Genomic DNA, 72,089 nt, shown 5'->3' on the forward strand with positions numbered 1-72,089 from the left:
TCTTCCTGCACTTTTCTTTGTCTTTGAGGACTTCTGTTGCTTCTTTCTGCATTTCTGTTTTTTTCTTTCTGTACGTTTTTTCTTCTTTCTTCACATGTCCTATCTCTGTAGGCATAGTTAGAAATTAGCATTTAAAAAACCTTTGAAATTCACTGAAAAAACCATAGGTTTCAGGCACGTTATAGTTAGGAATTAGCATTTAAAAAACCTTAGAAATTCACTGAAAAAACCATAGGTTTCAGGGGCATTATAGTTAGCTGGACTTTTCACTCGTACAAAACCATTGAAATTCCCCCGTTATAGTTAGTTCAGCTAACTATAACTCGCGCGCCCACAATGCACTGCTGATGACGTCACATATTACATCACTCATGTCATGGTCAGTGACATCACTCATGACATCACTGATGACATCTCAAATGACATCACTGATGACATCATCCTTGTGATAGAGTGGCAGACCTCCTCTTCCCCTAATATAACATTTGATACACACATTCAAAAATAGAAACTAACATTTTCAAAACAATGGACATACCAATACCAGTTACAACAACCTATTCAGTAATTCTAAGATCCACATACACATCCACTCATTCACCAACAGTCCTATACAGTCGCTCATACATGTACTCACTCATCATATGTACTCATACACCTATACATCCTGTTACACAACGCCACTCATCCATAGAGTTACTCACACACATAGTCACTCATGCTAATAAAGAATCAAACATCCATTTACTTGCATATAGAGTTATACACACACCACCACACTTACTTCTACAGAAACTTACACATACTTAGTCTTTTAAACAATCACTTATAGAAACACATACTTATTCATACAGGAACTCTTCCAATCTCTCACTCTCACATTACTCACTTATATACACCAATAGTCACATATGCTAGTTAAAAACATATGTAGTTACTCATAAAGACACTATTGAGACAGTCATTCACTCACTAACACACCCATGCACACACTCATTCACCCATACAGTCCTGCACACATGCTGTCTTCAACACATACAAACAGTGAGCCACTCATTCATGCACCTATGCACTACGTAATACCCCCCACTGAACCATACAGACACTCAGACACACATACTGATACTCAAAAAACCAACTAATAACCTATATAGACACTCATGTAGCTACTCACCAACCCATGCAGCCACTTATACACAAAGTGAGAGACTGATACAGATATTTACATATTTAAACACTACTCACTAAGCCATGTCTTCACTAAGATACACTTAATCAGTCAGTTATACAATCAATTTTTCAAAAACAAATCATCCATTTAGACACTTATATACCCATTTATTCTTCCATCGACCTTGAGATATAAATATATAAAACATATGTAATTTTCAGAAAAACACACATTCACTGGATGATGTCATCAGTGATGTCATTTGAGATGTCATCAGTGATGTCACTGACCATGTCATGAGTGATGTAATATGTGACGTCATCAGCAGTGCATTGCGGGCGGGCGAGTTATAGTTCGCTGAACTAACTATAACGGGGGAAGTTCTATGGTTTTGTACGAGTGAAATTTCCAACTAACTATAACGCCCCTGAAACCTATGGTTTTTTCACTGCTGATGACGTCACATATTACATTACTCATGACATGGTCAGTGACATCACTCATGCCGACGAGGTCCTCTTATGGCTCCGATGACGTCATATGGTGACGCGAGTGGAGCCGTTCTATTATGAGGTCCTCGTCGACGTGGGAGAGCTAGGAAAGAATTTCTGTGGAATGCTGGTGCAGGGGATATTCACCTAAGTGTTCAGGCTAGTCCTTTGGGAGCAACTGTTTATGTTGCCACTCCAGAAACCGAAACCAGTGATCCGAGGGCAGAGGCCCTGCAGATGGCACACGAGGTGGGGTGCCAAGTCGTGTGCACCGGCGGGGCAGCGAAGTGACATGCACCACAACCCACAAAAAAAGGTAACGAGGGCACTGAATAACACAGGATCTTCTCTTTGTATCTGGTAGGAACAACAAAGTTAAAATGCCCTGGTACCAAAATGTAGAATTAGTGCTACAATGATCTGCAATGCTGCTTCTGCCTCCCGTACCCTGGAGGCGGCACATGGGTCACGCGGTACGGTCATACTGCGGTGGGACGCACACTGATCCACACTTCAGGGAGGATGCGTTCCATTAGCTATGTTTTCTGATGACGTGTCGCGCCGGCCCCGTCCAACAACAGAACTCCTTTAAATCCAAACAGACACTTCCACTTTCTCACCGGAAGTGAAACCAGGCCACGCGGACACCTTCGCAATACAACAGCTGGGAATGCACTTTTCGGTAAAAAAAAACACATTCCTTCCTCCTAATTAATCAAATAAACGTCTCACTGAAGAACAGGGGCAAGCTTCGATCAGTAAACAGCCGTTCCAATGACTTTTTTACTTTGCAATACCATTACAACGCATGCATTACTATACATTTTTTTAGAACGCACGGTCATTTACCACGCATGCCTTTACAACAAATTTTGTTGTAAAAATATGTATGGTAAATGACCATGTGTTCTAAAAAACATGTAGACGATCCACGTTGTTGTAAGGAAACAGAGGCTGTTCCGTTTCCTCACAACGACATGCACCGCCCCTCAGAGACGACGTGAAGCAGGAACCACGAGGAGAGAGGAACCACGAGGAGTGAGAGGTAAGGGGGATTGGGCATGGGGTGTTTTTTTCCTAGGGTTTAGGGTAGTGCAGTGGTGTTTGGGCAGTGTAGGGCGTCATGCTGGGGGTAGTGTTTTAGGGTTTAGGGTAGTGCAGTGGTGTTTGGGCAGTGTAGGGGTCGTGCTGGGGTAGTGTTTTAGGGTTTAGGTTAGTGCAGTTGTGTAGGGGGTTGTGCTGGGGATAGTATTTTAGGGTTTAGGGTAGTGCAGTGGTGTATGGGTAGTCTAGGGGGTCGTGCTGGGGTAGTGTTTTAGGGTTTAGGGTAGTGCAGTGGTGTTTGAGTAGTGTAGGGGTCATGCTGGTAGTAGTGTTTTAGGGTTTAGGGTAGTGCAGTGGTATTTGTGTAGTGTAGGGGGCCGTGCCGGGGGTAGTGTTTTATGGTTTATGGTAGTGCAGTGGTGTTTGGGTAGTGTAGGGGGTTGTGCTGGGGGTAGATTTAGGGTTTAGGGTAGTGCAGTGGTGTTTGGGTAGGTTAGGGAGCCATGCTGGGGTAGTGTTTTAGGGTTTAGGGTAGTGCCGTGGTGTTTGTGTAGTGTGGGGGTTGTGCTGGGGGTAGTGTTTTAGGGTTTATGGTAGTGCAGTGGTGTTTGGGTAGTGTAGGGGGTAGTGCTGGGGTAGTGTTTTAGGGTTTAGGGTAGTGCAGTGGTGTTTGTGTAGTGTAGGGGGTAGTGCTGGGGGTAGTGGTTTAGGGTAGTGCAGTGGTGTTTGTGTAGTGTAAGGGGTAGTGTTTTAGGGTTTAGGGTAGTGCAGTGGTGTTTGTGTACTGTAGGGGATCATGCTGGGTTCTAGTGTTTTAGTGTTTTAGGGTTTAGGGTTGTGCAGTGGTGCTTGTGTAGTGTAGGGGTTTATGTTTTAGGGTTTAGGGTCATGCAGTGGTGTTTGGGTAGTGAAGGGGGTCATGCTGGGGTAGTGTTTTAGGGTTTAAGGTAGTGCAGGGGTGTTTAGGTAGTGAAGGGGGTCGTGCTGGGGATAGTGTTTTAGGGTTTAGGGTAGTGCAGTGGTGTTTGTGTAGTGTAGGGGGTTGTGCTGGGGGTAGATTTAGGGTTTAGGGTTGTGCAGTGGTGTTTTGGTAGTGTAGGGTGTCATGCTGGGGTAGTGTTTCAGGGTTTATGGTAGTGCAGTGGTGTTTGGGTAGTGGAGGGGGTAGTGTTTTAGGGTTTAGGGTAGTGCACCCAACCAGCCACAATATCCATGGACAAAGGGGATCCTGACTCTTTTGAACGCTCCACCAATTGAATAATTTGGGTCAAGGGCCCTACCACGTCCAAGACCTATCAATTCCTTTCTTGGGATTCCTCATATACTTGGAGAAAAAGGTACATAGTTTCTCATCAATTTCAGGTGTGTGTGCCACCTTCCCCTTCAGTGAGGGCCTGGGGCAATCTCCCCTCATCCTATTCCTGACCTCCCTTTCAAGGGGTTGATGGATTTTCCCCACCACATACTCTGCCACTTTGGTGTCAGGGGTCCACTCCGCCGACCTAGGATGGTAAATTTGGGTAGGCTCGAACATGTCCGAGTGGCCCCGTCGCCAACCCAGGACTGAGAGGAGTGGGACTCTGGATGCCAGGGACGCCCCGAGTCCTTATCCTCATCGGAGGAGAAATCGTCCTCCAATACACCCTCTCTCTCTCTCTAAGGGAAACCCGCCATCGGGGTCTACAATAGTGGTGACAGCTTTGCAATGTTCTCTAGACTCCTCCTCCTCCCGGCAGGGTGCATGTTTTAGCGTTCGTGTATTCTTGAGGAAGGTCTCCGTAAGTTTATCAAATCCCTCCAAGTGCCCCACGTTATGCTTAACGGCCCTTTTATTCCCCATCTGGGAGCTACTGGGACCCACCACCACCAGATCTGGGTCACTGAACACCCCAGGGATGTTTTTTGCCAGCTTATCAACCTGATCCCTAAGAGGAGCCAGCGCCCTAGAAATAGCCAGAATGAGGGTTTGGTCCACTGCTGGAGGGAGAAGTTGGGGGGCCATTCCTCCTCCACTTCCTGGTAGGAGGAGTAAAAATGGTCTTCTGGAGAAGACATGATAGCAGAGGGTGTGAGCACAGAACAAATGCCCTTAAAATCCTTAAAAGAGTTTCCAAAAGGACACGCAATGGCGCTCCAAACTGTCGCACTGCAGTGCGACAGTTGGGAGCACAATCGCGTGTCCTTTTGGAAACTCTTTTACAGAATTGTGATCGTTGGGACAGATCACGGACTGCTCGCACGCATCAATTCACAAGAACTGTTCGATTGAGTTTGATATAATGACAATTAAAAGGGAAAGAGTGCATTCTTTCATCTTTTCTCTTGTTACTTAAAATCCTTAAGGCAGCCCCCTTGCCGGTGCTCCAACAGCTGGGCTTTCCCCGAAGCTGTAATAAGAATAGACTGAGGCGCAATACCAATTGCCAGGTGGCACTGGTCACTAACGTGACCGTGTGGGGAAATCACTGTGTAGTGGTGTCAAAATTAGGCGAGGGTTGGTCAGGAATCAAGCGGACACTAAAAGAGTGACCGGATTCCCAAACACGCGTAAAAACCAGCGGGAGCGCTCGACGGAGCTGCCTCGCTCGGACCAGACGCGCCTGACAGGATCTCACCACGCGCAGAGTGCACAGCAGGAGAAACTGCAAGGGGGAGAACGCTCTCGGGCAAGAGTCTGCTGCACAGGGAATATGAAAATATACCAAGGCAATAATGCTAATAACGTGCAAAAGAAACCGCAATACAAACAGCAACAATGTCAGATTAAGCCAAGAATGTAAGGAATGCACTTAACTGATGAGCAGTGAAGAAAGAGGAAGCGGAAGGGACTTCACGATATTATATACGATGGACTGTGATATGATTGGTCAATAGTTGCCTTGGAGACTACACCCCTAATGGTTCATGGGTTGTGTAGTCTTTTGTTTAATAATTGTTGTGTTACGTTTTCTTTCAACTGCTATGCAAATAAAGTGAGGAAAGATATGCATAATCCTCACCTCCATCCTGCCATAGATTTCATTAAACTTTATTTGATCTGATTTAGAAACATAGATCATAAAAGAGTACATAAAAACAGTAAATCCTCTTTCCTAATACAATACAGTGAGAATTAATTAAAACCAGTAGGTAAAAACGGGTGTTACAAAGCCCGGTTCAGAGCAACTTCACGTTAACAGAATCGTAAAGTTCAATGTTTCGCAAGATCAGTCTCATGTACTTCGTGCAAAATATGCAATAAGGGGTCCAAGTAAGATGTAACGCTCCAATACCTGACCAGTCCGCACTATATAAAACTGCAGAAAAAATTAAAATAAAATGTGTTTTGCACACTTCTATCATTGGGCTGTATGTGGGCTACATCTGGGTGATATTTGTGCTACATTTGGGCTCTTTTTTCTCTGGTGGTCATCTTGGGAGACTTATTTGTTATGAAGTTTCCTAATTTCCTCATTCACTGCAGTGTCCTCAGTAGGAATTGATTCCATCAAGAAGGTACTGCTCACCAGGGAGTTAACTGGAAGTCTACTGCTGGTATTGAAAGTGATTGTTTCGTTCTGCATGTCAGAATATTCTAATTAAATAGAAGAGGATTGGAGATCTCACTTAAAACATGTCCTAAATTTTCTTTCTGTAGCACTAACCATAATTTCTATGGCAAAATGAACCCCCTCATTTTGTTCCTTTTTAAATTAAATGTTTTAAGGGTTACCAGTTTTTTCCAATCAAGATGGCTTCAGGTGTGCCATACTTTTGTCATAAGTAAGGCTGTTGGCACTCTAGTTGTTCTTTAGAACACTCTGGGAAGCTGCAGTAGAACACAAAGACATCAACTGACAGGCTGCTCCTCTTGAAATATAACAGGAAGATATTTGAGATCTCATTTAAAACATGTCCTAATTTTTCTTTCTACAGCACTAACCATAATTTCTATGACAAAATGAACCCCCTCATTTTGTTCCTTTTTAAATAAAATGTTTTAAGAGTTACTAGTTTATTCCAATCAAGATGGCTTCAGGTGTGCCATAATTTTGTCATAAGTAAGACTGTTAGCGCTCTAATTGTTCTTTAGAACATTCTAGAAAGCTGCAGTAGAACACAAAGGCATCAACTGACAGGCTGCTCCTGTTGAAATAACAGGAAGACATTTGAGATCACACTTGAAACATGTACTAATTTTTCTTTCTACAGCACTAACCATACTTTCTATGATAAAATTAACCCCATCATGTTGTTCCTTTTTAAATTAAATGTTTTAAGTGTTACCAGTTTATTCCAATCAAGATGGCTTCAGGTGTGCCATACTTTTGTCATAAGTAAGGCTGTTAGCACTCTAGTTCTTTAGAACTCTCTGGGAAGCTGCAGTAGAACACAAAGGTATCAACTGACAGGCTGCTGCTCTTAAAATATAACAGGAAGATATTTGAGATCTCACTTAAAACATGTCCTAATTTTTCTTTCTACAGCACTAGCCATAATTTCTATGACAAAATGAACCCCCTCATTTTGTTCCTTTTTAAATTAAATGTTTTAAGAGTTACCAGTTTATTCCAATCAAGATGGCTTCAGGTGTGCCACAATTTTGTCATAAGTAAGACTGTTAGCGCTCTAGCTGTTCTTTAGAACACTCTGGCAAGCTGCAGTAGAACACAAAGGCATCAACTGACAGGCTGCTCCTGTTGAAATATAACAGGAAGATATTTGAGATCACACTTGAAACATGTCCTAATTTTTCTTTCTACAGCACTAACCATAATTTCTATGACAAAATGAACCCCATCATGGTATTCCTTTGTAAATTAAATGTTTTTAGTGTTACCAGTTTATTCCAATCAAGATGGCTTCAGGTGTGCCATACTTTTGTCATAAGTAAGGCTATTAGCGCTCTAGTTGTTCTTTAGAACACTCTGGGAAGCTGCAGTAGAACACAAAGACATCAACTGACAGGCTGCTCCTCTTGAAATATAACAGGAAGATATTTGAGATCTCACTTAAAACATGTCCTAATTTTTCTTTCTACAGCACTAACCATAATTTCTATGACAAAATGAACCCCCTCATTTTGTTCCTTTTTAAATAAAATGTTTTAAGAGTTACTAGTTTATTCCAATCAAGATGGCTTCAGGTGTGCCATAATTTTGTCATAAGTAAGACTGTTAGCGCTCTAATTGTTCTTTAGAACACTCTAGGAAGCTGCAGTAGAACACAAAGGCATCAACTGACAGGCTGCTCCTGTTGAAATAACAGGAAGACATTTGAGATCACACTTGAAACATGTACTAATTTTTCTTTCTACAGCCCTAACCATACTTTCTATGATAAAATGAACCCCATCATGGTGTTCCTTTTTAAATTAAATCTTTTAAGTGTTACCAGTTTATTGCAATCAAGATGGCTTTAGGTGTGCCATACTTTTGTCATAAGTAAGGCTGTTAGCGCTCTAGTTGTTCTTAAGAACACTCTGGGAAGCTGCAGTAGAACACAAAGGCATCAACTGACAGGCTGCTGCTCTTGAAATATAACAGGAAGATATTTGAGATCTCACTTAAAACATGTCCTATTTTTTCTTTCTACAGCACTAACCATAATTTCTATGACAAAATGAACCCCCTCATTTTGTTCCTTTTTTAAATTAAATGTTTTAAGAGTTACCAGTTTATTCCAATCAAGATGGCTTCAGGTGTGCCACAATTTTGTCATAAGTAAGACTGTTAGCGCTCTAGCTGTTCTTTAGAACACTCTGGCAAGCTGCAGTAGAACACAAAGGCATCAACTGACAGGCTGCTCCTGTTGAAATATAACAGGAAGATATTTGAGATCACACTTGAAACATGTCCTAATTTTTCTTTCTACAGCACTAACCATAATTTCTATGACAAAATGAACCCCATCATGGTATTCCTTTGTAAATTAAATGTTTTTAGTGTTACCAATTTATTCCAATCAAGATGGCTTCAGGTGTGCCATACTTTTGTCATAAGTAAGGCTATTAGCGCTCTAGTTGTTCTTTAGAACACTCTGGGAAGCTGCAGTAGAACACAAAGACATCAACTGACAGGCTGCTCCTCTTGAAATATAACAGGAAGATATTTGAGATCTCACTTAAAACATGTCCTAATTTTTCTTTCTACAGCACTAACCATAATTTCTATGACAAAATGAACCCCCTCATTTTGTTCCTTTTTAAATAAAATGTTTTAAGAGTTACTAGTTTATTCCAATCAAGATGGCTTCAGGTGTGCCATAATTTTGTCATAAGTAAGACTGTTAGCGCTCTAATTGTTCTTTAGAACACTCTAGGAAGCTGCAGTAGAACACAAAGGCATCAACTGACAGGCTGCTCCTGTTGAAATAACAGGAAGACATTTGAGATCACACTTGAAACATGTACTAATTTTTCTTTCTACAGCCCTAACCATACTTTCTATGATAAAATGAACCCCATCATGGTGTTCCTTTTTAAATTAAATCTTTTAAGTGTTACCAGTTTATTGCAATCAAGATGGCTTTAGGTGTGCCATACTTTTGTCATAAGTAAGGCTGTTAGCGCTCTAGTTGTTCTTAAGAACACTCTGGGAAGCTGCAGTAGAACACAAAGGCATCAACTGACAGGCTGCTGCTCTTGAAATATAACAGGAAGATATTTGAGATCTCACTTAAAACATGTCCTATTTTTTCTTTCTACAGCACTAACCATAATTTCTATGACAAAATGAACCCCCTCATTTTGTTCCTTTTTTAAATTAAATGTTTTAAGAGTTACCAGTTTATTCCAATCAAGATGGCTTCAGGTGTGCCACAATTTTGTCATAAGTAAGACTGTTAGCGCTCTAGCTGTTCTTTAGAACACTCTGGCAAGCTGCAGTAGAACACAAAGGCATCAACTGACAGGCTGCTCCTGTTGAAATATAACAGGAAGATATTTGAGATCACACTTGAAACATCTCCTAATTTTTCTTTCTACAGCACTAACCATAATTTCTATGACAAAATGAACCCCATCATGTTGTTCCTTTTTAAATTAAATGTTTTAAGTGTTACCAGTTTATTCTAATCAAGATGGCTTCAGGTGTGCCATACTTTTGTCATAAGTAAGGCTGTTAGTGCTCTAGTTGTTCTTTAAAACACTCTGGGAAGCTGCAGAAGAACACAAAGGCATCAACTGACAGGCTGCTCCTGTTGAAATATAACAGGAAAATATTTGAGATCACACTTGAAACATGTCCTAATTTTTCTTTCTACAGCGCTAACCATAATTTCTATGACAAAATGAACCCCATCATTTTGTTCCTTTTTAAATTAAATGTTTTAAGTGTTACCAGATTATTCCAATCAAGATGGCTTCAGGCGTGCCATACTTTTGTCATAAGTAAGGCTGTTAGCGCTCTACTTGTTCTTTAGAACACTCTGGGAAGCTGCAGTACAATAGATAGGCATCAACTGACAGGCTGCTCCTGTTGAAATATAACAGGAAGATATTTGGGATCACACTTGAAACATGTCCTAATTTTTCTTTCTACAGCACTAACGATAATTTCTATGACAAAATGAACCCCATCATTTTGTTACTTTTTAAATTAAATGTTTTAAGTGTTACCAGTTTATTCCAATCAAGATGGCTTCAGGTGTGCCATACTTTTGTCATAAGTAAGGCTGTTAGCGCTCTAGTTGTTCTTTAGAACACTCTGGGAAGCTGCAATGTAGAACACAAAGGAATCAACTGACAGTCTCTGCCCTTGTTGGATGTACATGATTTACTGAGAATGAGAGACTTCATTCTCACATGACTGAGAAAGATAATGTGAATTTACAGAAAATATCTCTCATTTTAGCTTCAGTTGTCTCTCAAACATGATTCATGATATCCCAGCAGAAGGTTTTTCACAGGGTAAAATCACCTTAGAACACACCACAATTCCTGAAATTAGTATGGTACCATCAACAAATGAATTCTAATGTAATTAAAGTCTATTATCACCCTTTATAGCTCTCCTTTTGGTAACCCTCAAAATCTTTGATTCACTACAATGCACTACAATGCATTTCAATGGGGTACTATCATGTATGTTGGTCCCAAGATGGCTGCCAGCAATTCCAGGTTGAAGTGCTGACAGCCAATGAGATCTCAGGATGAGATGTGTCGTTAGGCTCTACCCAGATATTGAAACTTTTTCTTTTTCTAATTTCTTATGAACTACTGAACTGATTTACACCATTTAACAAAAAGGGATCTTTCTGAACCAAGGGCTACCTTTTCTCCAAATTTGGTGTAATTCCGTTCAGCAGTTCAGGCTGTAGCTGTGTCTAAAGTTTCCTATGGGAATTAACATGGAGAAAACTCTTTTTGGGACCCCCTTTTTTCTGTTCCCCCGCTTGCCGAATCACCCCGAAACTTTTAAGATAGGAGCTGACCGGGGCGCCCCATGAGTTTTGAAAATTTTGCGAAGATTCGTCAACCGACGCCAAAGTTATTGGGAAAAGAATGATACAATTTTCCTATGGATAATAGGTCCTAACTATAACTACCTACTGGCGACAGGTAATATATATGTATATGCAGCCAGAAAAACTCTCCGAATCTCCACAGCAGCGCAACAGCAACAGCAGTGGCGAACAGAGGGCAACAGACCCCTATAGCAATGGCAGGTAGAATTTTATTCTCTTACTCCGTATATATATTCACTGAAAAACCCATAGGTTTCAGGGAGGTTGTCGTTAGTTGGACATTTCACTCTTACGAAACCAGAGAAATTCTGCTGTTATAGTTAGTTCATCTGACTATAACTTGCACCCCCGCAATGCACTGCTAATGATGTCACATATTACATCATTCATGACATGGTCAGTGACATCACTGATGACATCACTGATGACATCTCAAATGACATCACTGATGACATCACTGATGACATCATCCAGTTACTGTGTTTCTCTATAAAGTTTAAATATGTTTTATACATATTGCAAGGTGTATTGAAGAATGAGTGGGTGTATACGTGTCTGGATGGATGATTTAGTAGGTGTGTGACTGACTGTATGAGTGATTAAATGTATCTTACTGAATGTATGTGTTAGTGACTAAACTGTGTGAATATCTGTATCAGTCTGTCTGTTGTTGTATAAGCTACTGCATAGGTTGGTCAGTAGCTACATAAGTGTCTATATAGGTTATTGATTGGTTGTCTGGCACCTGAGTGTGTGTGTGGGTGGGTGGGTGGGTGGTGTGTGACTGTGCATAGATGTGTGAGTGGTTGATTCTCTGGAGTTGCATACCCATCGTGTACCTATCATGGTGGGTGCGCGAATTCAAGCCGCCATATTGGAAAAGTCCCGAAGGAGCCACTTTTGGTTTGTGATGGGTGCGCAGTGCATGGCCACACGTAACGTCATATATGTATGGGATCGCGCACCCACTGCATTCACACCAGGGGGCCACGCTGAGCACCGCATACCCATCACGTTCACACCAGGGGCCCGCGCTGAGGGCCACGCTAGGCTCGCGACTGCAATTTTTAAAAAAAAACATTGTTCACTTTGATTAATTTACATTCGCTCCGAGGACCCCATCCCCCGGGAAATACCAAATATTTAGTCTTTTATTTTTTGTTTTTAAAAAAGGAGGAGGGTGGACTGCCACCCCCCTCCTGGGCCATTTTTGGCCCGGGGACCCCATCCTCTGGGACCTGGCTTCATGGTTAGGGACCATGGAGGGAGCCCCAATGCCCCCACTGTCCCCCCGTCTCCTGCGGGAGCCGGCATTGCTTTTCCACACAGGGAGCTGCTGACATGCAGCTCCCCGTGTGGAAAAGCAATCTGCTTTGGATTTTGGAAGCAAGAGCAGGAAACCTGCTCTCGCTTCCAAAATCCAAAGCAAAATTTGCAGTGACAGGGCTGGACCCGCCCTGTCATTGTGAACAGCAGTGTCCCAGGGGTGGGCACCCTGGGACACTGCAGGAGCTGGCCCTGGGGGGTGGCGGTCCCCAGGGCCATCAAGGGCTCCAGGAAGGGGGCCGCGCAGCCCCCTCCCTACTATTGCACACCCCGGGAGGTGGTGGTCCCCGGGGTTCGGGAGTCTGTAACGGACCCCCGCATTGGCATGATTAGTGCTCCGGGGAGGTGGCGGTCCCTGGGGCGTATGGGGGGCCATGTGCCACCCCGCTAATATTTGAAAAAAGCCCCGGGGAGTGGCGGTCCCCAGTGTTGGGGGGCATTGGAGGACCCAGTGCGAATTCCGCCAAAATTATTAAAAATAATTTTAAAAATTATTTTTTGGGCCCTAGGGGTCCTTGTGGACCCCCTGAGCAGGTCTAGGGTGTCAGGGTGTTTCTACCCTGCCTCCTTTTCTTATTTTTCACCTTGGTTTCACAGTTTTCTTGTGACTCGGTTCTACCGAGTCACAAGATGGCTTCCAACACTTCCTGGTTTGGAGTGTTGGCAGCCAATCACAGTGAAGCTCGTGGTTGGAAGGGTTCGCAAACCCACTGCATCCCTAGATATCGAAACTTTTATTTTTTGAATTTCTCAGCAACTATGGAACGTATTTACACCATTTAAAAAAAAGGTCGCTTTCTGAACCAAGCACTACCTTTTTGCCAAATTTGGTGTAATTCCTTTCAGCAGTTCGGGCTGTAGCCTAGGCTAAAGTTTCCTATGGGAAATTGATTTTTCAACTTGTATTTCTTCGAATTTCTCTGGAACTACTGAATGGATTCACACCATTTAACAAAAAGCCCTCTTTCTGAACCAAGGGCTACCTTTTTGCCAAATTTGGTGTAATTCTGTTCAGCAGTCCGGGCTGTAGTCGTGTCTAAAGTTTCTTACGGAAAATAACATGGGGAAAACACGTTTTGGGACCCCCCTTTTTTCTCAGACCCCGCTTGGTGAATCACCCCGAAACTTTCAAGGCAGGAGCTGACCTGAGCTGATCACAAGTTTTAAAACTTTCGCGAAGATTCGTTAACCGGCGCTAAAGTTATTGGAAAAACAAAAAATGCTTTTCCTATGGAAACTAGGCCCTATCTATAACTACCTACTGGTGACTGCCAGTAGGTAATATATATATATATATATACATACTCTCTGGATAGAGAGAGAGAGAGAGAGATAGAGAGAGATACATGGTGCATTGTGCATTGTGCTGCAAAAGTTTAATGTTAAACATGTTCTTGCAGGCAAGGCCTCAAAAGCAATTTTTACAGTAGCAGGGTTAGCTGTTCTATAGGAAAACAGTGGGATAAAATATTCAATGTAATACTTTTATTTCCACCTAGGAAACCCCAACAAAGTTTATTCTCTGACTTTGTAAAATATTTATTAAAAGCCCAATTTAATGGTAAAGTCGGATTTGTAATAAATTTTTGGGAAAAGGAACTTTTAGAAATGTACCTCCTGCCTTCCTAAAGGCTGTGCAAGCCCATTTGTATGAGATTCAAATTGTCACCCAGGAGCTGAATAGGCCACTTGTTGAGATGTGAACCTGTTCCCTTTGCTGAGATAAAGGCCATGGATGTAGGGACATGTTCTGTTCCTTTGGTAGGATGACCATCTGGGGGATGCCCAGATACTTACTTCACTTCAAAGAGGCTTATCCTGTTGCAGGAAGATGTTGCTAACACCTGGGCGTGCTTCTCCTTTGTACTTCTAGTCAGACAGGCACCAATCCCATTTGGAGAGGAGCTGCACCCAGACCCGGTTTTGAGTGAGGAGAGGTTGCTAATTTCCCTGCCCACATATTTAGGGTGGGCATATGAGCTCTGCACAGGAAAGGAACATTTCTGTCATCTTGGTTTTAGGTGCTGTTGGATTGTTTACCGTAGAGCACACAGGTATTGCTGCCAAAATGTGAAGGGTTACCCAAGGGAACGTGTTCACTATTGTTTAGGGAGGGGCCAGCATTCACCCCCACCCACAGGCAAGTGCCAGGTATAAATGTGGCACCCCTGGGGGACACTCTTCAGAACCTTATTGGACCTGTGGAAGACAGACCAATGACTGTACCCACTGTTAAGACCTGTGAGAAGGAGACCTGAAAGTCTGTACCTGCTCCCACTTGTACCAAGGTCAAAGAGGTGCACTCCAAGGTCAGAGGGCTTACCTCCCTTTAAGCTACTGGGGAAAAGCCAACTACTAGCATCCTTTTCCTGAAGAACCCCTTTTTCCTAAAGAACTCAGCTGATCAGTTCAAACTGCACCTGCCGTGGACCCTGCTGGTGGCTTCAGCTGCAGTGAGACTTGACTATCAAATGCTGTTCCTGAGGCTCTGTTTCCCCTGTCTGTGTCAAAGTACACATCCTGAGAAACCTGGGACTTAGAAACTTTTTGTCTCCAAAGATCTCCGGATGGCCAGGACATACCTGCCAAGTTAATATGCTAAAGGTACATTGCCATTGTTCCAAAGATTCAGGATGCTCATGCTTTGAGCTTTTCCACAACAGCAAATCCGTTTCAGCAGGGCATTGCGGGGAAGGTATCTGCTCTCACAGAGCCCTGCTAGTGTATATTTTGCAGCCTCGCCTCACTGAAAGAATGTGAGCTCCAAAAAAATGTCTAAGTCTGAACATGAAAATCTTCACTGGGCGAAGGTGACAAAAGTATCTGGTCGATAAGGGACATTCCTTGGGTGCACATTTTGAATTTTACCCACTCAGAGCTTTTCCTCCAAAACCAACAGATTCACTCAGAGCTCGCCCAATGGCCATCCGTCCTTTTAGAGCCCGTCTTGGCCACAGCCTGCTGCCTTGTCCCATTGAGCATCTTTTACTTCCATTTCAGAGAAGAGCCTGATTTAGAGTTTTGGTCGACGGGGTTTACTCTATCAGGCTGATGAAGTGAAATACTCTGTCACCCTGAGACAATACCCGTCTCCCAAATTTAGAGATGTTTACAGGCTTTGTGAGAGAGTATCCTCTCCACCAAACTCCAAATGCTGCCTTAAGTCAGAAGGGAAAATTTCTGACCAGGACATACCTGGTTCCTATATCCAACTGGCGCTCCATCAAGGCCGGTATTAAATTGCACGTAGGTACCAGCGACGGCCCGTATAGAGCGTGTTACCGGGGCGGTGACGTGGGGCAGAGGAGGGGCAGGGTGGGGGGTTGCAAAATGCGGCATACGGCCGATTGCAGGTAAGTTACGAAAAAAAAAAAAGAAACCAAATTTTGTTGTGCGCGCTGCATCGCATTTGGCGATGCTGCGCGCGCAACGAAATAAGTTTTCTTTATTTTCTTCGTAACTTACATGCAATCGGCCGTATGCCGCATTTTGCAGCCCCCCACCCTGCCCCTTCTCTGCCCCACGTCACCGCCCCGGTAACACGCTCTATACGGGCCGTCGCTGGTACCTACGTGCAATTTAATACCGACCTTGATGGAGCGCCAGTTGGATATAGGAACCAGGTATGTCCTGGTCAGAAATTTTCCCTTCTGACTTAAGGCAGCATTTGGAGTTTGGTGACCAGATGACTGTGGTTGGTGCTTAATGCTTTTTGGCGTTATTTTCTTTTAAAACATATCTTCAGTTCCAATTATTCGATTTTTGTCACTTTGTTGTCATTTTCCATATTCTCTATTTTTAAATATTGGAGTGGGAATTGTATTGTGTTGTGTGTTTGACATTTTAACTTTTGCTATTTCTAAATGCTTTACCCATTTTCTAAAGTTATGTCTGTCTGCTCTGTGCGATAGCTGAAAGGGGTCATGCTCAAATTTAAATTACTGAAACCTTGAATGAACTTCACAAGAATAGTAACATTATCACTTGTAGTGGACTACCATCCACCCCAACTAATAATCCACTTTCTCACAATCAATAAATATATTGCACAGGTATTAACCACATCTGGGCAACCCAATAACACTTAGGGTGTCGCAATGAGGTATACAAAAATGTTGTTGGACCCGGCCTCGTAGAATGGCCCTCCGTGCCCCCGCACCACCGAAACCTGGTACCGGCAGCCCAAGCACACGGCCCAGCCGACCCTCCCCACCAGGACACACGCACCGACCCGGACATCCCCGTCCATGGCCTCTCTCCTTTCGGCCACCCCGGGCCCGCGTGCCCACTTCATGCACCAAGATGGCCGCCCGGCCCCAGCGCGACCCGGGCCTAGAGGCGCCACTCCGGCTGGAGGACATCACGCTTCCAGGGGATGAGAGAGGGAGGAGCAGTTTCTATCGCACCTCTGAACTACCCCGGGACGATGGGTTTCGATCGGCCCTCCGGCCTCCCTGAGGGCTGGCTCCGTGCCTGCTGGGTGTCTGGGACTCCTCCCGACCCGGCCCTGAAAGGATCAAAAGACAATAGCAGGAAATCCCGACAAGCGACCCCCAGGTGACAAGACCCCTGCCTGCACAGACTCCGGACATCAAAGAGGGGTCGACCTATAACAAGGGGTGCTCTGGGTCTGTCCGGCAGATTCGACGCTGGAACAACGAGAGCCTGCCGACGTGGTCGCGGCTCCTGGAACTTGGACCCTCCTGAGCCCTGCTGAGTGACTCGCGGCTCCCTGAAGATCGTAAGACCTCCGAACTTGTACCTGAGCCTGCTGAGTGACTCGCGGCTCCCTGAAGATCGTAAGACCTCCGAACTTGCACCTGAGCCTGCTGAGTGACTCGCGGCTCCCTGAAGATCGTAAGACCTCCGAACTTGTGCCTGAGCCTGCTGAGTGACTCGCGGCTCCTTGAAGATCGTAAGACCTCCGAACCTGTACCTGAGCTCGCTGGGTGACTCGCGGCTCCAACAGACTCCCACGGTCCCGCCGGACCCCGACTACAACATCGTATCCCCCAGCTCGAGGATTGTGAGCTGTGCGCCGGATACGTCCCTGCTTTGAACCCTTTACCAGAGACTGTCCCGCTACCCCCTACCCCTTCCGAGACTCTTGAGCCCGTGCTCACCTTGTACATATTTGCAGTGATAACCTACTTGATAAAGATTGATTTCTCAGAATACCCGGTGTGGTCACTCTGTGTCGTGTGGTGCCAGAAGTACGATCCTAGATACGAGATTCCTCCCCCTGGGGAGTCTCCCGCCAGTGCCCGGCTACGATACTTCGAGGGTGGGTCTCAGGGTAGTCAGGACCCCTTCCAGGCTCCTCTGAGGTCGCCGTCTAACAAATGTGATGAATGGAATGCTTAAATTAATGTCAGCCACTTCAGTGTGACTCCCTAGGTAGGATGGGTATCCCCAGATCTGGGACTAAAACCAAGCTACACTTGACTGAAGAGCCCCAATCAGATGACATTGGTTTTGGGTTGCTTGTGTTCGTTTCAGGGAAGACCTGGGCTGGCACTTCAGGCTACACTATTTCAAATGGAGCAGGGTCAAGACTGATCTGCATATGGCTGGGACCAAACTGAGGAGCCATGGTGTTTGAAATAAAGATGGACTGGGATGCGGCCCGAGTGATTACCAGAGGCTACGACTAATTCAAGCATTCCATCCCCTAGTCTTTTCCATATTTAATTAATCTGGTATGAGGCATGGCCTCTAAGTCAATTACGTACTCGAGCAAGGTTTACACTGTATCTGGAGCAAAGCTCTGCTCTTCTACCAAAGCTATTTATCAAGAAACATTATATGGTGAAATAGAGAAAGGTTTCTTAAATTGCAGGAACCTTATCAGTGAAAATAATATGCCAAAAAAAGCAGTGACCACCAAAAAAAGAAATTCAAGTAGCACGCCATTTACAAATACGTAATATGGTTCTAAATTGCACTGGAGTGCCAGTTAGCGCAAACAGAAAGAATAGCTCCACCACAAATAGCTCAAGTAATTCATGCCAAAGTGGCTGAACCAACTTCGATTCCGGATTTCTGAATTCATACAGTAACCTAGAGAATCAAAGGCAACTTCTGAAAATAAGAAGAACAACCCTTCAAATCCTATAGTCTAATTTTCAAACATTTTAGGCTACAATGCCTCATGCATAAAAGTTGAATTTGGTCTATAACATGATACAGGCACAAAAAATAGAAGACATTTAAAATATGCTTTAAAACAAATTGCATTTCATAGGTAATACACCAACATTAGCAACGACAGTACACCAAAACACAGAGTCCGGCATTACAGTTTGTACAAGAGAGCTAGATAGAGTAGAACACACACTGAGAAAAAGAAAAGCAATATTTCACATGCCACATATCCACAATTTAGAAAGCAATAATAATGATCACATCCATATGTATGCTGTCAACATCCAGGAAGCCAAAACCATGACTGTATATACTAATGTCATTACTACAAGATGCCGCAGCTATCATCAATGCCTTGTTTTGACCAACATACTGCATTTACTAAAATATGTCTGACCACAATGGATCAACAATGTGTGCAAGCAACACAGGCTTGGCATTCGGTATGGTTATTCTGCCCATGCGGATTATATGTAAATTACAGAGCATCCACTATTTAAAACTTCCATACATGACTAAAAATCTTAGTAGGTGAAAATGTATATCTTTCATGAGCGTACAAACTCTCAATTACAGAACACTGCAAAAATGACAAATTATGTTTATTATTTGTGTTTTCTATTGACACAGTATTGTCATTTTAGGAAAACGCAGCAGTTACTGCTTTTAGCTCTTGTTAGATATAAGAGCCAGTCTCACAATATGACACTGTGCAGATATTTTGGCTGTGTTATGCCTGTAGAAGAGCAGGTAGATTTGCATGTGAAATGTTGTTGTCTTAAACCTAAATCCATCCTAAACATTTGCATTGTGTTGCAAAGAGGAGGCGAAATAACAAAATGCAAGCTGTGGAGGCAATATTTTTCTGTGAGGTTTTGGTGTTAAACAGTGTCTCACATGCAACGAGTTATGACGTGGGTCCCGTGCACACTGAGGGGGATATTCACAAGCACTTATCTCCGATTTATCATCACCTTAACGCATCAAAAGTGGAGATAGATTTAACACCCCATTCACAAGCTGGCGCAAACTGCAGACATCGCCAGTATTCCCGCGTTAACTGGCCCAAAATTTATCTCCACGGTGGACACCACCAACTAACCATAATGAGATGCAGAGTAAGCGTTCTCCTGCAAAAACATACACAAAAAACACAACACCACTTTCACAACGAACTGCCAGATCTGCGATGCGAACCAAAAGCAGGCGATAAGCCACAGTAGCAGCAGGAAATTAATACCAGCCTTTTGCTGGTGTTAAGCAGGACGACTACCTGCAGCATAAAAGGGAGCACAGCCAAGAGCCACACCGGAAGACCCACAGATGCCATGGAGACAATGATCATGCAACACAGATACCCATGAGGGCCACAACTCCCACCGCAACCACCCCAGGCCGCCACCACCCCCAGGACCCATCCCGCCCCCCCCCCCTCCCCAGGAACACCACAGAGACAGAAAGACAGTACATAAAGACAGTGGACCCACCTGAAACGCATCTGCCGCCCAGACCCAACACCAGAGGAGGATATTGCCCACCACAGGCCCAAAAGTACAACCATCCCCCGCATCCTGACCCACATTCCCCACCTTCTGACGGTACCAACCCAGCAGACAACCAACATCCCTCCATAGACAAAGCTGCCGGCTGAGCAGCACATGCCGGGCTCTGGTACTATCCAACCCACAACTGCCAGAGTCGGAGGAATCACACAGCCAGCCATATCGAAGGTCATCACACTTGTCCTGGATGCCGACATCAGCCTAGTACCCCAGCACCCCCACATCACCCACACAGTGCAGGAGCAGCTGGAGACAAAGCAAGGCCCCTACGCCATAGCTGGATTCCCTCACATGTCAGGGACAATCAACTGCACACATGTACCCCTCGTGCCCCCTGCCCACACTGCACACAACTACTTCAACAGAAAGCACACACATACCATGAATGTGCAGGCAATAGTGGCCCGCCCGGGACGCCTCAACAATGTCGTGGCCAATTCCCCAGACAGAGTGCACGAAACTCACATCTCCCGACAGTCCATCATCACCTAGCGCTCCCAGGATGGCACACATGGAAATGCAGTGCCCGTTGGAAAGTCTAAAATAAACAAACCAGACACCTCCAGCCCACAGTCATGCAACTCACGACACTGCCAATGGGCACGCAGCACAACTACATTCAACATGACACACAATATGCCAACCGACCAGACATGACTCCATTGGGAATCCTGCCTTGCCATGCCCACAACCCAGCTACAGAAGTAACGACAGAGTGGTAGTACTGCTAGACGCTTTTTTTCTCAATCAATTATGAGAAAGGATTTTTCACAACCCAGCTACGGCATGGCACCACAGACACACAATAGCAGGATGTGAGGAGAGACATGGAGCAGGCATGTGCGAGAGCGGCAAGTGACTAAGGAATGTGAACCTTCCCAATGCCAGGTGTGGCGTGGAGGTGCCGGACAGACCACAGAGTGCAAACCACGGAAATGGCCATGTGGAGACCAACTGCTGGTGCATAGAGTGTAGTGGCCAGTGGAAGCTACCATGTCCCCACAGACTGTGGGGCAGACCATGGAAATGTCACACATTACGTCTGCCCCAGCATGCGGGTGATGAGTGGGTTAGACCTGCATACGCCACGCCTATGTAGGGGTGTGCACAAAAAGCCAGTCGCACTGGTTGTGATTCTCATTCGGAATGGACAACGCATCTGCCAGGGCGGCGCCTCTCAGCCCACCACGAGTCCAGCACCCAGCGCGGCGGGGCCTGCGTACCTGTGCGCCTGCTGCACCCCAGGCCACTGGTCCCTAGACCCGTCATGCCTGCCCCAGCGCACCAACGAGGCTCCTCTCACCTCCGCTCACCTGCCTACACCGGCCTGTGTCAAAGAGGTCCCACCACGTGCCGGTGCAAGCTCCAAGCACCAGTCCCATGACCTCTGCAGCCTCTGCAGACCATCGCTGGAGCCCCCGATGCTGGCCCACATTACTCCTTTCACATTGACACACTCCATTGGCGTCCCCTTCGGCCCAGTAGGTCCCACATGTGGAACTATGTCCTGAGACCTGAATGGCAGTGACCCCAAGTCCGTGGCAGTGGCCACAGCACCAAACTCCCTTTGATCAGTGAGGCATAATTCCATATCGCAGGCCTGCGACACGTTGTGCCACTAACCCTGTTCAATGCAAGCCGGCGACATGTAGTGCCACTAACCCTGTTCAACGCAAGCCGGTGACACGTGGTGCCACTAACCCTGTTCAACGAAAGCCGGCAACATGTGGTGCCACTAACCCTGTTCAATGCAAGCCGGTGATACGGGGATGAGGGCTCGGCCTACCCTGCGGACCAGTAGGCCCCACATCCAGCACACAGTCGTGAATCATGAATGAGTCCACACCAGTAAAGTGACGGAGAGGAGTAAGAGGAAGATGTGGCTCAATATGGACGAAAGCTGGATCGGAGTCACTGACCTGGTGCCATCAACCCTGTTCAACGCAAGTCCACGTCCCGTGGTGCCACTGAACCTGAACTACGCAGGCCGGTGGGGCCATCCAACCTAAGCCGGCAACACTTGGTGAATGGCCCCTGGTGACCGCTGCCTCAGGCCTACCCTGTGGTCCAGTAGGTCACACATGTGGAACTGTGTCTTGGGTAAGATCTGTAGGAGTCCACACCATTGGACACGCCTCAACGCATGCGGCATCCCCTAACAGCACTGGTGCCACTAACTCTGTGCACAATGAGTCATGAGAACCATCTGGTTGGACCTTGGTGGCATCTGAGTCCATGGCCTGGTGGTCTTCTGCATCTTCATCTTGCTGGACTGGGCTTGGTGTCCAACTTGTGTCTGTTCCATTCATCTCCACCATAGTGACTGTTTCAGCGTGGTCCTGCCCTCTGCATCATGCCCTGGGGGTACACCTTCCACTGTCCACTGAGACACTCCGCGACAAGCTCCTTTGTCATCTACGGAAACCTGCTCTGCACTTGTGACCCTGCCGCAGTGCCCCGCAAGTCAGCAGCCAGTGGCGGTAGGCCCGTGCAGGACGTTGTGCATCCGGGGCCACTAACTCTGTGCAGCACAAGTCATGGGGCCTTTATGGTTGAATGGTTGTGTCCTTTATGAAGTTCACTGTTGTTGATTTCTGACTGCACCAGGCAGACCTTGACGGCTAGTGTGCACATACCCCACACACATCCAACACAGGTGCCGCTCAGTATGTGTGCCTGCTAATAAATGTGCAAAAGTCACACAATAGTTCTTTTTGCATTTGCTAATAAATGTGGCCGTGCGCACGTGCCCGTAGCCATTCACACCATCTGAGCAAGTGTGTCCATGTGGTTATTGTGTCAGCATGATGGGCACGGGCCCTGCAACATCACAGTGTGCTGTCTTCAGCGGATGTTACCATGTCACCTCAGCGTTGGCAGTGAGCCTGGACATGTAGCTTTGCACGCACCCCCCTGCATGCACAAGCGGTGTGTGCTACTCCGGCGTACGTCAGGTCAGCGCAGGGGTGTACTGATTTGGCAGGGGGAGCAGGGCGTGGCTCGGACCTGGTCTTGGACAGGAAGTGCAGTAAGTGTGTCTCTGTGTTGGGGTGTTGTCGCCACCAGGGCCACAGTACTCGGTGTTGCAAAGTGGCATGCACCAGGAGGGCAGGCCCGCATGTACGGGGACATGTAGGAACGCAAGACCGCTCGGGGGCTTGGCACATGCATGCAAATTGTTATGTGTATCAGTCCTGCGGATGCATGAGTCAGTTGGCTGTCCTCATTCGCAGCGCAATCACAGCCAGCCGTGGGCTGTACACCTGTGTCCGCCCTGTCCGGACCACTGGCCTACTCTCACGTGGCTGCACACCTTCAAAGGCCAGTGTCACGGTGTTGTTGGCATGCCGCTGGACAAGCGTGGACAGGCATTACAATGGTGTGCCGTAGGTTTGCACGTGATGCAACCGTACAGTGCGCACAAGTGTGGAGGCTCGTGGGAGGGAGGAGCGGCTGTGTGGCAACATAACACACAGTGAGGCCGCTCATGTGCCCCTTGCTGGGCATATCATCCATGATTCCAAGAGTCGCAGACATCCCACCACACCCACGACAGGCCTCTGTACATCTCCTGTATGCATGCAGATGGTGAAGTTAATGTAGGGATGAAAGGTCCTTTGTCTGAACTATCAGGCGGTAGCACATCTGCAGCTCCGAGCAGGAACTTGCATGTGGCCAGCACGCCCTGACAGATACGATAGCATTTGCTTGCGACTCCCGCACTCTACGCACTGCCCGACGTGAGACCAACGTGTACACATCCCACATACAGACGTCCTTGGTCGTACTTAGCGTGTGTGAAATGGCTTTCACACGTACTCCCACCCCACCCCAGGCCTGCACCCATTGAACACAGACACTGCTCATTGCACCGAGCTGTGCCATTTCATCCACAGGACTGGTGCTGGGCAAGCCTGTGCCGCTTCAAGCAGAGCCACTGACGCAATCTGTTGTGCGTGCGTAGCGTGACTCGTGATCCGTGACCCCAGTGGAATGCCCAGCGCTCTGACATGAGGGCGCCAAACGAGGAGCGAGAAGACGCGAGACCATAGGCGTCAGAGACTCTGCTCTGCCCTCAGCAACGCGGAAACGTGGAAATCATCGGAGGTGCCATAAAACGCCCTGAACCTGAATCTGAATCTCGGCAAGAACCAGTTTGGAGATGACAGCAGAAGCGCCCTAATGTATTAATTTGAGGTGCAAAATGCAAGGAGCTCTGCAAAAAAAACTTGATAATACAGCAAAGGCAGATACTGACACAGCGAGGAAGGCAAGCACGAGTAGCCAGCCTCGGTGGAAGGGAACTGTCTGCGCAGGAAGGGAAGGGCACGGGCACGAGCTCTCGCATAAAAGCATAACAGAGGTAAGTGGGAAAGTTTTTAATTGTTTAATTGTCGGCCACCCTATTTCAAGGACTGTGTCTGTAACAGGGGGCCAGTAATAGAAGGGGCAACAGGATCTGAGAAGTTGCTGCATCATTTAAAGGGATTTACTATGGCCCCCAGGAAGAATAAAAGTACCCTGGAACATATACAGAAGCAAAAAGAACTCTCGGTGGATCAAAGAGGCACTGGAGAAAGTATGGAGTGTCCAGGGACAAGAGTAAAGCGAGGTTTGAAGAAATAAGAGAAAGTAAATAAGGAGGCAACGCAAAGTGGAAGAAAGGGTGTTACAGCTTCAAACTCATTGAAAGACTTTGTGAGGAAGCACTTTAAAAGGGTTTTTTCACCTGCAAAGTCTCCAGATGCAGATGCAGAGGATGTAGAGGATGTAGAGGCTGAATTGCGGAAAGGGGATACCTCATTAAATTTTGATGAGCACACGATGGAATTTGTAATCTTGGCAAATCAATCCTTCCAGTCTTTATTATGTCAAAGGGAATTAATAATGTCTCTTCGATTACCCTCATGTTTTTACAGGGCGCGGCCCTGGACTCCCTGGAAAATAATAGTGGGGACTTAAGGCAAGAAAAGGAGTATGTACCAGGCATGGAATTAAGGCCAAATGGAAATGAAAGCCAAGTACAGTATGGTGACCAGAACCCAGTGATAAAAGAAAATGATGGACGTAATCAAATCTCTGACCTCAACTTAGAAATCTCAGCAATGCCCGCCTCATCAATATTGGAACTAATGATAATGTTACAAAAATCGCTCCAAGGGATTTTAGAAGTCACAATGTTAAACCATGATATTTTAAAAACACAAAAAACGCACCTATCTAAGATTGAGGGGGAGCTACAAGGTATCAGGGGACAAATGCCATCAATGTTAAGACCTGTCCCAGACTCCCAGTTCCCAGCTTCAGTTGAGGTGGAGGTTGTGAATGTAGAACCATCTAAAGCCAATCACGAGGTTTATATCTCGAGATGGCCGATGATGGTAAAAAGAAGGTGTGACTATTCCAGATATGGGTTACTCAAACGGGGGAGACATGTAGGAAGAAGGGTACAAAAAAAGGGTAAAGGCAGGCCGGCGAAAAGAAGTAGGGGGATTGAGGCAAGCTCAAGAATAGTCGATCAAGAGCCACTGACAAAACCCACTAAGCCCTCAAGAGAAGTAATGAGGAAAGAACAAGTAATGGAACCGAAGAAGCAAGTAAAAAAGGTACAAACTAGTAGTAAACCAACTTTGCAGGAGAAGCAAGAAAGGTATATAGTACCCAATGCAGCTAGAAGACCCAGTAATACCCTTAAGCAGGGAGAGAGGCCACATTTGGGTAATAAAATAGAGAGAGGAACTAGAAACGATACCCGTCAGCTACTCATGGCTCCCACATTGGTAAGAATGGAGGGTGCAGGGAACATGTGGCTCTACTTCGAACAGGTGAGAAAGGAAGGGGAAAAAACGAAGAGGAGTTCACATCTAAACAGGTCCCAACTCCTTCACTGAGTTGCCCAGTGCCCAAATCTGAAAGGAATTGGGACAAAAGATTTACGGCAGGTGGGGTTTAGACTAAATATTGATAGGAAGTAGATTACCAGGGTACAAGTTTAGGTGAGATTAATAGAAACCTCAATATAGTAGCAAACAACTCAGATATTGAGAGATTTTGGGGGAATTGGAGTCACAGAACAAGCCCTGCAGGGCCCTCCCAGCAGTATTTAGAGGAATTTGATGAAGATGGCTAGCTTAGCGATGTAGAATAGGCAAAGGGGTTGCCACATAGCATAAAAATGGTTTCATGGAATATAAATGGTCCAAGAGATCAATTAAAGCAAGAAAACATAAAAGACCTGGCAAAAAGCAATGAGTTCATTTGTATTCAAGAAACCTGGCTATGCGGTAACACCCCAGTATTTGATGGCTTTCGCCAGCTCCATCGCCCGGCAAAAAAATAAAGGTTTGGGCGCCCTGCGGACGGCATTATGACATTACTGTCTACTAGAATAGTGAAGAATGTGTCCCAGCTTACTGTAACATGTAAATGGCTGCCTGCATGCAAGATATCTTTAATGGTCGCTGATAAAAAGTATGAAAATATGCAGATTTTAAATGTGTATATGCAATGGGGTAGCCTGGAGGAATATGGCGTAGAAATGGGACATTTTAAAAATGAAATGGATTAGTTATGTGAAAAGTATGGCTTAGATATAATTTTATTGGTGGGAGATTTTAACCATAAATTAAACCCAAAGAAATTAGATACTTGGTATATGGAAATAATGGAGGCTTATGATATAAACCTAGCAAAGTTCCCTGAATGTCTTTCTACAATTCATGATACAAAATTGGGAAATTACCTGGGGACAAAAAGCCTCTTTTGCTTAAACGGTAGGTCAGCACTAGACAGCCCTGCGAAGAAAACTTTCAAACTGGGCACACAAAATTGCCCCATATTGTTTTTACGCCAGTTTGGAATTTTGCATTAGTAAAGGGATTCAGGATTTTCCATAGAAAAGGCAGTGACCACAATTTTATGGAACTTGAGCTCGCAGACTTCCATCAGACCCCCTGTGATAATGTAATTGAACAACAGATGGATTATCCCAGGCGTATTACAACTAGGTTAACAGAAGAATATATTGAAAGGTTAACAAGGTTACAACAAAACATTGATTTAGGATGCGTGAGCGGCCTAAGTTTGGCCTGGTATGTAGGGAAAAAAGTGGTACAAAGACTTCGTGTAGAACTTAGAAATTATGCTAAGAACGCAAAGAGTAAACAAAACACACCGGCTAGACAAGGAAAGTTGTTCTCTACAGATTGTTTAAAAAAGAAAAGGGAACTAAGGAGAGAAGCGTGCAGACTTAGCATAAAATATGATCAGAATAGGGCGTACAATCTCGTTAAGCTAAAGAGAGAATACACCACGCTCATCTGCAGCACAAAAAAGGTCTATAAGGAAAGCTGCTGGGGAAAATGGTTGGAGGCAATCGAATCAAAGAACATATGTCAGTTCTGGAAGCTGATACAATCATCAGCAGAACTTTCGGTGGCCTCAATGAATTGTGTGGTGGAAGAGGATGCATGAGAGGAATATCTGCTGGAACTGTATAGCCCGGGCAGAGAAACTAAAGAGGAGAAACTACGGGACTGGAGTGGTCTAGTAGATTTTTCAGTAGTAAACGTGACAAACACGATAAAGATTTTGAAGCTAACAACAGCAGCAGGTACGCATAATATATCAGCCGTGATAATAAAATCAAAGTTCTTCTCACTTATGTTCCTAGTAATCTTAGAAACCGGGAAGATCCCAAAAAATTGGAAGGGTGCCATAATTAGGCTGATACACAAGAAAGGAGATGTTCATGCTCCAAAGAATTATAGATTAATTAATTTTTCAGACATTGGGGAAAAAATCTTTGCTAAAATAATACTAGATAAGTTAAAAGATTGGGTAGAGAAGGGTTCAATTGTACCGGTCGAAAAGGGGGGGTTTAAAGAAGGACATTCCACCATAGACCACTGCCCCATGGTCACTGGCCCGGAAGTCGATAGAGCAAAAAGGGAAATTGTATTGCTGCTTTGTCGACTTTCGGGCAGCCTTTGATTCGGTGGACCGTAAATGTTTATGGGAAGATCAGATAAAGTATGGAATACCAGAAGGTATATTAGTGATTTTAAAAGAGCTACATAGAGGAAACTGGGCCCAGGTAATTAGAGATACGCAAGGGTCATTGACTCGAAAAATAACTGTAGGGAATGGCATTAGACAGGGGTGCGTTTTGGCCCCCTTGCTATTCGCTATCTTCCTAGCTGACAAACTAGGAATGACAAACTCCCAGCACCATATACTCTTAATGGTAGCTCTGCACTTACAATGTCTAAGAATTGACTTAGACACTGTAGGGGTACAGGTCTTATGCACCTGTACCCTCACCACTGGTATTGTGCACCCAGGTAGAGGGGCGACTGATCTATGCCAGGGCAGAGCGTAGTAGGCATGGCACACAGGGATGTGTGCCATGTTGACTCTTCATTTTGTTCTGCACCAAAACACGCGTCTGCAAAGGCAGTGTGTGAGTGTAAAGGTACAGGGCCTCTCAGGGTGGCACAGTAAGTGCTGCAGCTCTTAGAAGCCTTCCCTGGGCACAGTGCCATGGGTACCTGTGGTACTACCCGTGGCCAGAGAGTGCCAGTTGGGTTTGGTCTTCAATGCAGTTTTAGGGAAAGAACATAGGCCCTGGGCACCTGATTGGCAGGAGCCCAATGCACACTCAGTCAAAGCACATCAGCAGTTCAGCAAAAAGTGGGGGCAACCATGCAGAAAGAGGACACTTTCTCACAAAGTAGAATTGAGAAATTGCAGGTTCATGTAAGAATTTCAATGCGATGTGATCCAGCGCAAAGCCGAACAAAATGAGCACATTTACAACTATCCTCCCTGCGTCGCAGACCCGATGTCACACTAGCTCATTCACGCACACATTCATTGGTGGGGCCCATAACACCAACACTCATACATTTTCTCTCACAAATCAGCACACAGGAGGGATGAATAACTAAGCGCTGGACATGTGGGGGAGTACCTTATTACCTATAGGGAGGAAAAGTTATTTACAGAATATACATTTGCATCACCACCTATAGGATCCTAACCTTAACATCAAGACACTCCACCACTTGGTCGACGGACCAGTTAGTTGGACTGGTTGATGGTGATCTAGAACCAGCTAAAACACATTTAAGCTTCAGAAACCTATAGTCACTTGACCGACAAACCACAAACTCATAAATTTGTTTAATCAATTATTTGTTTATCTAAATATTGTTGGCAATTAATATTAACATTTTGGTCAATCAAATGTTATCATTTTAATCAATCAACATGAATCGCATGACATTTTATATTTACCTATTCTGGCTATCGGGACTTTTCTAATTCAATTGGCTCTGCATAAACCGAATTTTAGCTGTTCAATTGTCCCAATAAAACAGGCCAAGGCTCAAAGTCCGGAAAGTTCTTTGCTCAGCACGCTACAGTCCCAAAGATCTCCAAAGGACCATTAAGCGTGCAAGCATCTGTCATCGCCTGTGAGGTCGGTAGGGGTGTGAGGTCAGCAATCGATTTCCATTCTAAGCTCCTCCCTATTCTACTGCCCTTTTTATAATAATTTCGGGATAACTTGAAACATCCTTAGACTAAGAAGGCAGATGATTGGCTATTTGGAAACATCCGATTTTACATTACTTGAGGTTCTCATAGATTTTGCTGGTTCACTTCCTCTGTCCATGTTGCCCTTATGCAACAATGTAAAAGTTTTGCTTGTATGTCCCAATTGTTCATTTAGACCAGATTTTACTGACTGAAGTTTGGCAGTCCTCCATGTTCCTATTCTTGACCAGGAACACTGTGCCTTGGGGTCGCTTGGAGGTCTACGGAGCCATCCGAGTCTGCGCAGTAGGCATCGCGCTCACGAGAGGGTGGCCACTTATGAACTCCATTTTGGACACCATGATTTGGTAGGCCCAAATGCCAACTTAAGCGAAACAAACACAAAAGAAGAATTAATACAAAGAAATGAAGATTCTAATGTTAAACCCTCACTAATCCCTTTAAGTATTAGTGTTTTCCTAGCTTTAAGCAACATTTAAAGCAATAAAACTCACCATTCGGTCCAGAACGGGAACGCGAACATAACAAAAGCGACATAAATCATGCGATACTCTATTACCACACGTACTACTATTAATATGCGTACCACAGTTAGTTATTAAGGTTATTCTGCCATGCAAGTAGCAATAAGTCCCACGTGTAATTGGTGTTTACAAAGGGTGCAAATAATTGATTAATGTAACACAGCACATGGTTATTTCAAGTTATTATATTAGTCGGTTAAATGATTAATATTTTCATGCAAAATAGAGGAGGTATATAACATTTTGTTTTACCTGCTCCATCAATCCCCCCTTTGATGATTTTTAATATCACCACAACACCCACACATTTTGATAAAATTTGTAATAGAAATGAATTCAGTTCTCTTAAGTTTTGTTAGATCACATAATTGTTTCCCCTGTCTCTTCTTCTCTTGTTTTCTTATACATATTATCTTTCCATTCTTCTAATTCTACCTCTTCCATTTCTCTTTCTTTCTCTCTTTTCTTTACAGTGTCTCTTTTTATATGTTTTTGTAATTTTCTTTTCTTGCTACATAAGCATCCTAGTCTCAGAATTAATACTAAAACTATCACACATGTTAATGGAAATAAAATCTTATCAATAAGGGTACTACCTAATTTTAGTAGAAAGTTCTTAATAGTAGCAAACTTTTTCCCAATCTTTTCCCAAATACCTTCAACCTCCAGTGGCACAATCTCCTCATGCAAATCAGTTATATTTTTAAGGTATGTCTTCAAATCTTGACTTTCGTCAGGAATATAAGTACAACAATGTTGATCTTTCAGCATTCCACAGACTCCACCCTCTTGTGCCAAAATTATATCAAGGGCAAGTCGATTCTGCATCGCCATTGCTCGCATGGCAACCATTTCTGTGTTTACCAAATAAAATTCTCCAGCAGTACTTGTTGACAAGTGATACACTACTGTTGATAATGTTCTAATTTTATGTGCATTCAAAGAAAACTGCTGGTATCAGTGCTCCAAAAATCTCTCCTACTATTTCTGCCCAAGATTTTCTTTTCCTATGTGTTAGTTGTCTACCTATCTCATGTGCACCATCTTTTCCTCTTCCCACATGAAATATCTTTGGGAAAACCAGGCCTGGATAACATGTGCCATACCAATGGTCGGGTAATCGATAATAAGCTTTGTTCCCGCAGATAAAATATAATCCAGGGAATACTGGATCATTTCCTCCTTTAAATCCCCATCCACCCATGGTTCTATAAGTATCAGGGCAATCACTTGCACCTATGAAATAGTTATCATATACATTTTGATTTCTTCTAATACACAATTTTTCCCTTCTGAGGCCAATCTAAAGCCATTGCTGGACCATATCCAAAAAAAGTATTTTCTTCACCTTTCAGACTACAAGTGAGATTATTTTTGAAAACTGACTCTAATGTTAGTTCTCTAGTTTCTAAGAAAAATTCACCTAACACTTTACCAGGTTTTACTTTATTCAATTTGGACTACAGGTACTTGTGAAAATATGTTGTCTACATCTGAAAAATAATATTCTAGTTTCCCTGTTTTGTAAAACAAACTTGCTAATATACTACACGTTATTCTATATGTCATTGGAAGGTGATGGTACGTCACTCCCTCGGACACTGACGCAGGCAACTGCTTGCATACGTAGCAATCCCTCACATCCATTGTTCTTACATATTCGTATAATAATTTTGAGAAAAACATTGTTAGAAATATCAGTTATAGACCTATCTTTATGTAAATAATCAATTTTAGTCAGATAAATCTTCTGAATCTTTTCTACATCAGTCTTATTCTCACTATGACCTTCTATTGTGTCTAGTGTAACTTTAAATGAAACCATTAAAGCTAACGCACTCCACAGAAGCATTAGTAATCCTGTACAACAACAACACATTTTGCACCATCTTTGAAGGAACACTCATGTAGATTTTCTACCTTCTGTGTTTGCCATTTCGGAAAATAATCTGTGTCTTTTGACTTAGCCTCTTCTACTTCACAACTAGTTTTTTTTTGTCTAACCCAAGGCTCTAAGCACCAACTTGGTCTTTTCGGTTATGTCTTTCATTTGGAAATTTTCAAGTTTCTCTACTGGAGCACTTTTTGTCTCTTCAGTTTGGCATTTGATCGTCTTTCACTCTTTTCTCACAATCTTGATTCAGAATTTCCTGAACATCCGTCTCTTCCCCGATGTCGGACAAGATAACTCTCAGGATTTCCGATTCATCGTCGTCCTCAACCACTTCTGGTATAGTCACCTCTAGATCTCCTTGGCTGTTTGCTTCCTCTTGTACTTCAGGAAGTGCCACATACGACCATTCTGGTGACTTATACTTCTGGTTAGGCTTTTTTGTTCATCTGTTTTCCTCTAATGGTGTCTGTTCAACGTCTTTTGATTTCTCTTGGATAGACACCTCATTCACTTGTTCAGCTTTGGATGATTTTACTCGTATCAATCTGTATCTCAATCTCTTTATCTTGCTTGGCCAAACTTCATCTTTTGCTGGTCTTTTCAACTTATTTCCCTTTCCATTTCTCTCAGTTCTCCATGCGCTTTTCCTTAGGACTCGACCTTCTGGTATTTCTTCATCACAGTCCTCAGATTCAGTTCCAACTTGACTTTTACTTTCGATAGGCTTTCTTTCCACCACTTCCTTCTTCTTATCTACTTCTGTCCCTCCTCGTGGTTCTTCCACACAATCTTCCTGCTGACTAACTGTCCCTTCTTCTATCTGGATGTATGGTTTCCCTACTCCTCCTCGGGGTCTTCCGCAACAATCTTTCCCTCTCTCTCTATATCCTGCACCTCACCATCTACTTCTGTTATTTCAGGTGGAATTTCTCTTATTTTCCCATGCGGAGCTTCCTTATCAAGAATGTCTTTGACAGTCTCTTCACTGTTTTCGTTTATGCTCTTATCTACTCATTCTGGTTCAGTGTCTGACTCTGAGCTAGTGTCAGAAATGTGCAATTTCCTTCTTAATAGTAGATTCTCTAGTGCTACCACTAAATTTGGTTCTGACTCCCCCCTTTCAGGAGTTGGTCTTACCCTTGTCTCTTCTGTATCCGATTCAGAACTTGTATCAGATTCTTCAAAGTATTCTTCTTCTCTGTTATCCACTGTGTTAGAACCGGCGGTCTCTAGTTGGCAGAGGTATACACTTCTGACAAATAGGGACCAACCAACTCTAGTCAGGGAAAGGGGATTACACACTCAGATAACCCCTGCTACCCCCTTGGTAGCTTGGCAGAGCAGACAGGCTTATCTCAGAGGCAGTGTGTTAAGCATTTATGACCACATACAGTAATAAAGTGAATACACTACAGATGGACCCGACACCGAAGTTATTATAAAAATAGTATTTTTATATAAGGCTTAGCACAAGACCAAATAACGACAAAAATATACCACAGTCTTAATAAATACTCTTTGGAAGGAAAAATAATAGTTCAAGTAAGGTTTCTTCTTGGCAAATAGTTCTTTAGCAAAGTATTCTTCTGAGCACAGTTCTTTGGCAACAATGTAACCCCCACAGGAGTCACACGACGTCGAGTCTACAAGATTCCCAAGGTTCGGCGTCGACCGCGAGGAGTGCTACGTCAAGCCTGGAGTCGCAACAGACCCCACAAGTACAGTACCTTGAGAAACGAAGAAAACGATGATCCACGGCGTCGAGATGTCGGCGTCGAGGTCGGCGTCGATCGTGCCTCGGAGTCGGGTCAATCCGCAGCGGCGTCGAGGGATGTCGGGCCGGAGCAGCGCTCACGGCGTCGAGAAGGGCGTCGAGTCGATGCGATCAGCAGCGGCGTCAGGACGGGGTCGCTTGGAGGTAGAGCCGATACTCACTCCTCACTGGCGTCGATACCGGCGTCGAGACGGGGTCACTTGGAGCCGGGGCCGATACCCACTGCTCACTGGCGTTGCTGCTGGCGTCGAGACTGCAGATTTTCCCTCGTGTACTGGAAACAACACTTTCCAGCAATTCAGCAATTCAGTAGATCGTGAAGTCCTTTGGCCCTGTGACTTCAGCAGGAGACTGGCACTCTTCCAGCCCTTGGAGATTTCCTAGCAAGTGTTCAGAGAGTACACACCAAGTTCCTCTCTCCTTGTTCCTTGGCAAAAATAAAGAAGCAGCTTTCAGGTTCCTCCACAGCAAAACAGCACTCTGGCAGAAAGGGGAGGCAAGTCCTTAGATCAGCAGGCTTCTTGTCCTTGGTACAGGTTTCCTTGTCAGAAGTGATCTGAGTTCTTGGTTCAGGGGTCCTTCTCTTATACCCCTTTTTCCCTTTGTTCCCTTTGTCCAAGCAGGGCGATTCCCACCATCTCAGGTTTGTTGTGGGTGTTGCCAGGCAGAGGCACCTGGCCTATTCACTGGGCAGGGCAGAGTCCTCAGCCGCCCAGCAGGAGGCGGGGCCAGTATTGTGTCAGGCAGGGCAGGCTACTCTTCCCTCACTCTACGTGTAAACGCCCCATTCACCCCACACTGACTTACTCAGACCTCTGGAGCCACCCAGCCCCTGACACACACACCAAACCAGCAGAGACCGGTAGAGAGTTGAACAAGAAAATAGCCACTTTCTAAAAGTGCTACTTTCAAACATAGAATTTAAAAACCATCCATCCTAAAGGGTGTGTTATTAAATTCTGAGTTCAGGGATACTAAACTCGACTTGCTACCATGCTCCCTGAGTCAGATAGATTATAATGGAGTTAATAATCAGTCTGCCCAGTCTGGCCTATTGGAGGCAGGTAGCCCTTCAATAGTGAAAAACGAAAATGGCTGTAATTCACTATTAGGTCATGCCACCCACATCAGGGCATGACCTACCTTTTACCAACAATGCACCCTGCCCTAGGGCCTACCATAGAGGTGTCTGAAATGTGGCAAAGGGAAGGTTTAGAGACTGGTAAGTAGGTTTCCTTACCAAGTCGACATGGCAGTCAGGGACTGCACGCAGGCGCTGCGGTGGCAGGCCTGAGACACATTTTACACGCTGCTTCTGTGGGTGGCACAACCAGTGCTGCAAGCCCACCAGCAGCAGTTAACTTACACGCCCTTGGCACACGCAGTGCACTAGACTAGGGTCTGAACAGTAAGTCAACCAAGCCAATCATGGTAACACCAATCAATGTAACAATTTAACATAGGGAGCACTTGCACTGTGGCACTGATCAGCAGTGGCACAGTGCCCAAAGCAATAAACCAGCAAAAACATCGTAAACAGAGGAGGCAACCAGAAAAAAATGGAGGAGAGACTCATGCCAATGATGCCAGGTCTAACACGTGTCCCCTCCAGCTGAAATGTGGGGAGAACTACCCTTCACCCAGGGAGTCCTCATCACTAAGGCGGAAAAATCTGGACAGACCATCAGCATTGGCGTGATCTGTACCAGGGCGGTGTTCCACCGTAAAGTCCATCCCCTGTAGGGAAATGGACCACCTCAACAGCTTTGGGTTCTCACCCCTCATCTGCATTAACCATCTGAGGGGCCTGTGGTCTGTCTGAACCCGGAAGTGAGACCCAAACAAGTAGGGTCTTAGCTTCTTCAGCGCCCAGACCACAGCAAATGCCTCACGCTCTATCGCACTCCACCTTTGTTCCCTGGGAAGTAACCTCCGGCTGATGAAGGCTACAGGTAAGTCTCGGCCCTCCTCATTCATCTGTGCTAGAACAGCCCCCACACCATGCTCTGAAGCGTCCGTCTGGACAATGAATTCTTTTGAAAAGTCGGGTGCCTGGAGGACCGGTGCTGTACACATTGCAGTTTTCAGGGTGTCAAAGGCTTTCTGACAGGCGTCAGTCCAGATCACAAGTCTCGGCTGCTTCCTGGAAGTCAGCGAGGTCAAGGGGTGCACAATGTTGCCATACCCCTTGACAAACCTCCTGTAGTAACCCGTGAGACCCAAGAAGGCTCTCACCTGAGTCTGGGTTTTGGGCGGTTCCCAAGCCAGGATGGTATCTATCTTGGGTTGCAGGGGGGCCACCTTGCCGCTCCCTACTTGGTGCCCCAAGTACACCACTGAACCCTGCCCAATCTGGCACTTACTAGCCTTGATTGTGAGGCCTGCTCTGCGCAGGGCCAACAACACTTCCTGGAGGTGGCGCAAGTGTTCCTCCCAGCTGGCGCTGAACACTGCTATATCGTCCAGGTAGGCGGCGCTGAAATCTTCCAGCCCGGCCAATACCTGGTTAACCAACCTCTGGAATGTGGCAGGGGCATTCTTCATCCCAAAGGGCATCACACGGAACTGGTAGTGCCCATCTGGTGTGGAGAATGCAGACCTCTCTTTTGCCCCATCAGTCAAGGCGATCTGCCAGTACCCAGACGTTAGATCAAACGTACTAAGGTACCGGGCAGCCCCCAACCGATCGATGAGCTCATCAGCTCTGGGGATGGGGTGCGCGTCGGTCTTGGTGACCGAATTGAGTCCTCGGTAATCCACACAGAACCGAAGTTCTGGTGAAGCACCAGGCGCTGCAGCCTTTGGGACCAAGACCACTGGGCTGGCCCAAGGACTGCTAGAGGACTCAACCACCCCTAAGGCAAACATCTTGGAGACCTCCTCCTTGATGTATGCTCTGACCTTGTCAGTCACCCTGTAGGCCTTGTGCCTCACAGGAGTGCTGTCCCCGGTGTCCACATCATGGACACACCACTGAGTGACACCAGGGATTAAGGAGAACAAATCAGGGAATTGTACCAACAGATGGCGACAATCTTGCTGCTGCTCAGGGGTCAGTGTGTCAGAGAGGACAACACCATCCACTGACCCATCTTTTTCTTTTGCACACAGGAGGTCAGGAAGAGGCTCACTCTCCTCCTCCATCCCAGCATCCGTGGCAAGGAGCATGCCCACTTCGGACCTTTCTAAGTGGGGCTTTAACCGGTTGACATGCAGGACCCTTAAGGGGTTCCTGGGAGATTTCAAGTCCACCAAGTAGGTGACATCGCTCTTCTTCTCCACAACCTCAAATGGTCCAGTCCACCTGTCCTTGAGCGCACAAGGTTCCACAGGGGCCATGACCCAAACTTTCTGACCAGGTTGAAGCTCAACCAGAGTGGCATTCTGATCGTACCACCGCTTCATCTCTTCCTGGCTGGCCTCCAGATTTGCCTGAGCAAGATCTCTGAAGCGCCGAGTCTGGTTCCTAAAGGCCAGCATGTAACTATATACATCCTGGGGAGGTTTCCTGGGAGATTGCTCCCAGCCTTCTTTGACCAGACTCAAAGGTCCTCTTACCGGGTGACCATACAAAAGCTCAAAGGGGCTGAACCCTAGAGACTTCTGTGGCACCTCACGGTAAGCAAACAGCAGGCATGGCAAGAGGACGTCCCATTTACGCCTCATCGGTTCTTCAAGACCCATGATCATGCCTTTTAGGGTCCGGTTGAATCTCTCAACCAGCCCATTACCTTGAGGGTGGTAAGGAGTGGTAAACTTGTAGGTTACCCCACACTCCTTCCACAGGGACTTCATATAATTCGAAATGAAGTTGGTGCCCCGGTCTGACACCACCTCTCTGGGGAACCCCATGCGGGAGAAAACACCCATCAGTGCCCGTCCCACCACGGGGGCCGTCACTGTTCGGAGAGGGATGGCTTCCGGGTACCGGGTGGCATGGTCCACCAAGACCAGGATAAACCTGTTGCCCATGGCTGTCTTGGGGTCCAGTGGCCCCACAATGTCAATTCCCACTCGCTCAAAGGGGGTACTGACGACGGGAAAAGGTTGGAGGGGAGCCTTCTGCTTCCGCCCACTTTTCCCACTTGCCTGGCAAGTTTGACAGGTCCTACAATGGATATCTGAATCCCTTCTCATCTGGGGCCAATAAAAATGGGTGACAAGCCTGTCATAGGTCTTGTCCTGCCCCAGATGTCCAGCTAACGGAACGTCATGAGCCAACCCCAGTAGGAAGGCTCTGAAGCGCTGGGGTACCACCAGCACACGGGCTGACCCAGGTTCAGCAGCCTTAGGCTCGCTATACAGGAGGTCGTTCTCCCAGTAGACCCAATGTGATCCTGACTGATCACCTGTCGTTTGGGCTGAGGCCTGCTGCCTCATACCCACAAGAGAAGGGCACACTTTCTGTTCAGCACAAAATTCCTCCCTGGAGGGACCACCATCCTGCTGCCAATGGGTCAGCTCGGGCAGGTCTCCCAGTTCGGCCACTTGTTCTCCTGTCGGTTCCAGGGCATCCCCCTCAGGGTCTGCTCCCTCCTGGACCGCGGGAACGATGGGGGACGGTTTCCCGCGCCCCCTGCCTCTTCTCTTCGCGGTTGGGACCTGGGCCATACTTTCAGGCTCCGGGCCCCCATCAACACCCTTACTGACTGACATGGACCGGGTGGTCGCACACACCCACTCAGGCAGACCCAACATTTCCAGATGCGCTTTTCTCTCCACCTTAGCCCAAGGGGAGTCCTCCAAATCATTGCCCAAGAGACAATCAACAGGCATGGCGGGCCTCACAGCAACCTGAAGAGTACCTGAGACCCCCCCCCACTCAAAGGGAACTTGAGCTACCTCACACTGACTCTGTGAGTTGTCAGCAGCTACAACGGGGTAGAATGCATGAGGGACCACCTGCTCTCTGGACACCAAGTGACACTTGACAGCTGTCACACTCGCTCCGGTGTCTCTGAGAGCTTCCACCCTATGGCCATTAATGGTCACCCACTGCCTATATTTCTTAGTGTTACTAGGCAGAGGGGTTGGAGGGACCATTTCCACGTCTCCTAAAGAGACCAGGGACATTTCTGCGGGACCCCACCCACCGGGGGCACCCATCTCCTCCCCTCCCAGAGCTACACTCGCTACCTGACGAGGGGGTGCACGCGGCGGTGCATTCGAATCCTTCATGGGACACTGGGGATCATAATAACGGTGTCCCACCTGCTTACAGGCATAGCAGGTCATGGGGCCCCTGTGAACAGGTTTACCTGTCGGGGCCTCTGGCTTCTTTACAGGGGGAGGCTGGGAACCCTTCCCTTGGTTCCCTTGGGGACTACTTTGGGGCCCTTTCTGAAACTCCCTCTGTTTACCCCTGTCCCCCCCACTCTTCTGCTGGGGACCCTGCCCACCTTTGGCTGAGTCTCCCACTGGACCCTTGTGGACCCTGGTACTGACCCAGCGGTCCGCCTCCTCAGCAAGTTTTCTAGGGTTAGATAGCTTGCTGTCAACAAGGTGCTGGCGTAGCTCTGGAAAACAGTTATTAGACAAGTGCTCCCAAGCAAACAAATCATAAAGAGCATCATAACTATCAACCTTGCTACCCTTTATCCAACCATCCATGGTTCTGCAGAAAAAAGACACATATTCAACCCACGTAGTACCAGGCAACTTCTTACATTCTCTAAAGGTTTGTCTGTACTTTTCTGGAGTTAAGCCATATCTCAGCATTAAAGCATCTTTCATATGAGTATAAGACATCCTATCTTCAGCAGGAAGGCTCAACAAGGTATCTCTCCCCTCGTTTGTAAAGCGGCTCCACAACCCCGTTCCCCAATCCTTCTCAGGGACCCGGTGGGCCAACAATGCTAACTCATATGCTTTAAACCATTGGCTAATATCTTCATTCTTACTGTAATCCTTGATCACATCTTTCGGAAAATAAAACCTACTTTCTGCAGGCACAGATGGAGTGCTGCCACCAGAGGGATTCAACTCTAAACTCTTAGTTTTAAGCTCCATCTCCCTCACCATCTTCTCACGTTCAAACGCTAATTTCTCTCTCTCAAAATCTAATCTTTTGCTCTCCATTTCAGCTTCTCTCTTGCTTCTTGCATTCTCTAATTCCAACTGCCCTCCTAATTTAAGTTTTGCCATTTCTAACTTGTACCCCCTCTCCTTCTCCCTGTCTTCTAATTCTTCGGGGGAAAGGCTCCTAGAGGACGCACTACTGCCTGGAGATGACACTGGCCCACCTGTGGGATCTTCCTCTTCCTCTTCTTCTTCCTCTTCCGGTACCACCACCGGATCAGAGGGATTTCTGGCCTCTAACCAGGCCTTCAGCGCTTTGAGGAAGCCCTCTTTCTTTGAGACACCTGTGGTAGGAACTTTAAACTGCTTGCAAAATCCTTTCAGATCTTTTAGCGTGTAGGAATCTATCTTCTCCTTATCGAATTCCCCCACAACATTCTCCACAGGTGTAGTAGCTCCGGCATTCTCCATGGTCAAAACTGGCAGTGTTTAAGAAAATAAGCTCCAGGAAAGCGGAGAACAAAAATAGAATATCCTACCAAACAGACTGTGGCTGCGTTATGGTCTGCTTTCACTATGTAGCGTACACTAATCACTGCACATGAGTCATAAATGCAAAGTTCAAATCCTCACCGCTGACCACCAATGTTAGAACCGGCGGTCTCTAGTTGGCAGAGGTATACACTTCTGACAAATAGGGACCAACCAACTCTAGTCAGGGAAAGGGGATTACACACTCAGATAACCCCTGCTACCCCCTTGGTAGCTTGGCAGAGCAGACAGGCTTATCTCAGAGGCAGTGTGTTAAGCATTTATGACCACATACAGTAATAAAGTGAATACACTACAGATGGACCCGACACCGAAGTTATTATAAAAATAGTATTTTTATATAAGGCTTAGCACAAGACCAAATAACGACAAAAATATACCACAGTCTTAATAAATACTCTTTGGAAGGAAAAATAATAGTTCAAGTAAGGTTTCTTCTTGGCAAATAGTTCTTTAGCAAAGTATTCTTCTGAGCACAGTTCTTTGGCAACAATGTAACCCCCACAGGAGTCACACGACGTCGAGTCTACAAGATTCCCAAGGTTCGGCGTCGACCGCGAGGAGCGCTACGTCAAGCCTGGAGTCGCAACAGACCCCACAAGTACAGTACCTTGAGAAACGAAGAAAACGATGATCCACGGCGTCGAGATGTCGGCGTCGAGGTCGGCGTCGATCGTGCCTCGGAGTCGGGTCAATCCGCAGCGGCGTCGAGGGATGTCGGGCCGGAGCAGCGCTCACGGCGTCGAGAAGGGCGTCGAGTCGATGCGATCAGCAGCGGCGTCAGGACGGGGTCGCTTGGAGGTAGAGCCGATACTCACTCCTCACTGGCGTCGATACCGGCGTCGAGACGGGGTCACTTGGAGCCGGGGCCGATACCCACTGCTCACTGGCGTTGCTGCTGGCGTCGAGACTGCAGATTTTCCCTCGTGTACTGGAAACAACACTTTCCAGCAATTCAGCAATTCAGTAGATGGTGAAGTCCTTTGGCCCTGTGACTTCAGCAGGAGACTGGCACTCTTCCAGCCCTTGGAGATTTCCTAGCAAGTGTTCAGAGAGTACACACCAAGTTCCTCTCTCCTTGTTCCTTGGCAAAAATAAAGAAGCAGCTTTCAGGTTCCTCCACAGCAAAACAGCACTCTGGCAGAAAGGGGAGGCAAGTCCTTAGATCAGCAGGCTTCTTGTCCTTGGTACAGGTTTCCTTGTCAGAAGTGATCTGAGTTCTTGGTTCAGGGGTCCTTCTCTTATACCCCTTTTTCCCTTTGTTCCCTTTGTCCAAGCAGGGCGATTCCCACCATCTCAGGTTTGTTGTGGGTGTTGCCAGGCAGAGGCACCTGGCCTATTCACTGGGCAGGGCAGAGTCCTCAGCCGCCCAGCAGGAGGCGGGGCCAGTATTGTGTCAGGCAGGGCAGGCTACTCTTCCCTCACTCTACGTGTAAACGCCCCATTCACCCCACACTGACTTACTCAGACCTCTGGAGCCACCCAGCCCCTGACACACACACCAAACCAGCAGAGACCGGTAGAGAGTTGAACAAGAAAATAGCCACTTTCTAAAAGTGCTACTTTCAAACATAGAATTTAAAAACCATCCATCCTAAAGGGTGTGTTATTAAATTCTGAGTTCAGGGATACTAAACTCGACTTGCTACCATGCTCCCTGAGTCAGATAGATTATAATGGAGTTAATAATCAGTCTGCCCAGTCTGGCCTATTGGAGGCAGGTAGCCCTTCAATAGTGAAAAACGAAAATGGCTGTAATTCACTATTAGGTCATGCCACCCACATCAGGGCATGACCTACCTTTTACCAACAATGCACCCTGCCCTAGGGCCTACCATAGAGGTGTCTGAAATGTGGCAAAGGGAAGGTTTAGAGACTGGTAAGTAGGTTTCCTTACCAAGTCGACATGGCAGTCAGGGACTGCACGCAGGCGCTGCGGTGGCAGGCCTGAGACACATTTTACACGCTGCTTCTGTGGGTGGCACAACCAGTGCTGCAAGCCCACCAGCAGCAGTTAACTTACACGCCCTTGGCACACGCAGTGCACTAGACTAGGGTCTGAACAGTAAGTCAACCAAGCCAATCATGGTAACACCAATCAATGTAACAATTTAACATAGGGAGCACTTGCACTGTGGCACTGATCAGCAGTGGCACAGTGCCCAAAGCAATAAACCAGCAAAAACATCGTAAACAGAGGAGGCAACCAGAAAAAAATGGAGGAGAGACTCATGCCAATGATGCCAGGTCTAACACACTGGATTTGGAATTCGCAAGGTATGACTAGCATGAATCCAATTCTTCACTCCTGCACATTTTACAGCTGTCGTTGTGGTCAGGATCACCTGACGTGGTTTACCCCACCTTGGGACCAGACAATTTCTTCTTCTATGCACTTTGATTCTTACCCAGTCACCTGAGCTCAGATTATGAGCTGGCTTCTTTTCAAGAGTGGTTGCATCCGATCCAATCTGATGAAACACAGAATGAACGGAATCAGCCAACCCCTTGCAATAATCCAAAACCAAATCATCAGATATAGGCAATAGCTTGTTGACAGGAATGAACACATGTCTCATTGCTCTCACAATCACTACTTCATGAGGACTCCAACCTGTATTCCTATCTGGAATGGATCTGATAGTCATGAGTACCAGAGGGAAGACATCAGGCCATTTCAATCCTGTGGGCAAACACATTTTTCCCAATCTGTTTTTAATGGTTCCATTTACTTGTTCCACCACACCAGAAGCTTCTGGGTGATAGGCACAATGCAGTTTCTGTTGTACATTTAATGCTTCACAAATTAATTTCATGTTTTCATTATGGAAATGTTTTCCTCTATCTGACTCGATCGTGACTGGGAAACCAAATCTGGGAATGAACTCTCTCAATAGCAGTTTTGCTACTGTAATTCCATCACTTCTTCTTGTTGGGTATGCTTCCACCCATCGAGAGAACAGACAAACTATCACTAGGACATACCTCAACCGATTGCAGGGGGGCATTTCAATGAAGTCACTCTGCATGCTTGTGAAAGGCCCTCCTTCTCGTCCTATCGTTCCTAGACTTACTACTGTTTTTCTTCCGGGATTGTATTGCTGACATATAAGGCATCTCTGACAAAGGCTCTCAGCTACAAGTGCGCTATACAAGTATCAATTTTTACAAGTCTGAACTTTGCATTATACCATGTCTGTTTGAAAAGTCTGATCATAGCATCTCTCCCTACATGTGCTTGTCCATGATACATTCATGCCATGGTAGAAACCATGCTATCAGGCATGACTGGTCTTCCGTCCTGATAAACCCACACATGATCTGTTTCCCGTGGTTCACATCCTGATTTTACCCATTGTCTCCTTTCCTCATCTCCTGCTTCTTCTTGTAACTGCCTTACTTCTTACCATGTATTCACAGTGTTAGTAAACAGCAAGGGACATGAATTCATCTCTTTTCCCTTCCTCTATTCACAGAGTTCTGATTTTGTGCACAATACTGGGCCATATCGTTGGCAAACTCGTTCCCCGCTGATATATAATCAGCAGACCTCGAGTGTGAAGCACATTTTACTATCGCCAATTTCTTAGGCAGCTGTATCGCCTCAAGCAACTTTTCAACTACTTCAGCATTCCTTATAGGAGTTCCACTCAATGTCAAAAACCCTCTTTGGGACCAAATTTGCCCAAAGTCATGCACAACACCAAAGCCATACTGGCTATCGGTGATCACAGTCACTCTCAGATTCTTTCCCAACTTGCATGCTCGTGTCAATGCAAAAAGTTCAGCACCTGGGCTGATTTCACTCCTTTCAGACACGATGCTTCCAGTACAGCTGCTACTGTGCATACTGCATATGCTGCACTAAAATTTCCCTCGTCCGTTCTCAGGCATGATCCATCAACAAACATCACATAATCACTTTCTGTCAAAGGTACATCTTTTATATCAGGACGTGGATTGGTGCAAAAATCAAGCACTTCCAAACAGTCATGATCCACATCATCTCTGACTTCCACATTCTCAGCATCAGGTAACAGTGTTGAAGGGTTCACATTCAGACATCTCACAAGGCTCAAATTTGTTGTACCTAATATGACTTTCTCATATTTAGTTAGACGACTGTGTGTCATAAACTCCTAGTTAAAAGGATCGCCACATCATGAGGTACAAACACTCTCACAGGATATCCCATTACAATTCCTTCGCTCTGTTCCAGACTCTTACATGTTGCTGCTACAGCTTTCAGACAACCAGGCAATGTTACAGCTACATGGTCTAACATCGCTGAAAAATATGCAATTGGTCTTCTCAGTTTTCCATGCTTCTGTATTAGTACAGAAAGCGCACATCCATTTCTTTTGCTGCAATAGAGTTCAAACTCTTTCTCATAGTCAGGCATGCCAAGAGCTGGGGCTTCACACAAACCATCTCTCAATTGTTTAAAAGCCTTCAACTCTTCTTTATTTAATTCAATGGGGTCTTTTACATCACTCTTTGTTAAGCGCACTAAAGGTTTTGCAATCAAAGAGAAATTACTAATCCACTGGCGGCAATATCCAACCATTCCAAGGAACATCCTCACTTCTCTCTCAGTCATTGGTGCTCTCATTCCTTTTATTATTCTGATTCTTTCTGCAGTCACTTTTCTTAACCCTTTTTCAATGTTATGGCCTAAATATTGTACTTCTTTCTGACAGAATTGTCATTTTGATGGGGATACTTTAAGTCCTCCATCTGCCAAATGATTCAGCAATGCAACAGTATCCACTACACAAGCTTCTCCAGTTCTCCATGCCACAAGTAGGTCATCGATATATTGGACTAGTACTGAACTTTCGGGCATTTTTAAATCTTCTAGAGACTTTTTCAGGATCTGATTAAATATCGAGGGACTCTCTGTATAACCTGTGGGATTCGGCACCATGCCAAAGTATGTTCGCCAAACCGGAAAGCAAAAATCTGTTGGCTGTCAGGGTGCAAAGGAATGGAAAAGAAAGCACGACATAAATCAATTACTGTATGCCATTCTGCATCATGAGGAATCTCATATAATATGACAGACGGATTTGGTACAATGGGACAACATGATACAACGATTTTATTTACCTTTCTCAGGTCTTGTATTATCCTGAAAGTTCTGTAACGCTTTTTCAGTCCCATAATTGGTGAATTACATGGACTGCTCATTATTTCCCTCAAAATACCTTGTTCAATCATCCTGTCTATTATAGGAGTAACTCCTGCAATTATCTCGGGTGTCAATTTATATTGTGGAATATTTGGATAACTTACTCCTTCCTTTACAGACATTTTTATGGGATCTACATTCTTCATTAATCACACATCTTCTCCTGTGAAATCCCATACCTCTGTTTTCACTGTTGTCTTCAATTCTTGAGGCAATCCCTCAGGATCAAATACAGCTAATGCCTCAGTAATTTCAGGTTCCATATTAGCTATAGTCATTTTGTACAGTACATCCTCATCAGGAGTCTCAAAGGCTATTCCATCAGGAGTACAGAAAATTGTGCAGTTCATTTTGCACAGTAAATCTCTTCATAACAAATTTACAGGACTTGAATCACACATGACAAAACGGTGCATTTCGGAAAATTTCCCTATTTTAACTTTAACTGGTTCATTAAGATACGTTTTTATCTGTCTGTTGGATACTCCAACTACTTGGATTGTTTCATCCGAGAGAGGAAGATTTTTGACATCAGCTGACCTAACAGTTGAACGAGTAGCACCAGTATCTACTAGGAAAGTAATGTTTTCGTCATTTATCTTTCCATCCACAAAAGGGCCTGTCTGGACTACTTCTAGAGTTGCCTCAAGTACACACTCTTCTTCCTCTCCTCAGCACCGTCAATAGCTTTCTTCTGACTCACTCTCATTGAGTTGTAGCCAATACTGCAAAACAGCACTTGCGCACGGCAGCTTAGTTACCTGTTCTTCGTTGTAGAATCCTGTCTCATTACTGTATTTCTGAGGATTTACACTCTGTGGAAAAGGCGGTTTTGGCACCTGACACTGTTGGGCAACAACCTGCTGCTGTCACTGCGGTTGACAACTCACCTCATTCTGCACCTGTGGATTCAATGATGCATTATCGCCATTAGCACTTGGAGGAAATTTACACTCTGTTCTCCAATGCCCTATTCTTCCGCAATTATGACATGGCCACTTCTTTTTGGCTTCTTCTATACTATTCTGTCCTTTCCCTTTCCCAATATTAGGTCTTTGTTTCATATTTGTACCATTTACTTGTTCAATCAGTTGGGCTTCCTGCCTTTCTGCCACTTTTACTTGAGCCCACATGGCTTTTTCTTTTAATTTACGCTGCTTGGCTTCAATCTCGTCACTAAAATATTTTGCATGTCTCACTACTTCATCTATCTTTTTATTTTGCCAATCTACTGTATGCTGCTTAATCATTTCACTTACTTCAGGACACAACCCATACACAAATCGATATACAAAATGACTCAAATCCTTTTCGCTCAAATTTTCATCACCACTGTATTGTTTAAAAGCTAACAATAATCTCTCATAGTAAGCATGTACAGACTCTTTTACTTCTTGGTGAGTTCTATCTATTTTTACCCAATCAGTTTCTTTTGGAGGCACTTTATTTTTCAGAAAAGTGACTACCTGTTCATATTTTCTCATTACTTCTGGATCAGGAGCACCTGTTTTTGGATCTCTAGGGTATTCTTGAGTAGGCCAACCTATTGTAATTTTACATTCTGCCCATAGGTCAGCTGACACAATTATGTCAAATAAACTATTCAAATCAATCCATAGTACTTTTGATAATTTTACAAACCTGTCTACCTGCCTGTACCACTCAACAAGCTTCTCGCGCAAGCGAGGAAAGTCATTGGTGAATGATAAAATGTCTTGTCTAGTCCAGGGGACATGCACATAGCCTCCACCTGGAATCTCCCTCATGGGACATTCAGTTAGCATCTTTTCTTTTTCTCTTACTGGGAAAGCTGCAAATGTTTTGTCTGTTGCCTCGTCTCGTTTCCGAAACCACCTACTTTTCCATTTGTCTACATCGCCCCATTTTCTCAGCATAACAATGAAATCTTTAATTTGAGTTATTCTTCCTGTTGTATTCAAATTCTCAATGTCTTTCTCTGCAAAATCTACTCTGAATGGCTTTTGCAATGATTTAATTTTTTCAAATTCGATACCCATCTCACTTGCCACTTCTTCCAATCTTTCATGAAAATTTCTTGCCCTCCAGGTTATACTTTTACATAGAAACAATAACTCTTCATCCTCATATGCTTTTAATGTTTCCGTGGGGATAGTCCCTACTATTAATTCTTCCAAGACAATTTTTTACTTTGCCACATCTAAAGGTTGGGGTTCTGCATCTTTTTGCGGTAAACTCCTCAACCATTCACTTAGTTCTTCGGAAGTAGGACCTACGGGATTTCGTTCATTTCTGTTCTAAACTTTTTGGTGTCCCTGGTACTGATTCTGTCGTCATTATTGCCTTATTCACTAGGCTCTGATTTACTGTCAGATTTTTAGGTATACTTAACCCAGAAGTTCCTGTCACAGGTCTCCATGGATTCTCTCCTGAGACTCTTTTTTCTGATTCAGCTTGCGTATTACTGTTATAAGGAATTGTTAGACAATGTTCACTATCCTTCTGTTTATCAAAAATAGGCATTACTGGTCCTATTGTTACAGGAACAGTTACAGCTTCCATATTTTTAGTCAATTCTCTAATCTTTTCAGTTAATTCTAAAGTGGTTCTGGATAATTCCGCTGAATTTTCATTAGTCATTTTACCAGGTTGTATATTCTCTGATTCTCTAAAAGGATTATTCCTCTCTTCATCAGGTGGCATTGACTCAAATTTTATATTTTGCAGGGTCTCTTTTATTGGGGCACTTGGTGTCAATAACGTGGAATTGGGTTGATATGGGGGAGGATTTTTATAAAACATGTCCTCCAATACATCATCCTCCGACTCATGCACACCATACTTGTAACCTTCTGATCCTGTATTATTTTTATTTTCTGCGCATTTTCTACTACTGGTTTCCTCAACATTTCTCATAGGGAACATCCCATCAGTCATATTTGCACTTCGCCATCTCCTCATTCTGTCATCATGATTTTCCTGTCCACACGGTCTACCAAACTTGTATTTATACCTTCCGCCGCTCCGCTGCCGTTCTCTTTCATACATCTCATCTTCCCATTCTGTCAATGCTTCAAACTGAGTAGGTCTAGGTCTCGGTTCTAATCTCATCATTCTTTCTCTTAGATTCCTTAATACCTCTAAATTGAATGAACCATGCTCTGGAAATGCTTGAACTCCATCATCTTTTGTATACTTTACCCAATTGTCTAACCAAATACATGTATGGCATCCATATTTGGTAACCATGAAGGATGCGGGCGATTTCGGTGGAGGAAGCAACTGTCCCTCTCTAGTCAAAATCGGTTTGTCCTTTTTGAACAAGCTCTTAATTTTTCCAAACCAGGACTTTTTCTCTTTTTCTGGTGGATCGTAATACATCATTTTCTCTATTCTGTGTATCGCTAGATTTCCCCTACGACTATTAGGTGGTCTTATCCAATCGTAGCGCGACTCACACTACCGCACCAATCCAGAGCGTCTACATCACCCTGTTACTTCTCCGCTCCTAGCGCGGCGTACACTAATGCACCAATCCTGTGCGTCCACGTCACTCTACAGCTGGCCAATCCCAGTGCGGTCTTTCTGACGTCAGCTTTTCTCGCTACTCCTGCTTCTGCTGAACCCTCCTTTACAAAATTTATCGGCAAACTTCCTCTTACACTTCTTTACTCAAAATTCTGTTAGTAACGACATAAAAACACCACCATTACCTGTTTCGCTAACAAAAGAATAGTTATTGACCTTTTTCACAAGAATTCCGTCTTTCCTGAGAACAGCGCTTACCTCTGCTCTACTACGGATTTATTACACTCGCCGATAAAGTAGCACTTCCCTCTACCTTACCCTTCTAGCAAGCATTAACTAACCGTTTCTCTGGAGATAAGACACCTGTTGGAGATGCACTGCTCCTGAGAATTAAGACCAGAGTTTCACAATTAAGTCGAATGCTATTTCATGTACACACATTCATACGGAAAAATGTAACTCATTCACACAGAATCCTGTCTTTCCCTAGAGCAGCGCTTACCTCTGCCCTTCTACAGAATTATTTCATTTGTTAATAAAAGTAGCACTTCCCTCTACTTTATACTTCTAGCAAGCTTAGGGAACACCTATTACCTTTCCAGTGATAAGCGTAATCATCAGAGTTCATGTGGACGCCTGTTACTTAGGACCAAAATTTCACAGGTGGCCTTCGCTACCCATACACCTCTTTCATACAGAAATATCGCTAACGATAACACACGGCGATGTCACCAAATCGAACCCAGACAATGCGTCGTGCAACTTCAATCGTCACACGTTTTCCCCGTGTACCTACAGGGCAACAAAACAATTCACTATGTGACTTCACTTGCCACAGGCCATCCGACTTCCTACATCCCAGAAGTCTTCAAAAACAACATAGAACGCAACGCGACTCAACATAGAATGTTAGTACATAAATCAATACTCATCCAAAAATCTGCAATCAATAATCAAAAAATCGGCAATCAATAAGCAATAATCACCAAACTAGCCAATAATAACCATCATTCTGCTACCAGAAAAACTGATCCAGCGCAAAGCCGGACAAAGAGAGCAAATTTACAACTATCCTCTCTGCGTCGCAGACCCGACGTCACACTAGCTCATTCACGCACGCATTCATTGGTGGGGTCCATAACACCAACACTCATACGTTTTCTCTCACGAGTCTTCACACAGGAGGGATGAATAACTAAGCGCTGGACATGTGGGGGAGTACCTTATTACCTATAGGAAGGAAAAGTTATTACAGAATATACATTTGCATCACCACCTATAGGATCCTAACCTTAACATCAAGATACTCCACCACTTGGTCGACGGACCAATTAGTTGGACTGGTTGATGGTGATCTAGAACCAGCTAAAACACATTTAAGCTTCAGAAACCTATAGTCACTTGATCGACAAACCACAAACTCATAAATTCGGTTAATGAATTATTTGTTTATCAAAATATTGTTGGCAATTAATATTAACATTTTGGTCAATCAAATTTTATAATTTTAATCAATCAACACGAATCGCGTGACATTTTATATTTACCTATTCTGGCTATTGGGACTTTTCTAATTCAATTGGCTCGGCATAAACCAAATTTTAGTTGTTCAATTGTCCCAATAAAACAGGACAACGCTCAAAGTCCGGAAAGTTCTTTGCTCAGCACGCTACAGTCCCAAAGATCTCCAAAGGACCATTAAGCGTGTAAGCATCTGTCATCGCCTGTGGGGCCGGTAGGGGTGTGCGGTCAGCAATCGATCTCCATTCTAAACTCCTCCCTATTCTATTGCCCTTTTTGTAATAAATTTCGGGATAACATGAAACATCTTAGACTAAGAAGGCAGATTGCTATTTGGAAACATCCGATTTTACATTACTTGAGGTTCTCATGGAGTTTGCTGGTTCACTTCCTCTGTCCGTGTTGCCCTTAGGCAACAATGTAAAAGTTTTGCTTGTATATCCCAATTGTTCATTTAGACCAGATTTTACTGACTGAAATTTGGCAGTCCTCCATGTTCCTATCCTTGACCAGGAACACTGTGCCTTGGGGTCACTTGGAGGTCTACGGAGCCATCCGAGTCGTGCTCACGAGACGGTGGCCACTTACGAACTCCATTTTGGACGCCATGATTTGGTAGGCCCAAATGCCAACTTAAGCAAAACAAACACAAAAGAATAATTAATACAAAGGAATGAAGATTCTAATGTTAAACCCTCCCTAATCCCTTTAAGTAGTAGTGTTTTCCTAGATTTAAGCAACATTTAAAGCAATAAAACTCACCCTTCAGTCCAGAACGGGAACGCAAACATCACAAAAGCAACATAAATCATGCGATACTCTATTACCACACGTACTACTATTGATATGTGTACCATAGTTAGTTATTAAGGTTATTCTGCCATGCAAATAGCAATAAGTCCCACGTGTAATTGGTGTTTACAAAGGGTGCAAATAATTGATTAATGTAACAAAGCACACGGTTAATTCAAGTTATTATATTAGTCGGTTAAATGAATAATATTTTCATGCAAAATAGAGGAGGTATACAAAATGTTGTTTTACCTGCTCCATCAGATGCATCTGACTCAGGAGAAACATCTTGTAACGACGTGTGGAACTTCAGCTTTTTGAAAGAATTTTGAGGATTTTGTCTGCGAAAAAATTCTGAAATTTCGAATTTGACTTGAGAGGGACCTTGTAGTGTCGCCAGGTCGCCAGATCCCCAAGGAATATAAGGACACAGATAAGGGCTTGTAGTTGATTTATTTGTCTGCCTTGCAGGCACGTCCTCCTGCTCCTCTGGTCTCCTCAAATTGCCCCGTCCCCTTCCCTGACCGGTAGTCGTGTCCGTGACGGGCCCCTCCCTATGGTCTTGTGCGGGGTCCTAGTGCTCTCTGCACTTCGATAAAAAGGACATGTTATGTTTAGTGCATTTGTATAGTACATACTGTCACTGAAGCAGGAGATTTATGGTCCGAGCAACTGTCGGAGCTTGGTGAAGAGCCAGGTGTTCAGACACTTGCTAAAATAAAGATATGAGGAGGAGGCTCTGATGTGCCATTCCAGGCCTTAGGAGTGAGGTAGGAGAAGACATGAACACCGGATTTGGTTCTTCAAATGTGGGTAGGGTGCAAGTAGGAGCTCGGCTGAGTGCAGATGTCTTGCAGTGTTGTATAAGGCTTTATATGTGTATGAAATTTTTGTAGCGTGCTTGTTGTGGATTGGAAGCCTGTGAAGCTCTTGAGGTGCAGGGTGATGTGGGTGTGGGGTTGGAGTTTGAGGGTGAGCCTGAGCACTAAGTTTTGTATGTTCTGGGTGCCTTCTGGTCCTTTGAGCTTTATTTCCAGCATAGAGCGCATTGCCATAAATGAGGTTGCTGGAAATGAGGGTTTGGGTGCAGTCCTGCGGGATCATTAACATAATATCGAGTCAACAAATATGGACTTACAGAATTATAGAAACTTTAACATCATTAACAAAATATAGAGGCCTTATACTTAATTTAAAAAGTCACTAATATCGTACAAATAAATATTGACGTCAGCAATATCTAATCTAACATACATCGAGAACAAAAATATTGGAAACAAAAATAATGTGACATAACTAACTATATAGACTATATCAAAAATATCTAAATCAACAATATCAACTACATGGATATCATTAAAACAAGTAATAAGTACCAGTAAAAATTAATAAAAATACTATATTTGAACAAACAACAAAAATATATGTCACAATAATAACTACAATATATGCATAAAATATTATATTTAACTTTTTTTAAATAGATTTAAAATATATAAACAGAAAACTCCTCAAAAATAACGATTTGTTTGAAAGACAATTTGTCGATGCCTGAAGGACGCGACACAGCTTTCGTTTCATTACATATGTATTCTATATCTCAAGGGCCCCTGTGCACTGTGGATTTTTTTCATGTCATTGGATTTTGTGCAATAAAACGTACATACACATGTATACTACATGTATATGTGTTTTAAATGCACAACATGCAGTAATATACAAAAATTCACATTTCTCAGGGACCAGTGAGACTTAGAAACTACGTCATGGTCCTTGTGAAATGTGGGTTTCATTATCAAAAGAACAGCCCCAAAACTAATATAGGACTGCACAGTAATGGAGTAGCAAATGATGCCACGTTATCTTAATATGGAGCAGCAAAAGGCACAAAATGCAGCATTATGCCATGTATTCTCTGCCAGTATTATTATTTTATCCATTTGAGTTAGAAACAACAACTTTTGTTGGAATGTACAAATAAGGCCACAAAAGATGTGGCAAGTCCAGTAAATCCATAATTATGCAGTACGTGTTTCAGCAATATATTCACATCATTTCACTGGGCATAGCCATTTGCAATTTTATTTATCAATTATCTATTCATGAACGATAAACAAAAACTACACATACACACACGTTTAATAAATGTTTATGACACAGTCTTCACATATGAACATATATTCTACTGTGCATACTTCCTCTTCCTTTCTTTATTCGATGTTTCTTGAATCTAGCATTTTTCTCTCAATTTCAAAGACTGCATCCCTTTATTTTCACAGACCCTGATACTTAGACCCCAAGCCTAGACTGCTTTCATGATGTTACAATTGTAGATGACCAGTTTTGACCCTGGATTCCACCTTAGATAAAGCGTCAATCAGCCTTCTGCACGTTTACTTTAGATAGCACGATAACCTTTGAAGAGCTGCCCAGGAAAGACAGCCATCCCTGATGATTGTAAGTAGCGTCGCACTGTTGTGCTTAGGTTGTGCAACCAATTATCGGCGGAGGGCTACCAACGCTCCAGCTAGACACAGGGGAGAAAAGGCAGAGATTGAAGCACAAAGTCACAAAGTTTAAAAAATGATATTCAATCCGCTGAAATCCTATCAAACCATCTTAACATAAACTCGATTATTTTGTGGTTTTTTCCATTCCTGTGCAATGAGCAATTTCTCCGAAGTTTTTTGGGGGAGGTGGGCGGGGGGGTTGCTTAATTTAAGAAAAAGAGCATTTCAGCTTTGGAAAATAACTAAATGTTCAGGAAGAATGTCGGAAAATATGGCGGCATCTGGAAGTCTCGGAAACGGGGTATCCACCCGTCCAGACTCATTCAGACTGACGTTTGAAAGGGGGGGGGGGGGGGGCACTTATTCGAATTGTGTTCAGAGGAAATCACACACAGTGGAGGAGTTGCAAGATTCCTGCCCCTTAAAGAAATGTCACATTCACCACAGCACAAAAGCTTCTGAAAAGAACGGAATCCTTCTCTTAGGTTCTTCTGCGCGCATATTTGAAGTCTCGTTTTTATGGGTACTCACAACCGTGAGAAAATATCAATAAAAACAGATTTTAAGTTTTCTCCTCAATCTACTGATGCCTGAATACCTCATATGTAATTACTTTGCGTTATATCTTTGCTTAACTTGCATCTTTCATTTTTCAACTAAGAGTTCACGTCTTGGATGGCTTTGGAATTGTTCGCGTCTGGTCTGCAGGAAACAAACCCAGACTGCTCGCGCACAGTCACTGCGTTCAGAGGACACGCCTGACAGACATATTAGCCAAACACAGCAGGGTGCATGCTGCATTTATTTTGCGCGCCGCAATTTCACAAAACAGATTTCAATCTATGTTTTAAAGCGGGTCCCAAACTCCTTTTCTGCACTTTAGTTGAACATAGGGACGTGTCGTCCTGACAATAACACAGCCATTAGTCGTACTTACAACATTTGTGAATGAAATGACAGCACCTTCGCGCTGCATTGCCGCTCCTTGCTCCAGGAGGGAGCGCTATCCAGGTAAGATATCGCTTGTATGAACCTTAGATGTGCATTTTCGTGTCGGAAGAAGGAAAGTATCGGAATTCAAGTATACATCTTAGGCTCGCGGACAGTTTATTTATAAACATGACAGAGTGATGCGTGGATTCTCGAACTTCGGTAACATTTTCCACTTAAGACTTACTGTGTGTTTTCAGCCCCAGTCATTTTTTTGTTTGGGAAATACACGTATACAGTTGTGTTTCTACTTTAGTGGTATTTTTTCTAGAGCAAGCGAGTGCAACCGAGGTTTAAATTAACCGAATGCTTTCGTAAGCAGCGAACTGTGAAACCATCGTTTTCCACAACAAGGAGGGAAGGGCTCGCACAAAAACGACAAGAATGTCCAGGCCACGTCCGACTACAAGGACGTGTAGTGCACGCACAGTGATTGTACAGTGGTGTTCAGCTCAAGGGCCCTGTTGTCACGTCTCCTCAGCCCACATCACTACATGTGTTGCACACATCACACTAAAGCGAGGCCGACTCACAGAGGGGCCGTGTAGGCTGTATTCACGTGTCTGTGTGCAGCACATACACATGACTAAACATTTTTCAATTTCGTGCCGTGATATGGAAATTATCTCAGTGCAAACACCTGGTAAAGGATCTCAAAGGGGTCATTTCTACCACAAACTGTTACAACCTTCTACGTTTGTCATCAGCTGCAAAGTCGTGGAGACACGCAAGTTATTGTCAATATTACTCAGGTCATGTCTGAGATGTATATAGGATATTTACTGATCTTCATATCACATACATTCGCCAGTTGTATGTACGTTGACTAAAATAAATATTCCATCCCTGTGCAAACGCAACCAATTAAATCTGCAGAAACCTTTTCTATTAGCTTCCAGAACAATATATTAGTGTCTTTTGACATTTTGGAGACTTTGCAATTTGTAGCATAAGTTGTTACTTTTGTCAATAACAGTTTATGTATTTACTAACAATTGACATTGTTTGCAAACTTGTATTGTTAATAATTTATAAAGTTAATTATGTTTTACATTTTATTTTAAATAAAATATATTTGACCTGGTCGTTTCTGTGCGAGCAAAAAACTCTTATTCATGAAGCTTTTTTCTAACCATCATATCTGCCATCTGCACATCATTTCTCCTTTTTTATTTTTTGCATTAATCCGAAATGTCACATGATTTGAAAACGCTAGTCTAAGCTGGTAGCAAATGACAAATGATTTCCCAACACCATTGCTCTGCATCAGGCGATGAGGTTGCAGGCATGAAGTACCTTAAGCTGGGTTTGTTTATTGCATCCTAAACCTTTTTTCTAGGTATTTATTGTGTATCTTAAATTAGATAAACCTTATTTGACTCTCGCTTTTTATTTTTCTAGAATGCAGCCATTTTGCAAATTAATTTTGCAGTATTTTGCAATTGCATACTTTTAAATTAAAATACACAACTCTGTTCCTTGTTTGTTATCCTGAGCAGAGCACACTATTTCGCAATTGCACAAGATTACTTCTAACAATACATTTTACTATAATGGATTGACTGCTGTGGGCTCTGAGGTAGGTGAGTCTACATTCCAACAAAGCGCTTGTGAATGTTTTTAGACCCTAAGCACCATTCTATACCATGTTTGTTTTTACATAAAAGGCACCATGCATTCTTATGCCTTTTAGACAATATTGGGATGCAATGCTCCTCTGCTCTTTAAAGACCTTAAACTGGGTTACTTGGAGTTACTGTGGGTCACATTTTATCACAGTGGTATGGTGGGCTTACAAACAAAAGGTGGATATTGGATCTTACACTACATAATTGCTGTTTTTGAATTACAAGTAGCAATTCATACTTCCCGTGTCTGAGGAGGGCATTGAATATCCAGTGCATCTTATTTTTCGAGCCTCTGAAGCACAATAAGCTGTGTTGGTGCAGCGTTCGAAGAGAGGATTTGGCAGGGAAGGGCCTTGTTCCAGTCTTGGGTTGCAGTTACACTCAGATAATGAATCACAGCAAAGGAATAGAGCTGGAGTTAGGTTTGTGATCCCACATTTCCACTGCAGTTATGTGTTGACTGTTCTTTAAGTACAACTGACACACCAATCATCTCATTTTTAAGATAAATAATGCTACCATGCAATTTTTCAGTGAGGACTTGGCACACATGTATGTGGGATTCGAACTTGTTTCGTGGCATAGAAACATTGCATTTCAATTGGTTTTTGGGTAGCGGCATCAGGCATGTGACACTTCGAGGGCAATGAAATAACCATCTCTGATCTAACAATTTCAGGTCTGATATTTAAAAAAAAACAAGATATGAGTCTATTGGTTAAAGGCCCTACCATTCCCTGTCATCACTACAAACATCTGGGATTGATTTGTATCCACTGGACATTTCCACAGTGTGGGTGGAAGTCGGAAAAGTACCCGCCTGTAACACTGACCTACAACCTTTATAGGCGCGTATTGCAGCTGACTCACACAAGCATTTGAGGGTATAGGAATCTGTACTACAGGAAAACACTTTTACATACTCGTCCACGGCTTTGGGAAGCAACCCTATAACATCCAACTCACTACTAGTAAAAGTGCAAGGAGGGCACAGTCCATTCTATTTGTACTAATTGTATTTCAATATCCCTGAATATTCCCATTTTATTCCCATTTGGATAATTTGGGACTAACTTACAAGTAGGTAAAAGTACGTAAAACAGTACACTAAGCGTACTTCTTTACATACTCCAAAAAGCCTCTGTGAATAAGTCCCACATCTGTAGAATATATTATTGACAGTGTAGGAAAAGGTAGTCAAAGTTGAGTGGGGTCTAGCATCTACGGGGGAAGGGGTGGGCGCCCGGGAGGGAGCACAAATAAAATAAAAAACAAAAATAAAATGAAACACTTACTGAGACGCACCGGACACCTTCTCTTCTTTCTTCATCTGCAGCTTGACCACCAGGAAACTCACATGACCAATCCTGATGCTGCTCATATACTATGAGAGCAACACCCTGATTGGAGGGGGCGGCCTCACTCTGTGCTTCACAGCGCTCTGGAGGCCTGCACATGCTCTAAGAGAGCTGGGTTAGCGATGTTTAAAGTGTGCATGTCTGGCTGGCCCTCTCAAGATGGTCGGCCAAAAAGACAAACGTACTTTAAACAGAGCATAGAAAGCCCACCCTCCTCCCTGCTGTTGTCACTCAGCAGCAGACCCGCCCTGTCCTGATGCTCTGTTCTGACAGGGGATGAAAAATAAAATAGTAATAATTACCATTCTATTTTTCATCTTTGGGACTTTGGGAGTAATTTAAGTGGGGTGATGCTCCTCCACTCCAACGGACGAGCCACCCCTGTCAAGGTTACTGTAATGCAATGAGACTGCGACTTTGACCTTTAACTCTAGAGGAGGCCCCTAAATGACTGGAATATCCCTCAGCAGGAAGCTCTAAAGCTATGTCATATTCCTGCCAATGATATAGCCTATCTTACTATGGCCTTGTAGCATTGTTGGTTATCTTGGTGCCATCAATACCATTTACAATATTTCGATTAAAGATCGGATTCTATTAACTCATGCGATGTAGATTTAGGGTATTCTAGTACTTGTATAAGATTGATCATTTCTTTAATAAATATTATCAAATGCATCAGCGTATTACCTCTGTATGTGTAATTTAAAGTGAGAGATACATAATTTAGACAAAATGAATCCCTGCAGTGACACAGAGGTAAAAAAACAGCGTGGATGGCGAAAAAACAGTAAACAAGTCTTTCTGAGGTCAATAATACAAGATAGATCAACACAAGTCAAGTATTATGATTTAGGCAGAGTTGATTGACCCCGTGGGAACCGCCATTTGCGCTGCGTAGTCGACGGTGTATCGACCTGTTCAAATTCAGGACCTCAGAACAACTTGTTTTTACTATGTTTTTCGCCGTTCACGCTGTTTTTTCACCTCTGTGTCACTGCACCGTTCACTCATACTAGAACATTCAGTGCACACCTGGTTGTTATGGTTACTTCAAATTAAATTGTAGTGTAGTGCTGTTATAACTACTTACAAATAACATAATTTTTTCAAAAAAACTGCTCTTGGTCTTCCTTCCTTTTTATTCCCTTCCTCAAGTGATTTATACACTTTCTGTAACTGTCTTTGCTAATGGTTACCGGTTGAGGCCCTGTTGTTTTTGCTTAAGAAGTGCATTTAACATAACATAACATAACACCGCTTGTGTAATTGTGCTACATGCACCAAGGGAAGTGCTTCTCCCTTAAGAGGTGCAAATTGTAGACCACCGAGGGGGCATGTTGCATGTATGTGCATCAGTGGTCCCTGGCATTCAGCCTACCTGTGCGAGCTCAGATGTCATCCCATGTGCCCATATAGCTCCCCTCTCATCAGTGTCCATCACTTCGGTTAGTTCTAGCACACTTACAGGTAGTGTGCCCCCGTGCGGATGATATATTCCGCTCAATCTAGCTCTGCTGGTACTTAAACCATATGGTATCTTGTCTCTGCTGGTGTTTGGTTTTTATAAACTGTTGGTGTGTGGATGTGAGGCAGTCAGGACTGGCTACTGCTTGGGTCAGAATCCCGTTTTCCTCTGCGTCTTGCTCTATGCTTAGTAAATGCAGCATTATGGTTTAGGTTGAGCATTCGAGACCTCTTGTATATACTTTAGTATATACTTATATACTTTAGTATATACTTATATGTGTATGTACTTTGTGGGCTCTGGAGATCAACCCTAGGACTTGTCTACTTCCGCTTAGGGACTTTTTTTTCAGTTCATCTGCCTCTATTTAACTGTCTTGATAGAAAACGAAAAGCAGAAGTCAGTAAAATATCGGAATTGCTTTCTGATGAGGGACTTTTTTCTATTTTTCTAGCAACTGCCTCGATTTAACTTTCTTGATAGAAAACGACCAGCAGAGGTCAGTAAAATACCAGAATCACTTTAGCATTCTCTAGATTCAAGTCCATAGAAATTGTCTTCCACGAGCCCCCGTAGACAATAATATTTTTTTCAAATCTTGTATTTTCAGTGATATGACAACCGAAGGCCCTGATTTTATATTAAAAACAGAGCTTTGGACTATACCATTTCCTGCTGAAAGGCAATATTTCTCCCCAGGTGTTCCCATACCTGGCGTGTCATTCAGTTTGGTGCTTCCTTTCCCTCCATTTTAAAGAACAGTAGATGCTTCAGCACCCAGGCTAATGTGCTGCATAGCTAAACACATATAAGGTCCCAAAAGCGAGACCGATTGCATTGATATGACAACCGAAGGCCCTGATTTTTTATTAAAAACAGAGCTTTGGACTATACCATTTCCTGCTGAAAGGCAATATTTCTCCCCAGGTGTTCCCATACCTGGCGTGGCATTGAGTTTGGTGCTTCCTTTCCCTCCATTTTAAAGAACAGTAGATGCTTCAGCGCCCAGGCTAATGTGCTGCATAGCTTAACACATATGAGGTCCCAAAAGCGAAACCGATTGCATTGCAAATGCTTGTTTCTTCTGTTGCCTGCTGGCTACGGTATGCCCTCGCTGATAATGAAGAGTACCACATAAAAGCATTACATGCACATTGAGAAAACTATGAGGTTAAACTTTGTAGATATTAATATAATGTATATACATATATTTTGTTTTAAACTTTATTGATTTTCAAAAAGAAGAAGAAGAACACAGGAATTGATATCATGTCAGGGTTAGAACAACATGTAGCTAAACAAACAATTCCCATATAAAAAGCATAAAATGAAGTATTTAACCCCATGGTAGTACAGAGAGTAATAATCGATAATGAAGAAGAGAGAGAAGCATAGAAAAAAGGTGAAAGGAAGAAAGGGAAAAAAGAAAAGGAAAGGAAAAATGAAAAGGAGAAGGAGCAAGTGTCAGATACTGCAAAAGGTCTATGTAATTGTAGGCACAAGAGTAACCCAATAACGACATATGAAACATATAGAAAACCTATAGTACAGAGATTGTCCCTATAAATATATAAATACAAACATAAAATACTGCTGAAACATAAGAAGTAAACAAATTTTAACAGAGGTATCTGACCTACTGTTGCTCAAACTATCATTGCTAAATTGCTATTTTAGTAACTGAAGAGGAGTTAAAAACGAAAAATGGCTAATAATAAAAGTAAAATTTACTTCATTCTTAGGTTAAATTCAGCTACATACACTATTACCTAAAAATAAATTCATAAAGGAAAGTCGCTTTATTTTCTTGTCGGGGTGGAATTAATTTCTTGCTTAATTTTGGTTGTTTCTAGTTTCATTTGACCTATTTTCATTTCTGCGCCACGTTAAGCTCCCAGGTTTGGTTAACAAACATATCTGCCCAAAATTGTCCTGGAAGGGTGACCACCATAAAGGCGAGGGTAGAAACACTATACTTCTGCCATGTGGAGGTGGTGGTGGAACAGGTTTGGCTTGGCCAGACGGGCAGTCAATCATTACCAGAGAGGCCACAGTCATTTACACACTCATGGGCTGTCTTTCTTTCTATGCAGCATCTGTAATACTTTTTAGGTCTTGCAGACCTGCGTTGCAGCGCGCATGCGTTGCTCGGGTCTGCGAGACATATTGTGGGTGAGTATATTTCAGAAGGGAGCTTGAAGCTCCGCCCCTCATTTTCATTGGGTAGCGTCAACATTTATGGTAAACTTTGGCTTTCCATTGAAAATGAGCCTTCTGTGTTACCGCCCTTTTTCCTTTTGGGACGGCCCATCTGGACTGGGTCTCCTGCTTCACGGCTGTCGTGAAGCAATTTCTTATGTCAGAGGCGTGTTATGTAAACAAGCTCCTGAGATCCAGTCCTGATGGGCCTCCCAAAAGGAGACAGGGCACCGCGTGTTTATTTTTGCCTCGTGCTTTCGCTTTCACTGACGCAATGCAAATATAAACAGCGCTATGGCAAGCGCTTGTTTTTGGTAGGCACTGGGAGATGAAGTGATTTGCCCAGAATCACAGGACATCGAGGCGACGACGAGACTCGAACCTTATTCCCCAGTTGCAAGGTTGGCAGCTCTGGTCATTACGCTGGAAACTGTATAAACCGGTTCTGTCACAGCCCTTAGGACGTGTGAGGTCTTTTCTTTATGACGCCCCCTCTCAGTGCTGCATGCTGCGTACTGTTGCTGTGCTGTTCCTGAAGCTTCAGAAGCCATCCTCTGCCACGGAGATTACCACTCTGTGCTGAACTCGCAGTGCTATTCCTGTTGTGGACTTGCTTTACTAACGCAGTTACTTGCTTGTGGGCTCTGCTGTCCTCCCCTTTTCTTCAGAACTAGCCCTTTTATGTGAAAACAAACTCTACGACCCCTCTCATTTCCTCTACCAGAGTTGCTCCACGCCATTACCTTACTGTGACAGCTTCCTGCCCAAGCGTAAATGCATTTATGCTCTGTTGTCGCGTTCAGCATAACACTTATTTTAACGGCAATGTGAGCAAAAATGTGACAATGTCAACATTATGTCTGTTTCTCAGTGTGCAAGGTGCACCTAAAAGTGATATCCTAGTCACTGAAATTAAAGGTTGGCAAGACAGCAAGTGCAAAGAGAACCGGGCTGAGCCATCACAGGATTTAGCATCTAAATAATATAGCGAATGGTATGCAAAAATAGGATAGCCCGACTGGCATTCCCAACGCGTGTTATGTTAACGTGCTCGCCTGACAAGACTTAACAATGGCAATTAGATCTTTAAAAAAAAAAAGAGGTCTTGGAGTCCTGCTGATTCCTCCTGCAGGTAAGAGACGCATGCGCAGTGCAGCATGGCTACAGACAGGCACGCTATCGCACTGTTTGATCTTCAGTTGCTTGGGGAATATTCCAAACAGAAAAGCACACATAAATCTTACGACTACGCTTAGCTCTCTTGTGTTTTAGAAGTTTTTGTATTATGAAAACTGCCTTAGAGGGGAGAGAAAGCCAGTGTCTAAGATTCTTGACTCAGCTATGTTTGGGGTCAGCAATGCCCATGGAACAAGAGCAGAGGCAGACTTTTGACTCAAGCCAGGCTGCAACTTTTCCCACCTCTAGTAAAAATATTATAACAATATGATAGGAATATGGAATTACAGGAATTATGTGATTCTGCTACTGCAACGTTTTCTGCAATATTGTGGCTTTGTCCTACTAGCAACATAACCCACCATCTTCTGCATAATTTGCAGTTTTTACCAAAACAAATTGTTTCTAGCTCAAACCGATCAAAAGTTACAAAATATTCTACTACACATGTTACCACACATTAGCAAGCCCTTTGCCGTCAGAGGCAGGTTGTGTTTCTGTTGCTGACTGCTGTATTTAGGTGTTAATCTGATACTACATATGTGAAATCCTACCTGGAGAAGGGTGCAGTGAATAATTTGGGAAGAAAAATAATGAATTTTGGGAGGGGGAAAGCAAAAAGACAGGCAGGTGGATACGATGCACTGGTAGTACAAGTCATGGACCACATTAACAAACTGTTTCAAAAGAAAAGCTTGGATTACTTTAAAATTATGAAAATGAAAGGAAAATAGTTGTCCTGAGAAAAGAGAATGGCAGGCAGAAGGGTATAAATGAAAGTTGCCTGTGATTTTTTTCCTTATTTATTTATATTTGAGGTTGCAGGACTGGGGTTTAACATCTTTCCAATCTTGTGGCGGTCTGACACTCTAACATTTTTGCAACTGGCTGCCGTTCTTCCAGTTGTCAGTGCTCACGAATATGAGATCTGACTACCCTAAAATCTTTTCCAGATGGTTCCCATTGTCATACCCTATGTACCCTGCAGTTACAAAGAGGAACAAAGGCTGTGGCACGAATATGTAGCTGTGTTGAAGGCTTAGAGATGAAATTGGGAATTTCCAGTGGATAAGGAGGACTGCATCGGTGCCCAGCTAATGATGAAGACATGGAAGGCGAAGATGAGAGAGTATATCAATGGCGAGAAATCTTATTTTAAAATTGCGCAAGAGATAGCAGTGTTATGAGTGTTAGGATGGTGTATGAAAAGAAGCGTTATGATGTGAAACTGGTTAATAGGAGGGATTGGAAGAAGCCGTGATGAAAACAACAATGGAAACGGGTTGTCCTGGAAAAGTGATATTAACAAAGTTGCACTCAAAGATGTAGGGGTATATTATCAAGAAACGGCATTAAAATTATCGCCGCTTGGCGATAATGGGCTTGATAATATGCCCTGGTCAGCCGCGGCCCATGGAGGGAGTTCCGTGGGGCGGTAAGGCGGGGCGGGGGAGGGGCAGGGTGGGGGGTTCTAAAAAACGGAATATGGATAATTGCAGGTAAGTAAACAATTAAATAAATAAAACGAATTTCGTAGCGCGCGCTTGAAGCGCGCGCTACGAAATTCGTTTTATTTATTTAATTGTTTACTTACCTGCAATTATCCATATTCCGGTTTTTAGAACCCCCTCCCCCGCCCTGCCTTACCGCCCCACGGAACTCCCTCCACGGGCCGCAGCTGACCCTGGAGAATTCCCATAGAAGCCCATGTTCTAGTGTCAACCTGGGCTTCTAATGGAATTCTCTGCGGCATATTATCAAGCCCATTATGGCCGCTTTAGCGGCAGAAAACTGCCGCTAAAGCGGCGATAATTTTAATGCCGTGCTTGATAATATGCCCCGTATATTTTAGATGTGGCAATTATGGAAATACGGATAACTGCAAAGAATTCCCAGTGTTTACGTAAGGAGCACTTAGCTAAGGGGTGCAGGAATTGGATAACACGTGTGAAGGTTTAGGAAGGGAATAATCAGGAGTAGTTTAGGGCTGTGAATGTGGTAAAGGATGTTACATTGTCGATGGAGTTAGACTGAGCGGATGAAGGGAGTGGTTTCTCAGCCGTACTGCAAGCAGAAGATTATGTCACATCCGGCTCAGGCAGAGACTGTGCATGCTTCATAGTCTTGACAGGAAAGCCAACAAGCATTTGCAATGCAATAGGCCTCGCATTTACGCAAGTTTGAGCTATAGCCATTGTAAATGACAATGCCTTTTATTTATTTTTTGGTTTTTTAAAACATAAATAAAAGGCATTGTCATGTACAATGCCAATAGCTTAAACTCACGTAAATGTGAGACCTATTGCATTGCAAATGCTTGTTTTAATGGCTGCTCGTGTGCTTGGGCTGCCTGCAACAAACACAATGCTGATAAAGGGTTGTACTTGTTAGCACACAGCAGGGCGGATCATTGTCATGCACAGTATCAATGATCCACCCTTCATGGCCCTGGTCCAGTTGGCCCTGTTCAGCTCTTCTCGGGCTCGTCATGACCCACCCATCTAGGGCCTTAATTTGACTGGACCATCTCCCACCCCAGAGGTGCAGCATCTAGATGTGAAAATATTAAATGAAGACAAGGGCAACATGAATCATTCCCCTTCTCTCCCAATACAAAGGGCTCTTCCAGCTGGAAAAAAAAATAATGGGACCCTTTCTGTATTTAGGACTCACTGACAACAAATTGACACCCTTTGATAGTTTGATTTTTGGTAATAAGGTGATTTGCTGGGCTTGTGAGAGCTCAGATGGACAACAGACCTCCTTTCACAAAAAACACTGTTTCAGTTCCCAAAGAGACAAACAAAGATGTGGACGCTTGTGCTTTCTCAAACCTTGAGAAAATCACTCTGCTTTCCACACCAAGGTGTTCAAATTCTGTAAAGAACAAAGAAACATACTGTGGTGAAAGGTGTGTTATGGCCTGTCTTTGTGGCATGAAGCATGGAAGAGAGCGTGACTCCTGAATGCATAATGCTTATACAGTATTCTAGGTCTGCTTAAACATTTATACTAATGATTACTCTATATACAGTCCACACCACCGACTCACTTATAATAATGATTTTTTACTTACTTGCCACTCAATATTTTATTGTTTTGGATGAATTCAAGTTTGTGTTAGCTTTGCCAAGATCACAACTGAATCCTTGCCCATAACATGCCAGCCTTTGCAGAGGATGCATAATCTACTGAGCAATTTAATCAGAATTGGAATCGTAGGCTGCATGTTACAAGTGACTCTCTGCAACAAGTGAATTAACCCACTAATCTCACTGGGTTCAGATATGTCATGTCAGGGCAGTGCGGCTGGTGCAGCCGCACTGGGCGCTGACCTGGAGGGGGACACTGACCTGAAAGGGGGGGGGGGTGCTGTGTTTAGTATAACTTAAGATTAAAAGCACCTGCTGCAGAGTTCCTTGGGCATCCAGCTTTCAGGCAGCGATAAAAATGTCAAGATAACTCTTGTGATTACTGTTCCTGCTAGAAAGAGGGAGCGAGAGGTCGAGGTTTTGTCTAGTGGCAGTTTCGACTCACCATAAAGTAGCACAGAGCGTTAATATGCCTGCTGTAAAAAAAACAGCGTTTACCAGCGCTTTAAAACAAATGAAATGGATGTGAAAGACAGACTATGGAGAGATGAGGGGCACTTTGCCAGGTGGTAGTGAGGGAATTCAGGGAGTAAGGTCATGGGGGGCCAAAAAACAGTTCGTCGCACCGGGCGCCACCAGCACTAAAGCAGGTTTTTCATTTCTTTCTGAAATCAGTGAGGGAGCTGGCTGCACTGACGGAGAAAGGGAGCTCGTTCCAGGCCTTGGGGTGACGTTGGAGGAGACGTGCCCCTCCCCCCATGTAGTGGGACGAATGCTGGGGTTATGGGTGAGGAATCTTTAAGTCAATTTAAGGTGTCTTGTAGGTGTTTTAAAATGGATGCGTTTGTTGAGGTAGGCGGGACTCAAGCTGTGAAGTGCCTTGTAGGTGAGTGTGAGGAGTTTGAAGGTAGCACGTTTCTGAATGGGGAGTATCTGAGGAGTGTGGAGATGTGAACTCGAGGAGGGAGATTGAGTATGAGTTTGGTGCCAGCGTTCTAAATCACTTAAAGTCTGTTCGCGAGCTTGGCGCAGATGCTTATATATAGCGAGTTTCTGTAGTTCAAGGCCGGACTGGCGTTTCCTCGCTGGGCCGCCAGGGAGGGGGCTGATTTTGGGCCCCTAGAGGCCGTGTTTGTTACCAGAGGCCTGCAATATTGGCCACCCGTGTAACAAAATCGTTCAAAACCGGTCCTTGCAAACAGCTCGGCCGCTCCCCCTACCGTCCCTAAGGGAGACGGCTGAACAGTTTGCCAGGGCCAGTCCTGCCCTGCTGTAGTTTAGTCTGCTGGTGATGACTGTTTGTGTTACTGTCCTATAGGTGGCCAGGGGGAGCAATTTGAAAAAATTCTGTGCATCTTGAGGATGTGGAAATGTAACAGCTACCATGTGGACTTGGCTGGTCATGGACACTTGGATGTCAATTATGATTCACAGGTTCATAGCGCCATTGGAAGGGATAGGTGCGGGGTCCTAGGGTGTTAGACGACCAGACCGGGGCACATAGAGTGGTGTGCTTGCTGAACAGCACTACTTCTGTTTTGTCGCCATTGAACTTGGGGCAACTCCTTTCCATCCAGTCTTCTATTTTGGACATGCATATTTAGAGCTTGGCTTGCGTGGTAGGTGTGTCTTCTGCAAGGGAGAGTATGAGTTGAGTGTCATCTGCGTAAGAGAAGATGCTGAGGCCGTGGTAGTGAACGATGGAGGTGAATGAAGGTGGAACTTCGCAGATCAGCATGGTGGTGTCTGACAGGAAGGGGGTGAGGCTGACAGTTTAAGAGCAGGGATGTGCCCCAGATTCCAGCCTCATAGAGCCTCCGGATGAGCACAGGATGGGACATGGTGTCAAAGGCTGCCAACAGGTCAAGAAAAATGAGGCCTGCCATGGCTCCCTTGTTGGTGATGCAGCATATGTCATCCATGGTAGTGATGAATGCAGTCTCTGTGCTGCGGTTGGCTCCAATATTATATTGGGAGGGGTCGAGGAGAAGGTTTGTTTCAAGGTAGCGAGCAAATAGTATAGGGTAGAAGAGAAATGGGCCTGTAGTTGGACATGGTCATTGGGTCGGCGAAGGGTAGTATGATGATGTGTTTCCAGGTGTCCAGGAAGGTGGCAGTAGAGAGCAAGAGGTTAAATATTGAGGTGGGAAAAAGGGTTCCAGTCCTCCTAAAATGATGCAGTGAAGGAAGGGGTCCAAAAGAGCTCTGGATTTGATGGATCACATGGTTTTAGCTATTGCAATTGAGGTGTTTTCCACCCAGCACGATAGCTGGGGGCCTGGAGTGTTGCTGGTGGCAGAGTCGTAGAGTTCAGGGATGTAGGATTCGGTTGGGGGCAAACTTGTCATGTATGGTGAGTGTTTTTCTCTAAAAAGTGGATTGCAAATTTGTTGAATAGTTCTTGTGAAGGGGTTTTGTGTTTTCACCATGGAGCAGAGGGTGGGCACGTGAATTCCTTGCTCATGGTGACGATGTCTTTGATGGAGTTCTGAATGTGTAAGGACGCGTTTGGCAGCTTTGAGGCGTTGATGATAGATCCTGACTGAGGGCCAACTTGAAGAAGGCTATGTCAGTGGTGTTGTGGGTGCAGCACCATTGTCATTGCAGGTACTTGCGTGGGGTTTCGTGAGCCGGATGTCTTCATACTGACTGGTGTGGGTGTGGACGGCCTATTACAGAGGGTACGCTCCAAAAATAAACAATAACTACCTGAGCTATTGTATCAGTCTTGAAAACTGAGACCTGCTGAATATACACAGATCTCTGCAGAGGGTGCCTTACTAAACTGGGCTACCTAATTAGCTTTTACACGTCACCAGCAGATATAACAGATACGACAGTGTTAATGTTTCTACTATTAAAATCTGCGTTCAACTTAAAAATCTCATTATAACCAACTCAGCCCTTATCTATTTACCGTGATAAAATGACTACCATATTGTTGGGTAATAAGAACACATATAATTGAAATTACTACTTAACAACAAGATGGTTGTAATGTTGCCTATTTATAAAACTATTACAGATGTGCACCCCAAGGCACTTATGTATGTGTATTTTGGAGTAGAACAAGAATCTCCTGCAAACGTATTTGCTCTTCTTCACCAAAATCCTCATTTTATCCTTTTGGTGGTAGCAAGAAGGAGGGATGTAGTTTTTGACTGAGTTTGGAGGTGTGGGCGCTACATAATTTAAATAAAAATTAGTGTATAGTGCTGAAGACGTGGCGTAACTGGTAAAGCTGCCTACTTTGGAACTGAGGCGCCAGGTTTGAGTCTCGGTGTGGACTGAATAACCTTTGATTCTGGGCAAATCACTTAATAACCCGGGGCCTAAAAAAAAATTTATGAGTCTTTATGTAATGTAAGTGGTGCTCATGTAAAGCGCCCCAATACCTTTAGGTGGAGTTGGCACTATATAAAATCTGCAAAAAACAATACACATCCATATCAGCATCACCGCCACCACTCTTTGCGTGTCATTAGCACATAGCCATTAGGGTTTTACGTTAAATGGGAGTCCTCTGCACTGACATGCAAGTGCTGGTCCCACTCCAGTGCTGCATTGAAATCTTTTGGACTGAAGCAATTTTGTGAAGGTCATAGCAGAAACCATTTTTTATCTGAAAATGAATGCAAAATTCTTCTTGTGAGACTAGGAGGCAGATTACTAAATTATAGCACGTGGCAGCAACTAAAGGTATTGCGCTGCTTTGTGCTAGTGGGAGAGGCTAGCACAGTACCATACTTAGTAAATGTGGTCGGCTTGCTCCTGCTGTCATCCCTTGTGCTGGTGGCTAATAAGCAGCCTAATGCCACACTTTGCACTAAAGTGCAAAGGGGTGTAGGCGATATCTAGCATAGGTCTTCTACTGGAAGGCAACCCTTCCTGTACAAAATCCTAAGCCTAGACAAATGTTAAAACATTCACATTGAATGTGTGCTGTACGGTGCAGTACGTATGTAATGTGTGTTAGGAGAAATAAAAAGACGTCTCCAACATTGCACCTGCCTTAAAGAGGCATTATTTGATGAAAAGCCCAGTCTAACAATTGTAGTAGATAGGACTTTTTGTCAAAAACATGGGTGTTTGGGTTCCCCCATGGAACACCCCTTTGATGCAAAGTAGCAGAAAGCAGCACCAAGTATTATTTGCCCACAAAAAAGGGCACCTTTCCAGTGCAAAAACTGTTTGCGCTGGAGAGATAATACTGTATAAAGAATTTGACTGCTGTAACCGATTTACTTGATGAATTTACCCCTTGGGGTGCTCAAAATCAAACAAAAATGCAGAATTTCTAGGATTTTTTTTAAATTAAGCAAAATTGCGTGAACTTTTGTGAAAGGTACATGTCTATATCTTGTGTGAATGTTGAACTCGAGGGCATGCATCACATACAACAGTCACACAAGATAATGGGAGGAGACTGTTTTGGAGAAAAAATATCTCTCAGCAGCGGTTTTTACTCTTACCGTAGAACACTTTTAAAATGAGTGTAAAAAGCTGTTCAGAATGCTTAATCTTTTCTGTTCAGCACCATACGTGAGGCAGCTCCGGGGTGGGGGGAGGCGGTCTCTCTCTCTCGCTCACCACTTTTTGTGCGGCACCAACAGGCGCTGTTGTTGGCACGGCAGTGCGTTACGGGCACACTACTAGGGCACGCATTTGAGCTTCCACGGCAGGTAAGTACGTTTTATAGTCAGTGAGTTGTTGCTGGGGGCCGTGAAAAATAAACAGTATAAAAACACAGGCATCTTGTGCTTCTGGCTGGAGGAAAAGAAGTGGGAGGACTTCTCTTAACAGACATGTTTTCACAGATACTCAATGAATCCACCCCCTTCAAGTACACACAGTCACATGGTCAGGGCCCACTTCTCTTCCCATATTCTTCCATTCAGTTTGTTTTAAAGCTTCTCTGCTGTAGACACATCAGGGACTGGCGTCCAGTAAGTTTGTGTCCTGTGGGATTGATTAAAGGGTTGATGGGTCCTATGGGCAGTGCGACCGGTGCCATCGCACAGGGTGCTGACTTGGCATGGGGCGCCTGCTTGCTAGTTTATTTTGTGCTTAAAAGCACCTGCTGCTGCGTTCCTGGCCCCCAGCAATTTTTAAGCAAGAATTAAAATGTCAAGAAAACTCTGGTGATTAATGTTCTTCCTGGCGAGATGGGAGCTTTGTCTAGTAGAAGTTTTGACTCGTGGAAGTTTTGATTCATGGTAAGGTAGAACAGAGGTTTAATATGCCTGCTGCAAAGAGCATGTACCATGCAGATCACAAAGTGAATGTAATGTAAACAGGTCAGTGGGTTACCGCTTTTGTCAGAGACATCCTTTTGTTAGTTGCAGTTTACAGAGAGCTATTAACTGTCATCAAAGAACTGCGTGCAAACTTCAAGGTATAGAGTAGAGCGTATGGATTTTTTCCCCAGACTGTCATTATTCTAATGTTGCAAAAAGGGTTCATTTGGTTATTTGTTATTAAAGAGAGCCCCAATCCATTGTGTTACATTTTAAATTCAGAGTTTGTGCTTCTCCAAATCAAGTGCTGTTCAACTATACTGCCTACCTCTATGGATGACATGTAAATCCACCCCTTGTTGTCCTCTGTCTTCTTATGTAACATTTCCTATACACTGATTTACACACCTATGATTGATCGTCTCGGTGTAATGTGTGTGTTATGTAAAGTGCTCTGACACCCTTCATTTTTATGAGTGACGTTATAAAATTAATTAAATGCATCTGAGAAAAAGTGGATATGGAGACTGTTAAAGGGTGGTAGGAATGGAATCCGTGGGGGAGGTGGGTATTGGGGGACGCCAAAAAACATTGTTGCACTGGGCGCCACTAGTGCTAAAGCCGACCCTGTTGGGACCAGTGGTGTAGGAAGGGGGTGCGGTGGGTACTGGCCGCCCCGGGTGTCATCACTGAGGGGGGGGGGGTGACAAAATGGCAAAAAATATGTGTTTGAAACACTTATTTTTGCTATTTTGTCAAGATGGGGGTGACAAGAAATTTTCCGCACTGGGTACCACCTGACCTTGCTACGTCACTGGATGGGACAGGGGGATCAGGGACGCTGGCCTGCTGAGCCCACTGCAAGGGGGTGCGCCCACATGCATGATAATCATCCTGGCATGATGTGATAGAAGTGT

Source organism: Triturus cristatus, chromosome 4_2 (assembly GCF_964204655.1).
Source record: "Triturus cristatus chromosome 4_2, aTriCri1.1, whole genome shotgun sequence".
NCBI lineage: Eukaryota > Metazoa > Chordata > Amphibia > Caudata > Salamandridae > Triturus > Triturus cristatus.